The following is a 69375-nucleotide window of genomic DNA, read 5'->3' as shown; positions in this document are numbered from 1 at the left end:
CTCCGATCTGAATTTTCTTTGCATTTTTAAACTACTATTTCTCTCTTCTTTTCAAATCCACAATTAGTTTTCACAGATAATGAATAGATCGGAGCAGATCTGGAGTTGAACTTTTCGGTTTTAGGTTTTTAAAACCTTTTTCGAATCTCTTGAAACGAAACCCTAATCTACTCTATCTTCTTCCCTGATCATGGATTTGAACTCAGATTTCGCAAATAAACGGTAAATCTTCGCGAATTTCATTTTTAGGGTTTCGGTTTCAAAGTTTTTTCGAATGTTTTCCAGGTTCTTGCTTCGATTCACCGTTTATTTACGTTCACAAGTCTTCGATGATGATTTATAACAAAAAGACGAGAAGATTTGATGAGTTTACCTGGAGATTCTTCGTGAATCCTTTCTGATGCTTCTGGTTGATAACTTGTCGTTGTGAACTGGAAAACAAACCGGTGAACTCCTCTTCTTCTTCTCTGATTCGAATCTTTTCGATCTTTCTTCTTCTCTTTCTCACTGTGATCGCACAATCTGTGCTTGAATTGCAGTGGCTGGTATTCGATGATGATGATTCAGTTGAATCTCTGAGAATCCACACTCAAATTCGTCGCAATTGATTGTTGTTTCTTAATTCTGGAAATTAGGGTTTCAGTTTATGGATTTTGACGAAAAACTGAATGGATTAGGGTTTGTTACAATTCGTAACTAACTCTGGCTGTGTTTGCTTCTTTGGAATTGATGATGATTATTGGTGAATTCTGGAAATTTGTGTTGTTTTTTGGGACGGATTTGAGTTTGTTAGAGTTTGAGATTCATGTGTTCTTGATGAAATTCATCAAGTTCATATGAATCTTGATGGTTTGATCTTTTGATTCTGGAGAGAGAATGGAATTGGTGTTTGTTTAGTTGGCGAAATCTGAATGGATTTGTGATGATTAGGCCTTTTATAGGCTGACATGTGTGATAGTTGGACTAATGTGGAACTGCCACGTATGCTTGGACTGATGACTTGGACTGAAACTTGGACATGGGTCTCTTTGCAATTTCCAGGACTTAAAGGACTGACCTGCAAAACTTTTTTAGAAAAGATAAAAACAAACCTGATAAAAAAAGGACCATTCTGCAATTATTAACAATTAAAAGACTTAAAAAGAAAAATAACAAAAAGGACTAAAATGTAAATGTTAGAAATTGAAGGACTAAAGTGCAATTTTTAGGGTTTTTTTAGAAAAAAATGAAAAAAGATTAAAAATAAAATTGAATTAAAATTTGGTAAATGGAAAACAACGTAAAGTGAAACCAATAAAAGCCACAAAACGAACTAAAACGAACCAACTACTTAAATGAGGTACTTTAAAGTAACCTCTCTCTGCCAAAATTTCGTGTGAAAAGACCAAAATGCCCCTGGAGACTAAAATGACTTAAAATGATTCAGATGCAATTTTAAAATGGTTTTTGACATGGAATTAAAGCAAGAGTTTATACAAGCAAAATTAAAAGACTCAGAGACAAATTTTAGAGTTTAAACTGGGTTTTAACACATGAAAAGACTAGAATGCCCTAGGGGATAAACTGACTTAAAATGGCTTCAAATGCAATTTTTGAAATGGATTTTGACATGAGATTGAAGCAAGGATTTATTCAAACCAGTTGAAAAGACTCAAACAAATTTTAAAGGACTAAAATGAGTTTGGATACAGGAAATGACTAAAATACCCTTTTTCATGAATTTTGCAAATAATATTGAAATAAGATGCAGAGAAAGATGCAATTGATCAGAGACATATCAAATGACTTAGAATGCAAGAAAGATGTTTTTGAATGGCTCGAAATGCAAGAAAATATGGACAAATACACAGTTGAGAAGATTTTTAAGGCTAAGTTGAGAGACAAAGCAGAGTAAAATGTCAGTGTGAATAATAGCAAATTGACAATTCTTCAAAAGTAATAGACATATATCAAAGGTGAAAGAAAATTTTGAACAAGTATTTTTAGGTCCAAAATTAGGGTATAACAGAGTGATCCAGGACTACCCTTCAAATTCAGGCGCAGACAATTTCCATTGACGCTTTGTTTTGTAATGTCAATAAATAAAAGTCAGGGTCAATCTTTATCTCGAGTGGGAGTTAATCTTCTTAAGTCAGTGTTCACGCATGGACAACTCTATGTCGCTGTCTCTCGAGTTACTTCTAGAAAAGGTTTGAAGCTGCTCATCTTGGATGAAGATAATAATGTTTGCAAGGAGACCACAAATGTTGTGTATCGTGAAGTTTTTCAAAAAGTATGATCATTGGTTATGTTTTACAATTGTTGTTGCTATAATTTAGAAAACAAAAGTTGCGTATTGTTTGGAAGTCATTTTTTTTATTCTTTGTAAGACGTACTGGTCATTACAAGACATGCAATTTCTATATAAGCAGATCCTCCTGCCATTGACTTTTAATTGATGCACTTTTCAGGTATAACAATACGCGGAACGTTTTTTTTTACATCGTTGTTACCCTAAAATACAATATTTACTTTAGACCATTGATTTTGTAAAAAATAAAAAAAATAACAATCGGCGTTTCTGTAGCCCAAACTATACTTATACACACCCGTAAAAAATTTAACGTTTGCATTCACAGACTAGGTGTATACATCTGACACTGACTATTATATAAAAAAATATAAATTTTTTAGTTTTTATGATTAATAAAATACATTATGTCAACAAATAATAATATACAGTACGTTGACGTATTTTTGCAAAAATATTACATATGCTAAGATGATATTTTTTTCCCATGTCAAATTTAAATTATAACCACACTATAACTTTAATACTATAACATAATATAAAATCTATACATTTGATCCTAAAAGTTTTTTATTTCCCGTGCTTGGCACGGGTCACTATACTAGTTATCTACAATAACATGTATACAAATTATTTTGGTGATTGTGATTTCAATTGGAATTTGCTAAATTTGTCGCAAAGGAAAAAAATTGGAATTTGCTAAAGATATCCCACTCAATTTTTCCATGGCTTTATTTGGGGAAAAAAAACTTAAGATCTGGAAGTATTCTTTTTCTGCGCAAGGTTACAAATAATATATGTCAATTTGGGTTAAAAATCATTCATTAACAGACAAGAATTTACCAGAACGTGAAAGGTTGATACAGGCATGGTGAGAGGTCGTGTGGTGAAGATGAGAAGATAAAGCCCACACAATAAAAAATAATATAAAATAAATAGCAAGACTCTTGTGTAAATTGAAACCGGTAACGGGTTAACAAATTAAAATGGTTGATGACATGTCTATTTATGATTGGAGTGTGTTATAGGAGTGTGTTAGAGGGTGTGACCCTAGCATTCCTCATAAAAAAAAAAACTTGTACGAACAAAATATATAGAATATATTATTATTATTTCCATGTCAAAAAGTAATTCTATGTCTCATTCTGTATTATTTCATTCGTACTAAGGGGGGTGTATTGGATTAGGATTTTAAAAGACTATTTTAATAAAAAAAAGTCTTTAAGATTTTAAAAGACTGTGTGAGATTGTATTGATTCTGTGAGATTTTAAAAGACTTTTTATGTAAAAGACTTTATACACTCAAGATTTTAATGGATTTATCACATTGACTTTTAAGGATTTCAAAGGATTTTATGGGATTTTAAAATTTTAAAGGATTAAATGAATTTTAGGGAAAAAAAGAACAAACTTACAAGTGTGAATGATAAAAATAATGAACAAATAAATTTTAGCGTTTGAATAAAGAAAAATAAAACCAATAAAAAATTCTTTTACTATTGATTTTAAAATTTTAAGGATTTTATGGATTTTATAAGATTTTAAGGGACTAAAAAACACTCTTAACACATTATTCTCCATACACATTTTTTATTTGTTAAAAATGTTATTCCCACAAAATTCAATTGTACATATTTAAAATTATGACAGCCCTTACAAATCTTTCAAAAAAAAAATATTGTGTCAGCCCTCATTTTATGTTTGAAATTAGAGAAGTCGTTTGAGTTTTTCTAAGAGAGGTGAGAGAGAGAGAGAAGAGAGGAGGGAGAGAGAGAGAGAGAGAGAGAATGGAGAGATAGAGAGACGAAGAGAGAAAGGAGAGAGGGGGGAGGGGAGAGAGAGAAGGGAGAAGAAAGAGATAGTAACTTTTAAATGAAAAACAATCCCAAGAAATCTCATCTTTTCATGAAATACTTTTTCTTGTTAAAATTACACTACAAAATCCCACAAAATCCATCAAAATCCAATTTATTAAACAATCCTTCGAAATTTGAATGATTTTGAATACCATGAGACTTTTTTTAAGTGATGAAAAGTCTTGATTGAATACCTCAAGACTTTTTTAAAATGACAAAGAGTCTTGATTGAATACCACAAGACTTTTTTTAAGTTGCAAAAAGTCTTGATTGAATACCACAAGACTTTTTCATAATTAAAAAGTCTTTTAAAACCCCATAGAATCCTAATTCAATACATCCCCCTAAATTGAGAAATATATGATTAATTTTATATGAAAATGAAAAATTATGAACTACTTTACAAAAGTATATTTTATTATTGTATGAAAAATACATGTTAATAGAAAATTGCTGTCTAAAGAGAAGTCAAGATATTTCAACTCGAAAATTGCTGTTGACACATTGCATAAGGTTGTGTCACATATGTAAAATATGTTTTTTTCCCCTTCGGCAGTTAACTGCCGAATTATGAAACCGGCTGCAGTTAACTACCGAGGAAAACTTCGGCAGTTAACTACCGAGGAAAATTGAAAACTTCGGCAGTTAAATGCCGAGGAATCCTCAAAACCCCTTTTTTTTTTACAAAAACCATTAATTTTTTTATTCTTTAAACCTAAATTTTCCTTAATTAAATTTAATTTTTTAATCCTTTTAAGGAATTAAACACAATTTTTTTATGATTTCATTCATGTGATTTTGTTGCCATAAATGAAGAAATATGAGAGATGAATAATATCTGCAATCGGTAGTTAATGGACCTAAAATGATAATTCAATAAAAAAAATGCAACAACAAAAAACGTTACATATGATAGAATAATTATATTTGTAATTATTAGTAATTAATTATAATATTTAAGATATTTTTTTGTTGTTCACAAATTATAATATTTCAGATATTATTCATCTCTGTTTCAAATAATTATATTTGTAATTATTCTATCAATAATACCTTTTTTTTTGTACAAATAAAACCACTTTTCTATTCTTAAAAAAAAACATTTTTTTAATTAATAAACGTGATTGAATATGTAGTAATTCTAGGATCTCATATTTTTTTTATTTATGGCAACAAAATCATATGAATATAATCAACAACTTTATAAAAAGAATCGTGTATTTAATGGCAACAAAACATGGTTCAGATCATTTTCCAATTTTATTTGATTTTCAAATGTCAGACATCACTTTTGTCTCTCAATTCAAGTTTTTAAGGATGTGGTCTATGCATCAAGATTGCAAACAAATTATTCAGGACACTTGGAACTGCTCTATTATAGGATGTCCAATGTTTGTGTTAACCAAAAAATTGAAGATTTTGAAAGAAAAACTCAAATTGTGGAACAAAGAAAGCTTTGGAAATGTTCACGAATCTGTCACTACGGCTGAGCAGAATCTTCAACATATTCAAAATCAAATTCAATTGCTTGGTAATTCAGATGCTTTGTTACTGGAGGAGAAGGAGGCTCATAAGACTTTAGATGAAATGCTAAACAGACAAGAGTGTTTTTGGCAAGAAAAGGCTAAACTCAACTGGCACCTTCATGGAGACAGAAACACAAAATATTTCCATAGAATTGCTAAGATTAAAACCTCAACCAAAACCATTACATCCCTTACTGATGGTGAACAAGTGATAACAGACCAATCTCATATTTCAGAGCATATTATAAATTACTATAAAAATTTATTTTGCACTAACTTTGTTTTGCAGGAACAACTACTTGCAGAGGAAGTCATCCCAAATCTCATTACAGATGAAATCAATAACCTCATGACCATGCTTCCATCTCATAATGAAATCAAAGCAGCAGTATTTTCCCTCAACAAGGATAGTGCTCCAGGTCCGGATGGCTTTGGGGCATTCTTTTTTCAGACATACTGGGACATCATCAAAGAAGATGTAGTTAAAGCTGTTCTGGAATTCTTCACCACGAGTTGGATTTTGCCAGGATTCAACTCTAACCTTATTGCTCTTCTTCCAAAAATTCCAAATGCTTCATCTATAGATCAATACAGACCTATTGCAATGGCTAATTTTAAATTCAAAATCATTTCAAAAGTTATTGCTGACAGACTTGCTCCAATCATGCCTAATATCATTTCTGACCAACAGATGGGGTTCATTCATCAAAGAAATATCAAGGACTGCCTGTGCATTGCTTCTGAAGCCACAAATTTATTACACAATAAATCCTTTGGGGGAAACTTAGCATTGAAAATTGATATTACAAAGGCATTTGACACCCTGGAATGGCCATTTTTATTGAAAGTTCTCAAAACTTTTGGCTTCAATGACATCTTTTGCAATTGGATTCAGGTGATACTCAATTCAGCTTTTCTATCTGTGTCAGTCAATGGAAAAGCACAGGGTTATTTTAACTGCACAAGGGGGGTGAGGCAGGGAGACCCCCTATCTCCTCTCCTTTTTTGTTTGGCTGAAGATGTCTTAAGCAGAAGCATTTCAAAGCTGGTAGAAGAAGGAAAGCTTGAACTTATCAAAGGCACCAGGCACATCTCGGTTCCCTCCCACACTTTTTATGCAGATGATCTTATGATTTTCTGCAAAGGTAAAATGTCTGGCTTAAACAACCTTAAAGATCTGTTTCATAGATATTCCCTAAATTCTGGCCAAGTGATAAACTGCTCAAAGTCAACCATATACTCCAACTCTATTTCTAATATTAGAATGAATAGAATAGTTCAGCTCCTGAACTTCAACATAGGCACCTTCCCTTTCATTTACTTGGGGGTGCCCATTTTTAAAGGAAAACCAAAGGCTTCTCATTTTCAACCAGTTGTAGACAAGATTAGCATGAAGCTTTCAACTTGGAAAGCTTCACTGCTTTCAATGGCAGGTAGAGTTCAATTGGTAAGATCAGTAATCCAAAGCATGATGATATACAGTATTTCTCTATATTCTTGGCCAACTTCTCTCATTAAGCAGGTTGAACAAAAGATTAGAAATTTCATCTGGAGTGGTGATCAGGACAAGAGAAAGTTGGTCACAGTTGCTTGGAAAAAGCTTTGCAGGCCATCTTCTCAAGGTGGTTTGAATCTTAGGTCTTTACATAGCTTGAACAATGCTTCCAATCTTAAATTATGTTGGGAACTTTTGAATTCAGAAAAGGCTTGGGCAAAACTTTTGAGGGACAGAGTGGTGAAAAATGGGAGAATAATTCAATATCACATCTACTCTTCTCTTTGGAGTAGCATTAAAGATGAATATCCGGTGATTTTGGAGAATTCTATCTGGCTTTTAGGTAAAGGAAACAACATTAATTTTTGGAATGACTGTTGGTGTGGTGAATCTTTAGCTTCTCTTTACAACATCCCAGACCACATCACCAGGCTTCTCACATCTTCAGTGAGTGACTATATTCACAATGGGCAGTGGAACATTCCTTTTGATCTTCATCTGAATTTTCCCAATCTCAACAATCTTGTTCAACAAGTTACTCTACCTTTGGAGGAACAAGAAGACAGTCTGCAGTGGAAGCACTCTCAAGGTGGTGACTTACAGCTCAAGGAAGCTTATTCTTTCAAACATCATCACTTTCAAGAGTTGTCTTGGGCAAAGTTGATTTGGAATGTTGATGTTCCCCCATCAAAGTCAATGTTTGTTTGGAGAATGATGCATGGTAAGGTACCTACTGATGAGAACTTAATGATTAGAGGTTGTAACATTCCATCAATGTGCAGTTTGTGTTTTAAACATGTTGAATCTTCATTTCATATTTTTTTCACTTGTTCATACGCTGTAAAATTGTGGTCTTGGCTGGCTTCTGTTCTGAATATATCTTTGAATTTCTCTAGCCTAGAGGAGGTTTGGAAAGTTTGTGATTTACCTTGGTCTCCTCAATGTAAGGTTGTTATTCTATCTGCTTTGATCAACTTATTTAACATCATTTGGTTTGCTAGAAATCAAGCAAGATTCAATAACAAGCATGTCAATTGGAAATCTGCTATCTCAATGATTATTGCAAACACTTCTATAGCAGGAAATGCAACAAGGAAATCATCTACAAACTCTGTAAGAGACTTCACTATTATCAAGACCTTCAATGTCTCTACGCATCAACCTAGAGCTCCAATTATCAAGGAAGTGATTTGGAGTCCTCCTCTTCAATCTTGGATTAAGTGCAATATTGATGGAGCTTCAATTGGTAATCCTGGCAACTCAGCTTGTGGAGGAATTTTCAGAAATCATGAAGCTGATTTTGTTTGTTGTTTTGCTGAGCCTCTCGGCAATTCTTCTTCTTACTTGGCAGAACTCAATGGAGCTTTAAGGGCAATTGATTTGGCTTTTGAAAATAGCTGGAACAATATTTGGTTGGAAACTGATTCCTCTCTAGTGGTGCTGGCATTTCAGAATGAAGGTCACATTCCTTGGTCTTTACGAAACAGATGGCACAACATGAAGTTTAAGCTTAGACAGATAAATTGCATAGTCACTCACATCTATAGAGAAGGTAATGAAGTTGCAGATACTTTGGCCAATTTTGGTTTATCTTTACAACAATTAACAGTTTGGCAGGAGCTTCCTAGTTTTATTAACTCTGCTTATGTAAAAAACAAGTCAGGATTGCCTTCCTATAGGTTCATATCCTTCTAATGGAGTTTTGGTTTGGTCCCCTCCATTTTGTAAATCTCCTTTATTTTGTTTAATATATTTTGGTAGTGTAGCACCTTTGCTACCTACTTTTTGTTTAAAAAAAAAAAAAAATGGCAACAAAATCCATATTTCTTCATTTATGGCAACAAAATCACATGAATGAAATCATGAAAAGAATTATGTTTAATTCCTTAAAAAGATTAAAGAATTAAATTTAATTAAGGAAAATTTAAGTTTAAAGAATAAAATGAATTAATGGTTTTTGTAAAAAAAAAAAAAGGGTTTGAGGATTCCTCGGCAGTTAACTGCCGAAATTTTCAATTTTTCTCGGCAGTTAACTGCCGAGGGGATAAAAACGTATTTTACATGTGTGACACATCCTTATGCAACGTGTCAACAACAATTTTCTTTCAACTCAAGCTCACTTTGTAACCACAATCTAAAGTGAATGTGAAACTAGTTTATACTCGCAGGTACATGTCCTTTTCTTTTTCTTGATAATTGCATCACTACATGGATAATTTGACGTGTTGATGCGCACATTCCTACCGTAGTTTTTTCTTTTATTTTATTTTTTTACCTTAAATTGTGAAATATTCTTACCATTACAATATTTGACTAAAAAAAGGTAGCCCCATTCTTATTTTTAAATAGGCTTAAATATGGTATTGGTCCCTGCAAAATAGGGCAGTTTTGGTTTTAGTCCCTGCAATTTTTTTTTATAGTTTTTGGTCCTTGCAAAAATAGGTCAGTTTTGGTTTTAGTCCCTGCAAATTTTTTTTATAGTTTTTGATCCCTGCAAAAATAGGTCAGTTTTGGTTTTAGTCCCTGCAAATTTTCTTTTTATAGTTTTTGGTCCCTGCAAAAATTCTGGAAAAATGAAAAATTAATAAAAAAACTAAAATTTTTTTAAAAAATTCTGGAAAAATGAAAAATTAATAAAAAAATTGAAAAAAATATTGAAAAATTCTGGAAAATTGAAAAATTAATAAAAAAATTCTGGAAAAATGAAAAATTAATAAAAAAATTGGAAAAAATATTAAAAAATTATGGAAAATTGAAAAATTAATAAAAAATTAAAAAATTCTGGAAAAATAAAAAATTGTAAAAAATTCTGGAAAATTGAAAAATTAATAAAAATGGACAAAAATTTAAAAAAATACGGAAAAAAATTAAAAATTCTGGAAAAATTAATAAAAATAAAAAACGATTAAAAAAATAAAATAATCTAATAAAATGAAAAATAATGCTAAATTCTGAAAAAATAAAAAGATTAAAAAATTCTGAAAAAATAAATTTTTGAAATTTTCTAAAAAAAATTAAAATTCTGGAAAAATTAAATTTTCGAAATTTTAATAAAAATTCTGGAAAAATTCTAAATAAAATTTTAATGAAAAATAAAAATTCTGGAAAATATCTAAAAAATTTCGAAATTTTCGAAAAAAATTAAAAAGATTAATCATTTTTAAAAAAAATGAAATTTTTGAAATTTTCATTAGTATTTTTCGAAATTTTGATTAGTATATATTCGAAATTTCCCTTATTCTCGATTTATAAATACACACAAGTTCCCGGTTTATAAATACACAAAAATTCCTGGAAAAAATACTAATGAAAATTTCGAAATTTCAAAAAATACACAAAAAACCTAAGCTCGGTTTATAAATACACATATTTTTTCTCTTATTCTCGGTTTATAAATACACAAAATTCCCGGAATTTTTTTTGGAAATAAAAAATACACTGAAAAAACTTAAGATCGACATATATACTAATTAAATTTTCCAAAATTTTTATTAAAATTTTGAAAATTTCATTTTTCCAGAATTTTAATTTTTTCCAAAAAATTTCGAATTTTTTTTTCTTCAGAATTTTATATTCTTTTTTTTCAGAATTTATCATTATTTTTCATTTTATTAGATTATTTTATTTTTTTAATCATTTTTTATTTTTATTAATTTTTCCAGAATTTTTAAATTTTTTCTTATTTTTTTTCAATTTTCCAGAATTTTTTAATATGTTTTTTCAATTTTTTATTAATTTTTCAATTTTCCAGAATTTTTTAATATTTTTTTCAATTTTTTTATTAATTTTTCATTTTTCCAGAATTTTTTAATTTTTTATTAATTTTTCATTTTTCCATAATTTTTTAATATTTTTTTCAATTTTTTTATTAATTTTTTATTTTTCCAGAATTTTTTAATATTTTTTTATTAAATAACTGGGATGAGGGACTATTTCCAAAAACAAAAATTTTGCAGGGACTAAAACCAAAACTGACCTATTTTTGCAGGGACCAAAAACTATAAATTTTTTTTGCAGGGACTAAAACCAAAACTAGCCTATTTTGCAGGGACCAATACCATATTTAAGCCTTTTAAATATGGCCTACGTTATTTTATTAACGGATGTTTATTTTATTAAAATTAATACTATTCGTAAAATTCTAAGTAATTATATTCGTAACACATCTCTTTTTTTTTTTTTTGACATTTAAATGGTTATCATTTGTTTAACACATCTCACGTGTTTGTCTGTAGTTATCATTTGTTTTGACAAAACTTATGTAAATAATTAATAACAAATGGTTATCGATAGTGATAATTTTTTAAAATTATAAATTAATTCTATGATAATATTTTACTTGGTCAAATAGTCTAGATGGTTATAAATTCACTTTTACTTGACCAAAAAAAAAATCACTTTTGAAGATGAATAAGTGAGATTTGAAGCTTCAACCCCGATACCTGAATATTAAAATTCATTGTCCCTACCAATTGAGATACATTTACATGAACTAATTTAATTATCGTTTAATCGATCTATATGAAAAATTGTCTGCCAATTACCGACAAAACTCCATAAAAAAAATAAAAGTATCAGCAGAACATTTATATGAGAAATCTAACACAACAATCATTTTAAGACGTAGTAATTTTTTTTTTAAGGGACGTGGTAAATATTATATAATTGTAGTTTTTTTTCCTCCAAACAATGTAGTGGTAAGATGAGTGATTTTAACCAAGGTCTGTTATAGCTAGCAACCCAGTATTAGATATACAACATCATTAAAACTTCTATAGAGAGTTTATCATCTATCTGAGTCTCACAAGACTTGATAGATTTAATCTGCATAGTTACGCAGAGATTGTAAAAATTATCACCTGCTAAAAATTATCACCTACTTTTCCTGAATGATTGTAAAAATTATAAATCCATATTTTTGAATCTGAAAGTTATAATATGGAATGAATAAGATATGGCATGGGTTCACTATTTAGGTATGAGTATCTCTTTTTATGGAGAGAAAAGTTTGATTATTATATCATTGAATATCATCATTATTGGTACTATTGTGTACAACTTTCTAATTTTAAAACCAAAACCAAATTTACAATCCAATTTTGTGTATTTCTTTCTTGTCTTGCTCCAGAGAATCATAGTTATTTTTATTTTGAAAACGTGTTCACTGAAACTTACATAGCGGTTGATTCCTCTTGGAAAATATTAGATGATCCCAAAAGAATTAAGGAGCAATATCTCCTCCAAAATGTGGCTGCAATGCAAGAAATTAGTGATCACAATCAGCTTGCATATTGCATTTAATCAACAAAAATTGCAAAAAATAATTCTTTCATTATATGTAATTATCTGTAATCATTATTTACCATTCTTAACGTGTTTGATCGACAAACATGAAATGTATATATGTACTTTTGGGAGTCAATAGAAAATTCATGCGTCGTATAATCGTCGTGTTATCAAAGTTTCAAAAACCGACTCACAATTCATCTTTCTTGATCCAAAAAAAAAAAAAAAAAGTGGCCGAACACACCCGTTTCATTTCATCATCCTCATTGTCTCGAAAAGACCTTATTGAATTCAACACAAACACTCAATAATCAATCAAAATTTGACGCAACTAATTATCTGGCTTGATATAGCAAATTCATTATCTCCTTGGTGCACGTACGAGACCTTGGTAGCTATGTCACCGGTGAACATAACATTTGATTTGTCTAGAAAGTGTTGTAGTATGAATTAAAATATGTAACTTGAAATGTCTATGATTAGTTGATTTAGTTATGTTTGTTGATTTGTTGTTGAATATTTTTTATTTTATTTTGTAACTTTAATTGTTATAAGACTTGGTTTATGTTCCCGTGTTTAGTGTTTAATATTGGTAAAAGATTAATGGTTCAGACCTTTTGCAATGTTCCCGTGTTTTGTATTTTATTTTATTTTTGGTAAAATATTAAGGTTAAGACCTTGCAATTGATATGTTACATTGATTCTTAATTTGTCTGATGTTGATTCATTTTTCTCTCTAAAGTAGTGGGGCATTTCTGGTGCTCGGCGTCAATTGTATTTGGTTGCTCTTTTCTCTTTATAAATAATATATTTCCCCATTAAAAACAAAACATTGATTCTTAATTTGAGTGATGTTGATTAACCGTTGTTTCTAGATATTATTGCTAAAAAAAAACTCTTAATTGGTTGTTTCAATATAGTTTTTTTTAGAGGGCAATAAGTTATATGCATTGATCGAGGTTATGTAAACCGGTAATACAAAGAGCAGTCTCTACAAAATCATGAGAAATAGCTAGATATTTAACCTTTTATAAAAAAAAGAATGAATCAATTTATATCAATTTATACCGACTCCAAAAATAAATTTTGGTTTGCAATTAAATAATTAAACAATAACAAAATATTGAAATAAATTAACCATTAAACTCTTTGAAGTGATTGATGATTAGTTAGTAATTAATGTGTATCTTTCTGTTAGTGATCAAAACGTCTAAACTTACATGAAAGCATTCCACACGATCTTGTTCAAAAAATTCCATAAGATAGAGGTTTAGCCACGTTGATGGTGATGCGATGATTTGAGCGTAACAATACATTCATTAATAACGTTAATTTTTTACTCTTTCAGTGCACAACATGTTATGCGTTCTCGTGAGCTTAGCTCAGTTGGTAGAACAATGCATAAAATATACAAGGTCTGGAGTTCAAACCCTGACCACCACAATTTTTTTTTTTTTTTTTATACTACTTAGCTATAACTTTGATTTCAACTTGTATTCATTTAAACGAAGTAATAATCTGGGGTTCAAACCCTAACCACCACAATTTTTTTTTTATGCTACTTAGCTATAACTTTGATTTCAACTTGTATTCATTTAAACGAAGTAATAAGCTTCGTTATAAACACATATTAATCGGAAGACCACAAATTTGAACGCGTGTCACCATAAAAGATATTCAACTTAACAATTTCGTATAACTAATTTTGCATTTTATTAGGGTCTCATTGGCCTGACCAACAAATTAACTTATAACTTGTAAGCTCGTATTGCTAAAAAGTCATGTTTAGTAACAATCACTTCACCACTTTATTGTAAATTAAGGGTGTCTTTTTAAAGTAAATTTTATATTAATTGATATAAATTTTATTTTGAATAAAGAATTTTATTTTATATTAATCAATTATTAGAATCTGTTATCGTAAGCTTAACTCAGTTGGTAGAGACCTTGCATAAAATATGTAAGGTTCGGGTTTAAACCGCAACTACCACCAAAAATCAGTAACTAGAAACTTTAGTTTTACATATTACAGTTAACTTATTAACTATTAAGTTTCCTTGAAGGTGTCTATCCTAGCTTGGTGCTTGCTCCGTGACAGATTACCGACCAAATCTAATTTATTCAACCGCGACATTATGTCAACCGAGGCTGCATCTTGTGTGGCGGCGTGTGGGCAAGTTGAAACTCCCCCTCATCTATTTCTTCATTGCGCCACTTTTGGCTCTCTTTGGCAGCTGGTTCGGTCTTGGATATGTGTGGCTAGAGTAGATCCTCACGGTCTTCATGCTCATTTCCTTTCGTTTACTCATTACTTGGGTGGTATGAAGGCTCGTCGATTTTTCCTTAGCTTCTTTGGCTATTGTGCGTCTGGTTAATTTGGAATGAAAGAAACAACATGTTTTTTAATAATTCACATACATCCATTCCAGAGCTTATGGATAAAGTTAAGTTTCATTCTTATTGGCAGGCATGGCAACAAAACCCATGCCCATGGGTACCTACCCAAACCAACCCCGATTTGATGGGTTTTCCCCAATTTGACTGGGTTTGGGTTTTCCCCGATTTCAATATACAGGTACGGGACCGGTAACGGGGATATATGTACCAACCCCAAACCGTACCCAAATGTAGAAAGGTCATTTTTTTTTTGTTGAGGGGGTTGATAATGATATACCATATTATTTGGTTTGATAATTGTCATTATATAAGAACTTTCATTGATAGTTAAATGAGCAACCAAATTATTTGGTAAGAAAATGTTAAATTAAGTGAGGAAGAGAAAAAATGGTTTTAAATGTTCTTGTCAAATATTGATCAATTTTACCACATACATCATTAATTGAATGAACTTAAAATTCAAAATTTCTTTATAATAAAAAAACAGAGGGACTTACAGATTTCTAATTTTAGATTTTTTTCTTTCAAAAAAAAAATCTAAAATTAGAAATCTGTAAGTCCAATGTTGTTTTCACTACTGATTTTTCTGTTTTTTATTTTTTTTGTGTATAACCTAGTGGAAAGAAAATATTTTGCAAAAAAAATGCCAAAATTAATATTAAAAAGTATGTCTGATCGAATTGAAAATCCATGATTTTTGATAACCAAAGTGTTTGTTTAAATGGAAACGAGTACAGGTCAAAATAATACTACCCTAAAACACTGCAAACTTTCGATTAATTGATTATTCCAGGGTAGTACAGTTATACTACTAATACAGTGTTTATTAAGTGTTAATTTGTTCCTAACTATTAGTAATATTTACTATTTAAAATAATAATAAAAGTTAAAAAATAAAAATGAAACTAAAAAGATTAATGGGCTGGACTCATCACATCAAATCCTGTACTATGTTGTTGTCCGGTCAACATATTTAACCCTAGTTTGTGTTGGTGCGGCTGCGTTGCTTTTAAATACTCTCATTCACTTCTTTTCATTCACAATTGTTTTCATTCATAATGTCATATATATGCGCCCTCCTCCTCCTCTCTGCGTTTCTCTCTTCTATAGAATCTTCCCAAAACTCTACCATGATAGATTCATCCGTCTCCCTCTTCACAAAACTTCCTCCTTCTACCTTATCTATCATCAATTCCCAACCTCACCTCAAGTTCTATCTTCCTTCTTCCTCTTCACAAAACTTATGTATTCCAAAACACACAACAACAATACACAATATAAAAAAAAAAATTCCCTTCTTCCTCACCGCCCAATAAACCACATAGATCCGATCCTATGTATTCCCTTCTTCCTCTTCGATTTTACGATTTTATGTTTATTTTTTTATTTATATTTAAATAAAAAAATTCTCTCGTTTTCTTTTTTCTTTCATCAAATTGTTTGGGCTTTCAGCCCGAAAGCCCAACACAATAGATCCGATCCGATACGCGCTACCAGATCCGATACGCCAACGCGCGGGATTTTTGAATTTTTGGAGGAAAGCATATATGCTTACTCTCACTGCAATAACAAACACTACACCAATCAGAACAAACACTTTCAACACTTTCAAATCACCAATCAGAACAAACACTCTCAACACTTTCAGATCACCAGATCATGACGAAGAAGAAGAATGAGGTAATTTTCTCTGATTCGTTTGTTTGTTTATCCATTGATTTTGATTTCTTCTCTCGTATCCATTTCTTGTTCGAACGATCGAGTTCAAACAATCGAGTTCATCTCTTGTTCGAACGATCGAGTTCATCTCTTGTTCGACGATCGAGTTCATCTCTTGTTCGAACGATCGAGTTCATCTCTTGTTCGAACGATCGAGTTCATCTCTTGTTCGAGTTCGAACGATTGTTCGAGTTCATCTCTTGTTCGAGTTCGAACGATAGTTCGAGTTCATTTCGAGTTCATCTCTTGTTCGAGTTCGAACGATCGAGTTCATCTCTTGTTCGAACGATCGAATTTAAATTGTGATATTTTTGTAGTTTTGATATCTGATGTTGTTGTTGTGTTTTTCTTTCTTTTTCAGGTTTTTGCCAGAGGAGTCTCCATGCCCTTGCTAGGGCTAGGTTTCAGCAAGGCAGATCTGCCAAGCTCGAAAGAGCAATCATCCTTGCTGAGATTGCTGCATCTTCTGCAGCTGAGAAGGCTGCAGCTGCAGCCGAGGCTTGGAGAGTTGCGGAGAGGGAGAAGAGGTCTGCTGAGGCCAAAGTTGTCCGTGAGCTTATGAGGCGTCTGAAACAGATCAACAAGGAACTTCACAGGGCTAGGAGAACTCCCAGGGCTAAGAGTAAGTTATTTTATATTAGTTATTTTATTTTAGTTATTTTTTGAATGTGTTATTTTATTTTATTTAGTTATTTTTTGAATGGTTTTTAACTGTATTTTGATCTCTTCTCTTAGGGTACAAGAGACAGATTAAGGAGACTGAGAAGCATCTTTCAATAGCTGTTAGGAAACTAGGGGTTGATTCTATTTTACTGTAAGTCTTATAACTTCATTTATAAGAATAACCTCATTTGTATTGTGAAACTGTTTGTGAAAATTTAGAAAACTGCTTATGCCAATTTTCACATGCCAATATCCGAACTATCAGTCACTCTTTTAGTAATTAGTATTCCCTCTCAAATATCTTTACCATATCATTCTAATCACAAGTAATGACCAATATGATCGTCCCTATCAGTCAATATAGCCTCATCATTTTACTTGTGATTGTCTCCACTTTAGTTTATTTGGCTGGCTTAATAAATTAATATGTATCTTATATTCAAGTGCCTGCGCATCTATAGACATTCTGTAAATTGCAACATGCCTTTTTTCCTGCATCAATATGGCTTTTATCCCACTCCTGGATGCATTTCAATTGATCTTGAATGACTTGGAAAATTAGGAAGCGGGTGACTTTGATTTTAAGGCATTAAATGCTTTCACAGCTGATTCATTTCACCCCACTCGAAAGCATCTTTTTTATTTAACACAATCAGTGGTTCAGTTATTTCATCATACCCCACTATGAACTTACATATTAGGCCTAAAAGAACACAACTCCAATCATACTTTTAGGCATTGGCCATGACATAATGGCTTGAATCAAATAGGGGATTCGGAATTGTGAGGTGACTTAGTCTTGCATCGTGGTGGGGTACTTTAGATGTTTGGTTCTTTCCACTTGATAGCTAGTTTTTAAAGGAGGGTTCTCCAAGTTCTTATCTGAATCTTAACAGGACCCCTTGAGGCAACTGAGAAACCATAGTTTATACCCTTTGTTTTGCAGCTAGCTTAATCTCCTCTTAATCAAAATATTTTTCATTGCTAGGACACTATTATAAGAATATCCTTTGTGATAGTTAGTGTCATGTCTATTTACTCTGAAATCTGCCAGATACCGATTTCCTAGTGAACCATCTCTAGATTTTGAATGCTTGAACCAATGATCAACATCATCATCATCCTTCAAGTTTCGACTATGAACTCTATCATCAGATTTCAGTCTTTTCTACACCATTCTTAGGTTCAGAATTTTGTACAGTTTTCTCTAAATAATCATACTCATCTCCCTAACCAATAATGATATACTGACATGACAACTAAATCATTGTTTTCTTATCTAGGTTAACACAATCTTTTTATTGCTGCTTAATAATGCATCAAAGATTTGGATAATAATAAGATTTGCATAATGATTTTGATAGAAGTAACTTTGATACAAATGACATGGTTTGATTGTTGGATATCATCAATGGCTAGAAATGACACATGGCCTAGAATTTTGACGCCCATGTGGGGGGATCTTAGTAAAAAAACATGGATAAGCCTGGGGTTTTTCTAGAATTTGGGTGCAACACTTCTTTGCATTTGTATATTATATATAAGATTACCTTTTTATTTTATTTTTAAGATTACTCACTCCTATCTTAAATATGTATGAATAAAATGGGCAGCCTAATATTTTTCTCTACCCTTAGGTTCTTTAACCTATTACGTGATTGATTTTTTAGTAGTTATGAGATGTCTAATTTTTTCTGCATGGAATTAAGTGATTGATGATTGATTTAATGGTGATCTGGTCGGAATCATAATAGATTATCGTGATTTATATGGAATGTAAACTTTACATATGCAATAGAGAGTCTAGTTGGCCAGTCTAATATTTTTTCTCTTTGATGCTTCCCCTGTTATGAATTAAATTTCAGGATTCCTAACGGTAGTCGTCCCGATGGCTTTTCACACCCTTAGGTTCTTTAACCTATTATGTGATTGATTTTTTAGTACTTATGAGATGTCTAATTTTTTTGCATGGGATTAAGTGATTGATGTTTGAATTAATGGTAATCTGGTCGGAATCGTAATAGATTATCGTGATTTATATGGAATGTAAACTTTATATGCAATAGAGAGTCTAGTTGGCCAGTCTAATATTTTTCTCTTTGATGCTTAGTTCCCCTGTTATGAATTAAATTTCAGGATTTCCTAACCATTCGTCCTATGGCTTTTCACACCCTTAGGTTCTTTAACCTATTATGTGATTGATTGTTTAGTAGTTGTTATGATATGTCTAATTTTTTTGCATGGGATTAAGTGATTGATGTTTGAATTAATGGTGATCTGGTTGGAATCATAATAAATTATCGTGATTTATATGGAATGTAAACTTTATAGATTCAACGAAATCCTTATAAGTAGACCATGGCTCAATCCAGTCACGTTATTCTTCAATCATTAACCATTGGATCTTTTTTGATGGTACTGAATGTAACATGGGAGAGACGTATACTTATGGTTTCCCATAGTGAGAGGCCACATTATTTATGCTGAAAACTTAGAAAACTGCTTATGCCAATTTTCACATGCTAATTTTCACCAACTTTTTTTGGCATTTCATTATTTATTTTCTAAGTTAAATAACTGGTACTTGGTACTGTTTTATCAGTGAACCTGAAGGTGCTGTGGATTACCTAGGCATGAGTGAGCATTGGGATGATCTGATGCAGGCGGAAGGCCAGCCATGGTCTGCCTAAGGCAAGATGCTATATTGAAGCTTGAAGACAACTACTACTGCCATTGGTGCTGCTTATGTTCATTGTCTTTAAACTACTGCCATTGGTGCTGCTTATGTTCACTGTCTTTAAACTGGATTTTGTTTTAGTCTTAGCATAGTTGTGGATCACTGTCTTCATGCTCTGTTTGGTTAAATCTTTTAGCCACGTGGATATTGGTGCTGCTTATGTTCACTGGCTTTAAACTGGATTTTGGATTTTGTTTTAGTCTTAGCATAGTTGTGGATCACTGTCTTCATTCTCTGTTTGGTTAAATCTTTTAGCCACGTGGATAGTAGCTTGAATTCTTATTTGATTTTTACACACGACATGGGAATTTCTATTCATGCTCTGTTCGTTAAATCTTTTAGCACATTGAATTCTTATAGTCTATATTTTGATTTGATTTTTACACGTGACATATTTTTTACTTGTTGAGAGTAGTTAAATGAAACGTTTTTATTTTTGTTTTTAGAAGCTGAGATATTGCCAAGTTTCCTGTGAAGCCAATGGTTGTAAGGTCACACTTCAACTTTAAGGTACACAGTTCGAGACTGGCACCAAGAGAAGCTGAGATATTAATTAAGGTGGCAATGTAAGCTCATGTTTCTCATGTAAGATTTATGTAAGATGCTCCAAATGTTTTCTAAAACTTATGATATTTACATCGCCACCTTATAATAACTTGGAATGCTTTTATAATCATTCAAAATTAAACTCTTGCTTTAAATTAAACCCAACAACACTTCAAGAAGTTAAATCCTTTCACATAACCTTGTACCAAACATACTGTATGGAGAAATCTTTTCAATGTAAAGAAAGCATTTGCAAGAAGCTGATAGTCTATTTTCATTTTTAGTTGTTAACGAAGTTCTCGTATACTTGCTATAAATAATTATAAGTGTCAAAACAAGACAAATAAACTTACTTTTCAAAAAATAAACTTGAAAGATTAATCAAGGACTCAAGTTAGATCTTCAAGAGGTTCTTAATTGATAAGTTTAAGGATACAAGTGTTCTAAGAGTCCTGCTCTTTACCCAAATGGATTTGCTCATTCCCAAAGTAAATTACGTATATACCCCTAGGCATGTTAACTCACGCTAGTAAATGGTAACGTATGTAAACTCACGTTGCGTGACTTAACATGCGCTAATGTTAATTGCAGCATGAGTTAGCGTGAGTTAACTCACGTTGCCATTTGTACTAGCGTGAGTTAACTCACGTTCATAGCAGGAACCAGAAACTGCATTTAATTGTAAAGTTAAAAATGAGCCGTAATCACGTCACATTCATAACTTAATCGAATTATGCGAGTTTAACAAGATTATCGGATAATAAGACATAATCGAACAATATTACACAAAAACACCGTTTTTCTCACAATCACGTAATCACACAACGATCCAAACAGTCCAAATTTCACAAATTCACTGGTAATGGCCCGTAATCACTTAAACACCCTTAATGACACGTAAACGATCCAAATTACACAAATTTGTCCTTAAATTTATAAAATTACATAATCTCACATAAACGGTCAAAATGACCGAAATTCATCCTTAAATTACGTAATGCGAGCAATAAATGTTGTGACATAACCGGCCACCAAAAAAATAATTCATTTCATATATTTCTATAATATATAATATTTGTTACATATTGGCCATAAATATCCAAATTACACAATCGGCCACCAAAAAATATGTCGGGGTGTAATACCACCAAAAAATAGGACGAACACCTACCGACCCAAAAGTGTCATAACCTATCTAACTAGACTAGTGATAGTGCATAATCTTTGTCTTCATCCATGACTTCGAACTCTTGCTTTGGCTTTTCCGGAGTGTCCAAAGTAATAGGATTTTGCTCATTTGTTGGTTTCTTTGGCGGCTTTGGCTCCTTAGACATGAGCTCATTGAAGGCGGCTTGTCTATCCAAAAACTCAAAAAGCCATTTCTCCGCCTCACCAATCTTGTGAGTCATCCACTCCGTAGGAGGAGGTGGTAGTGGACAATTTTCTTTCAACTTCACATGAAGAAAGTGGTCGGGAATCAAGCAAAGACACATTATGTTGGAATGTGGCTTAAGTGGTGGAGCACTCCGGATTGGAAAATATGTCTCACATGAACCACCCATTTCGGGCAAAGTCAATAGAACAACCGCTCTATTGTAGCAACTAGCAATAATGTGACCCACATCCGGAGTGGTCAACCACTTCTCTAGAGGCGCAATACCACTTTGACTTGTTGGAGGGTTTAAACCATCCAAGATAAGTTTGTAACGGCTCTCGGTAGCATATATCGGCAAGTAGTCACTCTTGTGAGTTTTCAACTCATTAATAAGTGCATGACGAACCAAAACATGATCTTCCTCATTAAATCCCATGTGCCTAGCTAAGACCCGGAAACCACAATTACCATCCCCTCTAACATTCACAATGTCTTCAACGTAAGGTCTCATGAGATTTGGAATTTGTGAAATGTATTGTATTTGCAAATAAGGTTTTGGTTTTAAAGTGGGAGTCGAGGCATGTGAGCAGGACCAAATGTCAAGACGTGAACCGTTACTCTTTGGAACATTACTCTTGCCATGTGAGCATTTACTATCGGGATTTTGAGCGTCAATAGTCTCCCACTTAGAGGGTATTCGACCCGTGGACCTCGTTTTCGGTTTAGACTTCACCCTTATAAATAATATATTTCCCCATTAAAAACAAGACATTGATTCTTAATTTGAGTGATGTTGATTAACCGTTGTTTCTAGATATTATTGCTAAAAAAAACTCTTAATTGGTTGTTTCAATATAGTTTTTTTAGAGGGCAATAAGTTATATGCATTGATCGAGGTTATGTAAACCCGTAATACAAAGAGCAGTCTCTACAAAATCATGAGAAATAGCTAGATATTTAACCTTTTATAAAAAAAAAAAAAGAATGAATCAATTTATATCAATTTATACCGACTCCAAAAATAAATTTTGGTTTGCAATTAAATAATTAAACAATAACAAAATATTGAAATAAATTAACCATTAAACTCTTTGAAGTGATTGATGATTAGTTAGTAATTTAATGTGTATCTTTCTGTTAGTGATCAAAACGTCTAAACTTACATGAAAGCATTCCACAGTTCAAAAAATTCCATAAGATAGAGTTTTAGCCACGTTGATAGTGATGCGATGATTTGAGCGTAACAATACATTCATTAATAACGTTAATTTTTTACTCTTTCAGTGCACAACATGTTTGCGTGTCTGCTTCTATATCAAAAATAGGCATGACAACAAAATTCATACCCGCGGTTACCCACCCGAACCAAACCCAATTTGACGGGTTTTCCCCGTTTTGACTGGGTTTGGGTATGGGTATGAATTTTCCCCGATTTCAAAACACGGGTATGGGACGGGTAACGGGTATACAGGTACCCACCCCGAACCCATACCCAAACCAGTCCCAAATGTAAAAAATTAATTTATGTTGATATTTCATGTTATTTTGTTTGATAATTGTCGTGTTAATAAAAACTACCATTGATATTTAAAGATCAACTAACTCATTCCGTCAAACAAATGTTAAAGTGAGACCATTGTTAGATAATGTATTACAACATTGCTCTTGGGGATGCCAAAAAACTTCTATCTTTTAATAAAAAAAATAATTCAATGTGGGGATGGGGATGGGGCGGGGATACCCGAACCCGTCGGGGATGGGGATGAGATTCAATTTCTCATCCCCGTTGGGTATGGGTAGGGTAACGGGTAAGTATATGAGAATCGAGTATGGGGACGGGGAAGGTAAAACCCGTCCCCACCCCGCCCCATTGACATGCCTAATCAAAAGAGATCCATATACTTACATACTATGGTCAAAACATTTTAACAAATGTGTGTTTTATGCTTTGCTAATATTTTCATGTTCTCTCATTATGCTATGTGGAAGTTGGAGAAATGTTGGGACTATATCCCACGCACGAAAATTGTCCTCCCATTTTATAATCGTTTTTATTCCATCAATTATCACATTTTTACGACTATGACACCAAAATGTGGTGGCTACAACTTTGGATGAATAAACATGGCTGATATTGATCATAATAAATATCTAGAAAAAGTAGCAATAAACTCATATGATCTGGGTTGAGTTGGATCTGCAATGCTTCTCACAAATATTGAACGGAAGAGAGAATACGAGGAAGCAGAGATGATTCATGGCGAGAGAGATTTGATGGTGTCAGCAAATTTTACAACTGAATTAATTCTAACCATTAATTTAATCTAATGGCTATTATGCACTCCTCTCATCTCTCATTTTAATTACTCCTCTTATTTGATACATCCCCTATATATATATATATATATATATATATATATATATATATATATATATATATATATATATATATATATATATATATACACGCGTCCTCGTGAGCTTAACTCAGTTGATAGGAACAATGCATAAAATATGCAAGGTCTCTGGGGTTCGAACCCTGGCCACCACATTTTTTTTTATACTACTATAACTGGCCACCACATTTTTTTTATACTACTTAGCTATAACTTTGATTTCAACTTGTATTCATTCAAACGAAGTAATAAGCTTCGTTATAAACACATATTAATTGGAAGACCACAAATTTGAACGCGTGTCACCATAAAAGATATTCAACTTAACAATTATGTATAACCAATTTTGCATTTTATTAGGGTCTCATTGGCCTGACCAACAAATTAACTTATAACTTGTAAGCTCGTATTGCTAAAAAGTCATGTTTAGTAACAATACTTCACCACTTTGTTGTAAATTAAGGGTGTCTTTTTAAAGTAAATTTTATATTAATTGATACAAATTTTATTTTGAATTAAGAATTTTATTTTATATTAATCAATTATTAGAATCTGTTATCGTAAGCTTAACTCAGTTGGTAGAGACCTTGCATAATATATGTAAGGTTCGGGTTTAAACTGCAACTACCACCAAAAATCAGTAACTAGAATCTTTAGTTTTACATATTACAGTTAACTTATTAACTATTAAGTTTCCTTGAAGGTGTCTATCCTAGCTTGGCGCTTGCTCCATGACAGGTTACCGACCAAATCTAATTTATTCAACTGCGGCATTATGTCAACCGAAGCTGCATCTTGTGCGGCGGCGTGTGGGCAAGTTGAAACTCCCCCTCATCTATTTCTTCATTGCGCCACTTTTGGCCCTCTTTGGCAGCTGGTTCGGTCTTGGATATGTGTGGCTAAAGTAGATCCTCACGGTCTTCATGCTCATTTCCTTTAGTTTACTCATTACTTGGGTGGTATGAAGGCTCGTCGATTTTTCCTTAGCTTTTTTGGCTATTGTGCGCCTGGTTAATTTGGAATGAAAGAAACAACATGTTTTTTTAATAATTCACATACATCCATTCCAGAGCTTATGGATAAAGTTAAGTTTCATTCTTATTGGTAGGAATGGCAACAAAATCCATGCCCATGGGTACCCACCCAAACCAACCCCGATTTGACGGGTTTTCCCCGATTTGACTAGGTTTGGGTTTTCCCCGATTTCAATATATGGGTACGGGACGGGTAACAGGGATATATGTTCCCACCCCAAACCCATACCCAAACCCTATCCGAATGTAGAAAGGTCATATTTTTGTTTTTGTTGAGGGGGTTGATAATGATATACCATATTATTTGGTTTGATAATTGTCATTATATAAGAACTTTCATTGATAGTTAAAGGAGCAACCAAATTATTTGGTAAGAAAATGTTAAAATGAGCGCAAATTGTTGGATAATGCATTACAACATTACCATTAAAGCTTAAAAAAACTCTTTTTTTTTATAAAAAAAATTGATTCACTGCGGGGATGGAGATGAGGTGGGAATATCCGAACCCATTGGGGACGTGGATGGGATTCAATTTCTCATCCCCATTAGGCATGGGTAGAGTAACGGGTAAGTATATGAGAGTAAGGGATGGGGAAGGCAAAACCCGCCCCCACCCCACCCCATTGCCATGCCTACTTATTGGTGGTTAAAGGCTAAAAAAAAACCACTTTTGTATTTGGTAGTTAGAGATGGTGGTTGGACTTGTTGCATTGTTTGAGTATCGGCTAATCATTATTGTTGTATTTATTTTATTGACAGTCTGTACTTTTGAGTGGTCTCTTTAGCACACCTTGTGCTAAGGAGACGACTCTGGTTGTGTTAATATAATTCCATTTTTGATTCTTAAAAATAAAACTTATTAACTATTAATTATTATTTATAAGCTCTATTTTTACAAAAACTTTTCGGAAAAAAAGAAAAACAGATATAGGGAGTGTGGAGGAGGATAAAAAAGAAAAAACTCGAGAGAAATGAAGATGAGCGGCGGAGTATTGTGTGGCGGAAGTTCACGCAGCAGCAACGCCGTGCCTCTGTTTCTCAACCACCGTGCAGCTTCTCTTCGCATCTCTTCTTCTTCCTCCATTCCTGGTAACACTATTCTCTCCTCTCATCTTATTTTAATTGTTCGTCCTTTACCATTCTTCACTTTATCCATTGTGGCAGAGCATGTTTCTTTTGTAAAGGACGTAGCTGTAACTCAACCTCCTCACCATCTTTCACAACTCTTGACTATCTTGAAAACCAGAGGTACCATTTTTCCACTTTATCCTTTTTTTTTTCCTTTTCTAAATTCAGCTTTTTTTGTTGTTGTTGTTGTACTCAACTTTAGAATAGTTATGAATCTGTATTTTGTGAATGTAGTTAGTTGAATATGTGACCTTCATTATTTTGGGAATAAATATCCAAGTTGTTATTGAAATTGTATAGATGTATCAAACTAATCCACACATTATCAATATTCTTAAATGATGATCAATGAAACTACAAAATGTTGCTAATCAAGTTTGTATCTCCGTCTGAATCTGTTATCAAATGCATCTCTGATATCATTCACTTAGGGTTTGTTTGGATGGAGGATTTTGGAAGGGAAGTAAGGTGAGGATTTACTTTTCTTTTTGAATTACTGACACTATAAAATATTTTCTTAAATCAATTAAGTATAATTTAACTAATATATATAATCATTAACCATGATGTTCTTTTCTTTTTCTTTTTTTTAAATATCAAATATATATCAAGATGTAGACTTAGCCCTTCAAACCCACCCCCCTCCCAAACAACAGACCCTTAATTTCAAACTCATTATCGGTATTACCAACTTAATCTCATTCCGGTCCCTACAAATACTATTAGAGGGATGAACTTGATTAATAAATTTCAATTTTAGAGATTATTTTGTGTTGTGTAGCTAGTGTGAATTAGAAAAGCGGAGGTTAAGTACTTTATAAGTGAGAGGACCCATAAGCCTAATGTGTTTAAGGTTTTGCGTAAAGATGTGGTGTCAAATTATCTTTATATGATTGCTCTTGTCCCAATATGGATGATCCCCTAAACTCCCCTCGTGACCCATCATTTTGAAATATTGATAATGTTAGAGACTAGAATGATACAATCATACAATTTCAAGGACCAATTTGGGTGTTTACTCATTAATTTGGTGTATGAAGCCATGCTATAGAGTATATGAACATATTTGGTTTGAAATTTGAAGTACTTCTAGGGTTTGATGTTAATTAGGTGATAATTTTTTGTTTGTTATGATTTGTGTATAACAGGTGAAACAATTATTTCTCCGGGTGCCAAGCAAGGATTAATCCCCCTTGCTATTCCCCTGTCAAAAAACAGCTCGGGTAAGGATTTTAGAGTTAATAGCTTTTAGAACTAGGGTTTTGTTTAGATAAACAACTCAATTAAGTCTTCATCATATGAGTGCTAATGTATAAGCTATTTCTATGACAAAGTATAAAATGAAGTCAAACTATAAGCTGTAAGCTGTTTTCATAAGCTATTGCCGAGAGCTTATAGAAATAAGCTGTAAACAAATTATTGACATGTCGTAAGCTGTTTCGATAAGCTCTCCTAAACTGTAGCACATATGGTTATGCCAATAGAGAAACTCAAATAAGTCAATCCAATAGGCCCTAAATCTTAAACTTCTGTGGTATTGTTTATAAACTTTCTATGATTATTTTCTTCACAGGTTCTGTAACTGCACTGCTGCGATGGCCCACGGCTCCACCCCAGTGAGGCTCCATTTTCATCCCTTTTTCATGGTTAATTTATTGTTCTGAATCTTATAGTCTCATAGTTGCAAACACCTACAGATTGGAAATGCCGGTGGTGGAAGTGAAAAAACACGGAGTGTGGCTTTTAGCCAAGACTGTAAGGATCATGGTGGCTATTGTTGATAATTGATAATATACACACATAGACTAATTGACACTTCATCTTGTGTTTACTGTGATGATACTATGTGATTGAAGAATATGGTAGTCGATAATATACGTTGATTAATGCAAGTTGTTTATTTGCTTCATACAGGTAGACCAATATATTCACAGGATATTGGTTGAAGAAGATGCGAAGGACAGTCAAGAGAGAAATGAAGAACTCTTCAAGGCTTCAGCTGATGCTGGAGAAAAGCTTTATAGAAAGGGTGATTTTGCCGAGTCTGGGATTTCTAACTTAGACAGCTATCTTCTGAAAAAGGTATCCATAAATTAGTAAACTTGTATTGTTACTCTCACAATCAATCATTGCAAGAACCTAATCTATTTTTAGGTTGGTATATTTCCTGATGTCTTAGAGCGCAAAGTGAAGCGGCATTTTGATGAAGGAGATCAGGTAATATAACTTTATAAGATTCTTTCACATTTTATTTGTTCCTTGAGCATTAGTCATGAGTCAATTGATACATATTGGATATGTCTGTGGGTGGAAGGTTTCAGCTTTAGTAACGGGGGAATTTTATACAAAGAAGGAGCATTTTCCAGGATTTGCACGACCTTTTGTGTTCAATGCTGAGGTTATGTTGAGGTTAGTAGTAGTAAATACTTTCTATTACAGCTCAAATTAAGTCAAAATGATAAATGTGAACTTCCTGTTCTCAACTTCTAAGGAGCTATTTTTGCCGAAAAAATCAATTATATAGGGTTGGGCGTAAAGTAGAAGCTAAAGATGCTGCCAGGGGAGCTTTAAAATCACCATGGTGGACTCTAGGCTGCATGTATAGGGTATGAATTTTTTAGTTATGTGTGATTTTATCATTCATATTTTATATTTCTGTACTTATTCCCATCTATTTCATACTTTTTGGGTACTTCTTCCGTCAAATTTGTTTGCTAGGACGTTGCTGATATAGCCCAATGGGACGATGAGCAAATTGAGTATATTAAGGAGAAGGTGACTGAAGAGGGAAGGCAAGAAGATCTTAAAAAAGGGAAGGCGCCTGCGCAGGTTTCGTAGTGTCAACTATTACATTTGAATATAATGGCTATCAGCATAGAAAATGAATGACAAGGGCACCTGCTGATATTTATGTTAATCTTTCTTATTTTCACTTTCAAATCAATTGCAGGTTGTACTGGATGAAGCAGCTTTCTTGTTAGATTTGGCTTCTATAGAGGGAAATTGGGACGACTATTTGGAACGGATTGCCAAATGTTACGAGGAAGGAGGGCTCGACGATATTGCAAAATTCATTCTTTACAAATAATAATTTACTTGCAGATTTTTGTCCATTTATAGACTTCAATGTCTTCCCTGTTCAGCGTTTCCAGTACTTCATAGTATTGGATATTTTTCCTTGAGTTCGCATGTCAAGGTAATTCAACTCTTCCAATGCCTATCATTTTTCCTGCTTTACATGGAAGAATAATGACACTAAATAGATATACTCGCAATGTCTCTGATTATTTGCATCCATTCACCATCAATTATTGGTATGTTTTTGCAAATTGATTAGAGAGTGCTTGTAATAAGTTTGTGTACCAGCAAGTACCGAAAGATACCTTTATGCAGTTACTTGGTGGCCTTGACCACCTAAAAACGGCAATGAATCAAAGAAAGGACATATCTTATATTGTACTATGTTAATTTGAAATCTTAGTAAATCACTTGGGAGAAGGTGAAATGTTATTTGAACAACTATTTTGTTGTCCAACAACATATTTATGTACGATATAGATACAGTTTCGTTTATTAGTTTTTTTTCTCTTCTCAAGTCAAATCAATAGTTATAAGTGTTGTATTTTTATATGTTGTCAATTTTTAATTGTTCAAATAGCGTTCATCAAAGAGAATTATAGCTGGTTTGAACTGGTGCAAGATTTCACTATTTCATGCAAATCATGTTTTGTAATGTGTGCACGATTGTTGTTTTCGCATATATACAAACCAGATGTACTCTTAAGTAACATCACATAATATCGTGGGAAAGTCATTATTAGTTGAATGCGAGAAATGAAAAAGCTATGGACGATCAACATTTACTCTACATAAAAATTCCACTTTGTGCAATCTGGAGTAATTGGATTTTAACTCTCACATTACCTAGTTCAGGAAAGTATCATTCTTGATTTTGGTTTGAAAACCGAACCATCACAACTCCCACCTAAAGTTTTCATACTTCATTCATTCTATCTATCACTAATTTCTCATGACAATATTTATTTCTAAGTGTAAAGATTGAGTGTAAAAGACATTAGTACAATTTCTTTCTCTTTTGGTTTTGGTTTAAGTTTTGAGTGATTATCGTTTGGGATACTCTTGTGTATCTGTTCTTGAAATATTTGCTGTTAAACAACAATGACCAAAAAAATATTCTTTTATGCCAACTATGGCATCATACGCAAGTTAAAAATATTTTTTACTCTCTTTAGCAACAAAAAAAAGAAGGTATTTTTTAGTTAGAAATAACGTGTTTCATCATCATTTTTTTTTAAAAGAAGAGCTTTTTAAGCTGGTTAGGACACAGTTGTCTTGGAAGTTAAATGTTCAACTTTAAAAATTTAAAAGTTGATTGTTTCAAAAGAATTTTTTTACTTTTTTATTCTTTAACAGATGTAGTTGCGATTGATGCTACTTTCAGTAGCATTTTCTATTTTTGTGGAAGCATATTCTAAAGCTATTTTAATACATTACGTGTCGCAAACAATAAGGTCACATTTGAAATCCAAAGTCATTGTTTATAGCCTAACATGCGTACTAAAATAGGTTTGCCCAAAAATCGATAATGATTTGTATTTTATTCACAAATTTATCAAATAAAAGCTACCTGGTTTTTGCATTCAAAAAATACAAAGCAACTTTATTTAATATATGTACTACTCCCTCCGTCTTAAATTGTATGACGTTTTGGGCATTTCACACGTATTAAGAAATACAATTAATGTTGTGTGGAAAAGAGATATTATGAATTGTTTTACAAAATTATCCTTAATAAATAATATGTGAACGATAAATAAAAGAATTGAAAGAAGAGAGAGTAATAAATAGTTAAGGTTATAATAGGAAAAGTAACATTAATGTTGCATTGGTATTGTAAAGCGACCTATAATTTGGGACAATTTTTTTTCCTAAAGCGGCATACAATTTGGGACGCAGGGAGTGTGATAACAGGATAATTAGTAGATAAATTGAGGTAAATGCACTCTTCCGACTCCACGTTTCTTAAAAAAAATTTAAGAATCTCATAGATTGAGATTGTCTGCATTCGGAAAAAACAAAACACACATTAATATAGCTGCCTAGTTGGTACTACATTCGAAGTCGTTGAATTGAGATGTCTGGTTAACCAGACCTTTTTTAAAAATATCAATTTTTATTAAAATCTATATTGCCCGCACCCTCTCCTCTCTAAGTTTTTGTTTAGGATACATCAACTCTCCACCTTAAAGTCATAAGATTCTTCAACGTTTTACGCATTTTTCTATCATTTACAAGATACCTAAGTGAGCCTCATTTCTGAAAATAACATAGTACTTATTAATTGTCTCTTATTTCTAATTAGCTTCATTTTATAATAGTAGAGTTCTCCAATACTCTATATACATTCCAATAAACGGCTCTTATATCTTTTTAAATATCATTTGAAAAAAAAATCGCAATTCCGATATTTCAAATACAATTTTTAATTGTAAATTCAATTCAATTTTGTAATAATAATTTAATCGTGTATCAAATTAACTAAATTTTAATCCAAGAGCACATTGATGATATAACCTGGTCTCTACATTAAAAATATGAGAGCGAGCTTTCCCATCATGTGGCCCTATCCAAAGGGTTGTGTTATCCGATTTACACAAGAAAAAATAGAAAAGGATATTCTACTAATTTGTGATGGTCTAAGTTGATTCCATGGTGCATAAATGAGAACCTCAACATTGCAAATAAGAATACCGACATGTAATTTGTAGGCATGCATACGTGTCCAAGAAAATAGTCCAAATAGAGAAAGAAAGAGATCTAAAAAGCAAGTACAATAAAGTGTGTGGTCCTTGCTTTAAGACAATAGATTGTCACAGGTCTTCTTCAAACTTCTAAGCCATTGCAACACAAAGCAACACCCTGCACGTAATGTACTACCCTCTCAAAATTCTTTTCAAAAAGTATCATATTTTGATGATTTCCATATTCTCTTCCTACCACAACTCCATTTAAAGAAACCTAACACCCTCCTCTACTCTTAGCTCAAAAATTGCATCAATTGAAACAACTTGATGGCAAAATGCGCAAAGTCTCTAGTTATGTTCTCAATCCTATTGCAAGCTATATGCCTCCTTTTGTTCCCACAACCTCTAATGTCTCAAGGAAACAATTTTGTTCGTCAACCAGCTAGTCAGCTCATCATCACTCCCCATCAACGCTCCAATTCAGAACCTCAACAGGTTCATTATAAATTTTAGTTACCTTAACTCATTGATAAATTTATCTACTCAATTAAATCAATTCATATATTTCGTCACACTAAATAAACCGGTCACAAACTCATTTAGCGAAAAATTTCAAAACAAATTTGACTATAATCATAAGTTAAATTGGTTATTATTTTTTTGGTGGTGTACGAGATTCGAATCTCAGACCTTGCATAAATTATGCATTATCCCTATCAACTGAGCTAAGCTCACGGAGATGTTAAATTGGTTATTATACGATTAGTGACATTGTTTGTGACATTTTTTGCTATCTAAATTAGTACCTAAAAATATCTAATTTTTGACTATGTTATATTGTAGGTGCATATTTCATTGGTGGGGAAAGATAAGATGAGAGTGTCATGGATAACGGAAGACAAGGAAACAGAAACTATGGTTGAGTATGGAACCAAAGCAGGGGAGTATAGTGAAAAAACAATGGGGGATCATACCTCGTACCAATATTTTTTCTACAATTCTGGAAAAATACACCACACTGTGATTGGGCCATTGGAGCCAAACACTACTTACTTCTACAGGTGTGGAGGTTTAGGTCCAGAGTTTTCCTTCAAGACACCACCTTCTAAGTTTCCTATTGAATTTGTCGTTGTTGGTAAGTTTCTTTTTTGGTTTACTTTGCTTCACGGTTTGGTTTTAGTTTCATATTATTATTGTTTGTTGGCTTTCGATTTATTTATATTCTTGTCCTGTTGAGCTAATTCGTTAGTTGGGTTTGTTATGGGAGGTTATGAGTGCTTCAAGCCAAAGCAAATACGCAATGGTAGGAGTTAGGACAAGGTTTTAATAATTGAAGGGTGCGTAAAGTGTACTAGATCGTTTGATAGATAGTTACAGAACTTACAAAAAAAAAAAGAAAATTGCTCTTCACACATTAGAGAAGGCTGGGACACACATGTAAAATACGTTTTTGCCCCCTCGGCAGTTAACTGCCGAGGAATTAAAAATCCGGCTGCAGCTAACTGCCGAGGAATTCCTCGGCAGTTAACTGCCGAAGTTTTCTGAACATAATCAGAACGCACAGAAGCAGTTTCCAGTTTCATTCTTTTGCTTCAAACACATCCAAATTCACTCCAAAGCACATTTTCACGAATTGCAAGCCAATCATCACCACATTATCACAAGTAAGTACCCTTAATCATTGCAATGTTATTGTTAGTTTGTTTAGGTTTATTTTTTAAAAAATTAGAGTAGTTTGCATGTGGTTAGGGTTGATTTTAAAATTGACAATTTAACGATTGCATGTGTAGTTTTTGAATTGATAAACGAATGTAGTTGTTGCCTATGCTGTTTAAATGACAATGTGGCTTTGAATGGTGGCAAATGAACACAATTTGAATATGTTTTATACTTTGCACACATAGTGTTTGATAAAATTCCTCAATGACAATTTTATTGATTATTTAGTTAGTTTATGTTATGAGAATTATATTGAATGATGTTTAGGTTATGATGGAAATGTTGCACACAAATTATATTGAAATGATGATTATATTGGATGGTTTTAGGTTTAGTTATGTTTATGTTTATGGAAATGTGAATGATGTTGAAATGATGATAATAATGATTATATTGAAATGATGGTTATACTGAATGGTTTTAGGTTTAGTTAGGTTTATATGAATGATATTAGGTTATGGAAATGAATGATATTAAGTGTATATTGATTTTTTAGTGTATGAATGATTTTAGGTTATGGATGATGGACATAATGATGATTGTAATGATGATTTTAGTTTAGGTTATGAATGATGGACATAATGATGATTGTATGACTGATTTTATGATGTGTAGATATGGCCGATCAGGAGCCCATTGATCCATCTAGGATGATTGGTGGTAGGCGTGCGATGACTCAAAGCCACCGGAGGGAGAGGCAAAGGGGGCACATCCCAAAGAGGGGAAGAGGTCGGAGGGCGGATGGTTCAGGGACTTCTCAGGCATCTGAGGCTTCTCAGGCGCATCCTGAACAGTCGCAGGTGGTTGACCCGACCCAGGAGGTGGAGTACCTGAACTATCAGGATCACCATGATGTGACTGATGGTGGGTACGACGAGCAGCATATGCCAGAGCAGCCGCATATGCCAGGGGAGCCAGACGAGGATGACATTGCTATGGCGGCTGCCCCGGAGGTGTTGCCTACGGACGCTCCCTTTCCTGGAGGACCGCAGGACATATCTTTGCTTCACTCTTATGCCAGTCATGTGGCATTGCCGCTTTGGTATAATAAGGATGACGTAAGTATTTTTTTTTTAAATGTTCTTTTTTAAATGTTAACTTTTATATATGTTTTTTTTAATTCCTTTCTTTATGTTTAATTATTTTCTTTATTTTTCCTTTCTTGATTTAAATTGTTTTATTTATATGTTTAGATTATATGTTTTATTTATATGTTTTATTGATATGTTTTATTTATATGTTTTATTTATGTGTGATTTTCTTTAAATTGTTTTATTTATATGTTTTCTTTATATGTTTTATTTATATGTGACTTTCTTTAAATATGTTTTATTTATATATTTTATTTATATGTGATTTTCTTTAAATTGTTTTATTTATATGTTTTCTCTATATGTTTTATTTATATGTTTTCTTTATATGTGATTTTCTTTATATGTTTTCTTTATTTTTATTTTAGCATTTGTTAAGTTTAATATTTATTAGTTAAATGTTTACATTGTTTAAACTATGTTTATTTTTCTATTTTTGCAGTGCCGCAAGAAGCGTTTTGTAAAACCAATTAATCATGGCCCCAAGATTTTGAGTCTCGGACGTCCAAACCCCAATCAGAGATGGTTTTGGGATCCGCTTATGCAGAGTGGCTTACATGATTTGGTATACTTGGGCTACGCCACTGTGCCTCACGCTTTGCTGATGACTTTATGCGAGAGGTGGCATTCCGAGACCAGCACTTTTCACATGCCTATGGGGGAGATGACTGTGACTTTGGATGATGTCGCATGTCTTATGCATGTCCCGATTGAAGGGCGGATGTTGGGCCACCGGAAGAAGATGCTGAGACATGAGGGAGAGGCACTACTGATGACTCACTTGGGTGCGTCGAGGTCGCAGGCAGAGAAAATCTGCAATACTGAGTATGGTGGATACATTAGTTATCCTAAGCTGAGGGAGTTTTATACGACGCACCTTGGTAGAGCCAACCTTTTGGCGGATACACAGGATCCAGAGGAGCTGGAGGAGTTGGAGAGGGTTAGGACTTATTGTGTGAAGTCCTACCTTCTATACTTGGTTGGATGCCTGTTGTTTGGGGATAGAAGCAACAAGCGCATCCAGTTGATTTATTTGACGACTATGGCGGACGGCTACGCGGGGATGCGTGCTTATTCATGGGGAGGGATGGCACTTGCATACCTGTACGATGAGTTAGCTCAGGCTTGTTTGCCCGGAGACAGGCAGCTTGGGGGAAGCGTGACACTGCTCACTGTAAGTAAAAATTAAATTTAAATTTAATTTTTTTTGTTAACTATTATTATTTTGTTATATTTTGTTATATTTTTTCGTTAACTTTAATTTTTTTTTGTTAACTATTATTATTTTGTTATATTTTTTTTGTTAATTGTAAATTTTATTTTTTTAGTTAACTTTAATTTATTTATATGTGATTTGTATGGTTTATGCAGGCATGGTTTTTGTCGCACTTCCCTAAGTTTTACACTGTTGATCCAAACCCGGACTACATTGAAAATTTACCGGTTGCGGCGAGGTGGACTCTTCAGAAGGGTCATGGAGAGGGGGCCACGTATCGGTCATTGCTTGATCGCATTACGTTTGATGACGTATGCTGGAGGCCGTACGAAGGGCACAGGGAGTTCCAGCCTTTCGAGGAGGTATTTTGGTATTCTGGCTGGATCATGTGCGGCGACCGTAGGGTGTACCGTCACCTGCCGGAGAGGGTATTGAGGCAGTACGGATACGTCCAGTCGGTACCTAGACCTCCGACGGATGTTCCAGCGCTGACACCGACTGAGATTGTGCAGGCCTTCTCGGACTTCCGCACTCACACACTTAAGGAGGCTGATTGGGGTGAGCAGGCAGGAGAGCAGCCATGGCGTATGGCAGATGGCAGCCATGGCGTATATCGATCCACTGGAACTTTGTGTGCTCCCAATACATGCTCGTCACGTTTTCGTCGTTCTTTAACTCCACCTAAGTGAATGATACGCTCCCCTCGTCGAGCTTTGGACGTTTATACAAAATATTTTGCACCCTCCTTGTGTCTCTGGGGTTGACTCCTTGGTAGAATTCATTCAGTTGATCCTTGAGACCTCTTAACGCTACATCAAGGCACCGAACCTTCAACCTATGATTTTCTCCGCCGTTGAATGTTGCATGAACGTCGATCCATCCGGCCATTGTTTCAAATCTACACACATAGAAATTTAAAAGAATCAATGAAAAACTCATTCAAACATTGCAAATTATACATAGACTCTAAAAATCATAAAAATAACCCTAAAATGTAATTGTCTAAAAAAAAAAAAATTAACGTAAAATATAGCAAAATTATTCAAATTATATTTACTCTTAAAATAAATCATATAGTCTTACTAAAATAAAATTAAAAATATAAAACACCAAATAAAAAAATAATCCTAAAATTTTTAAATTATAACATAATCATCATGCAAACATTTTAACAAAATTAATCAACTAACATCTAATCTAAAAATGATTTATAACATGTAAATCTAATTAAAAACTAAAATAAAAAATTAATTTAAAACACCAAATTAAAATATAACCAATAAACTTTAAACTATAACATAAACATCATACAAACATTTTACTCTAAAAATGAATTATACTATGTAAATCTACTCAAAAACTAAAATAAAATAAATATACTCAAAAACTAAAAAATAAAAACATTTATAACAACTAAAATTTAAGTTAATAGCATTATAATTACTTACTTGTGATTTTGTTGAATAAATTTGGTTGGATTTGGTTGGGTTTTTTAGAGAGATTTGTGAGAGAGATTTGAGACAAAAAATTTGAAGATGTGATGAATAATGGAGATGAGAAAGCTTCTGCCAGACTTGTAGCAGAAAACTTCGGCAGTTAACTACCGAGGAATTCCTCGGCAGTTAACTGCAGCCGGATTTTTAATTCCTCGGCAGTTAACTGCCGAGGGGGCAAAAACGTATTTTACATGTGTGTCCCAGCCTTCTCTAATGTGTGAACAGCAATTTTCAAAAAAAAATCAACTTTCATGAGAACGTAAACGTGGTATTGTTAGCAATCATTGTCCCATAATCTCAAACTTGAACAAAAATAAATAAATTAAACTAGAGTAATTAGAGAAGAAATATTTGTACCCCCAATCACTTTGATTTTTGTGTCAATATCTATTTTCCTTTAAAAATTTATGTTGTCTCATAAGTTGTAATTTAAGATTTCAATAATGATACAGAGACAATCACTTTCACACATCAATCAAACATCTGATTAACCACGTTTAATTTTTTTGATTAATTTAGTAGAGTAGATGATTAATTCAATTCGATGTCAAAATTAACCCCAATTTTCAACTTCAAATGAATTAACCATATTTTTATACATGATTCCCTTGCTTTTATTGATCTTTCATGGACAGTCCATCCAGCGGCGAAGCTAGCAAAATGTTTACGTAGGGGCCAACTATAAAGAATTTTTTTTAAAACATATTAAAAATTTAAAGATAAAGTATGTTTTTAGTCTAATAGATTATAATTTTTAAGGTTTAGTCCTTACAGACATCTTATGCAATTTTTGTCTCGTTTTTTTTTAAATTTCACAAAAAAAATGTTTTTAGTCTTGTATTTAATTTCTATAACAAAAAATTAAGGACTGGAATTAAACAAAATCTTATGAACCTAACTTAAAATTTGCAAGTATTGTAGAGACAAAAGAAATTTAATCTGTAAATTAACCAATACAAGACAAAAATCACAATATTTTTTACTTATATGAAAATTTATGACTATTGCCTTGATAATTTTTATTGTTGAAAAAGTTTTTTCTATAATTGTTAGAGGCCGGAATTATCAAACCAATATAAATAAATATATCAATCATGTAGTAATATTTTTACTTTCTTAATTATCCTAATTTTCGACAACTGAACTTGTTTGGGGTAGCTCAATGTTTATTATTTGGGGTAGCCGAATAAAATTACATACCGACCGATTGAAGATTATTTTTTCTTTTGGGGTAGCCAAGGCTACCCCTCCTACATGAAAGGAACCGCCCCTGAGTCCATCCATTATACATTTGTGACACATAGTTATTTTTTTTCCTTAAAAAAAATAACTATGTGTCACAAATGTATAAAAAAATGGATGGACTGTCCATGAAAGATCAATAAAAGCAAGGGAGAATTTTTACTCGTACCCTCCATTTTAACAAATTAAAACAATTTTTCTTTTCAAAAATCACATAACCAAATGACAAAAAATTCGAAAAAAAAAGTGTTTGTGAAAATTTCTATAAAACAATTTTTTATTTTGAAAAACTCATTTTGAATTTTTTGGCATTTCTAAAAATTAAATAGTCTATAATGCGATTTTTTTCCCTTCAATTTTTAACATTTAGCCACAGTTGAGGGGTATGTGAGACATTATAAAATATGTGCTTTTTGAATATCAAAATACATACACTGAATGAGACACAATAGTAGTATAATTCAATAAATTGATTTTTTACAATGTAGTAATTATTTTGATATGTAGGAGACTTGGGACAAACTGAATGGACAGCATCAACCCTAAAACATGTCGACAAAAGCGACTACGATGTGTTCTTGATACCAGGAGATCTATCATATGCAGACTCACAACAACCATTATGGGATTCTTTTGGTCGTTTAGTAGAACCATATGCTAGTAAAAGACCATGGATGGTTACTGAAGGAAACCACGAAATTGAGATTTTTCCAATCATATACCCAAAAGGCTTTGAGGCCTACAATACCCGTTGGCCAATGCCATTTCAAGAGAGTGGTTCAAACTCAAATCTCTATTACTCTTTTGAGGTTGCTGGGGCACATATTATTATGTTAGGTTCATATGCTGATTTTAGTGTTGAATCCGAACAATATGAGTGGCTTCAATTAGACCTTGCTAAGATTGATAGGGTGAAGACACCTTGGGTTATTACAATGGTTCATGCACCTTGGTATACTACTAATGAGGCACATCAAGGTGAAGGTGAATCCATGAGACAAGCTATGGAAGAGTTGCTTTTTAAGGCTCGTGTTGATTTGGTTTTTGCTGGACATGTTCATGCCTATGAACGATTTGTATGTCATGTTTTTCACTACTATTGTTTTGTTTATTCATATCATTTTGACAAAGATAAATTGATATGATAATAATTCTTTTTGGTTAACTGTTTGGATTCATTGCAGACTCGAATTTATAATAACAAGGCTGATTCATGCGGTCCAACGTATGTGACAATTGGGGATGGAGGAAACCGCGAGGGACTTGCTTTAAGGTGAAATATATTTTATTTAGGTTTAAACATGTTTTTGGTCTATGCAAACATATATAATTATTTTTGTTTTTAGTCAATGTAAATTTCTCCTGGAACCTGAAATGTTATTATATATTGCTTGCTGAGAATAGGTTTAAGAATCCTCCAAGTCCACTCTCATTGTTTCGAGAGCCAAGCTTTGGTCATGGAAAGTTACAAATACTAAATGAAACTCATGCACATTGGTCATGGCATCGCAACAACGACAAGGATGCAATTGTAGCTGATGGAATCTGGATAGAAAGCTTAAGCTACTTGAAAACATGCTCCGAGACACCAAGCCAACAAGTTGCTCATCAAGAGCTGTAAATTTTCAATTTTGAGCAATATTTGTTTGCACAAATAATGTAAAGTTGAGGACCTGTTTATCACGGTTTATAAAAAATGAGTTTAATATTCAATAATTCATAAATATTTTTTGAAATATTAGAAACTATTTTTTGTTTGTTTACTATGGTAAACAATACTTTCTCTAACAATTTAGTTGTTGAAGACGATTTTTCGAACAAGCTACTCAAAACAACTAATCGTTTTTTATTTTTATCTTATTTAAACTAATGAACTCTAAATCTTACTTTTTAATTATTTCCTTGGCTTCTTGAATGCTATCTTGAGTTAATATCAATTACCAAATATTTTTGAAGGAATCAATTACCAAATATTAGCATTTCAGTTTTAATCCATTCAACTAATGAAAAGTATGAACACAATTCTCTAAATTTCATTTTCTTTGATATTATATAAGAGCTCATTCAAATTATATATTATGTATTCACCACGTTTTTGTTCTTCCTTTGAATCCAAGTTTAAATCAATTGCAGGATTTTACACTGAACGCTTCTAATTAGTTTTAACCTTATTTCTGCACACCAACGGGAGTGAAGGGAGTGAAAAAAAGATCATAACAAATTACTTTTATTGAATCAAATAAACACAACTCACAACTCATTTAAGTCAATAATGTACAATCAAAGAATAATATAATATAAATATGCGGTGAAAAATGTTTCTTCTAGAATATTAAAAATAATAACGACATGATTTGTATGAAGTCCTTTTTTGTTTCGATGAATTTAGCATGCTTTCTTTAAAATAAAAATTAAATTTTAGAGGTGCCTATTTTGACTTATTCTATTATTTCTTTCTTTTTTTTCATTTCAAACGCAGTATACCATCTGGATTATAGACAAACACTAGTTGACAACAAAAGAAATGAGAACGACTTGTTTCAATTTTCATACAAACCAAATGCTCCACCTACTATAAATTTTGCCATTATAAACTAGTAGAATATTAAATTAAACGGCAACGCTTTACATTTGGACCACACCATAATAATTTCCAAACGCGCTTGCGTGGACTTAAAATCTTCAATTCCATCCAACATAAGAAAATCACTTTTTTTTTTCTTCCTTTACTACAAAGCAAAAGCCACGTAAAATAAAAAATAAAAAAGACTTATTCAACCTTTTTTAATAGATAAAGATTTTTATACATTTCATTTCATCAAGCTAGCGTTGCATCATGATTCGTATGAGTAGGTACGCAACAAACGGTCCAGATCATCTTCTATTCATCCAACGGCTGAGATCAAATCAAATTCTTCTGAGCTTATCAGCTTTGATCACCGGATTCGCTTTCGCTATCTCCTCTCTCCCCACTGCTTTGAAATCAAAACCGCACTCATGTTTCTCCGGATACCTGTGGGACCCACAAAACGTTATTCCACATCTACACTTGAACCCGGTTAACCCGGTCCTCTTTCTACACGTCCCGCACCGGTTCGATTGAACCGGTCCTTGTGAATTGTCCGATGCTTCAGGCACGATCGACGGTACGGTCAACGCCGGTGGTTGAGGTTGAGGGAGAGGTTTGATTTCCGCAACAGGCGAAGCAGCGACGAACACGGCGGTGGAAGCGGATGCTGAGGCGGAGGAAAGAGCCGTTTCGATTGTTGATTTAGTTTTGGCTTGTTCTTGTTCCTTCAAATGGATGTCTCTGTAACATTTTGAACAGAGATTCATCGTAGCTGAACTGCCGAAGAAGCCGCAGTTGTTTGCGCAGAGTCTGTGGCCTTCTGGAGTTTCACATCGGTGCTCTTCAGCCATAGATGGTGATAGATCTGTTTGTTTCAGATGAAAAGATTATTAACCTGCATAAATTTCAACAACGAAAATTCATGATGAATATTCAATTTCACAACGCGTTTAGATTCCTAGAAAATTCAAGGAATAATTGAAACGATGAATCTTAAAACATAATCGAATTATAATACAGGATTGAAAAGATTGTTATGAAATAAAGAAATTGTTATTCAGAGAAAATTGTACCTGAATGAAGAGAAGGAGTGGTTGAGGAAATTGAGAAAGAAGAGATAAGGGAAAGGAAAAAGGAAGAGAAAGAATGATGATAACAGAGTCGGAAAGGTTATTGAAGAGAGAGAGAGAGAGAGGAAGAAACGGCGAAAGGGGACAAATTGTTTTGATCGTTTTCAAAGAAAATATTAGTTAATTAATAGAATAAGAATGAACAGTTGTGTTTGAGGATTAGTGTTAATTTTGTTAATTAAAAAATGGTAAATTATTTAATGAATGGGATTAGAACAAAAGACAGGTGGTGAAGAACGTAGCGGCTCAGAACGTATTTAAATAGTAATTTCTTATTTTTCATCCAATGAAACTAGACGTAATTCAGAGAATTCATGGATTTATTTTTTTATTTTTTATGTATGTGGTTAATAATTAAAACTAGATACATCTAATTTATTTTGGTTTCAAATCTAGATACATCTAATTTATGTGGTTAATAATTAAAACTGACCAATCGAATTTTTTATGAATATTAATGTATTTGGTTAAAAATATTCATCAAATACATTATACATTTAATTTATTTGACTTTATTGTTTTGGTCAAGAATTTGACTTTTTTTTACTTATAAAAGATTAGAATACTTTTAAATAATTTAATTTTTGTTCTAATATCTAAATATCTAATGGAAAGAAGAAAAAGAATAGAGTTGTAGTGGATGCATCTATGGAGAGAAGGCGTGGCACCAAGTTGGAGAGTGGGAGGTTGGTGGGGTCGTTCCTATCTGTCTAGTGGTGTGATGGGAACAAGATTATCGGCAAAGTACTTGGTTGAGAAGTTAGAAGAGAAGAGAAAAGAAAAGAAAGTAAACAAAATTTTCATTAACAAAAATGGTATAAAAGGAACGGGTCATTCCATTCATTGAATGTGTGAATTTTGTTGTTTCTTTGATCTTTCAACCTGTTTTATGAAAGATTTTTTTGTAAGACTTCATTCAGAAAAATACAAAAATTAAGAAATAACTTTAAAATTAATTGTTTTTTTATAAGCATTAAATTTGTTTTTTTTAAGAAACTAAATACTTGTTTTAATCAGCATTAAATTTGTTAATGCCTATACTTGTTTTAAAAAATATTCTACCATGATTAAGAGATAGATGTAAAAAAGGACTGATTTATATATATATATATATATATATATATGTATGTATATATATGCTTTAAAAGATAAATGACCGAAATGTTTAAAAAAAACATAAAGGACCCAGATATAAAAAATAAGATAAAAGCTTCCAGTGAAATTTTGTCTTTACCTTTTAATTCTATTAAGTGATCAGGGTTGTTTTCTTTTTACTAAATTAAGGGTGTTTTAGTAAAAAAAAAACAATAATAATATTAATTACATCTTGATAATTAATAGGTTCTTATAAAAAGGACAAAAGTTAATAGATGTCGACTCAGCTGCGTTGATACAGACGTTCATCGGCTGATGTAAGAATCTTTTTTGTGGATGATTTGTAATCACAGTTCACCTGAACTTTACAAGATTTTTTTTGAGGGGACCTGAACTTTACAAGATTGTTAAGAGCAGAGATAACATAAGTGTTTATTAAAGTGGCGTTGATAACTAGAGGTGTCAAATGGGCTGACCTGGCCCGAGAGGTCCGACTATAGAAATGGGCCAGTCCGCCCCAACCCATTTATAATTGGGCCGCAAACTCTAGGGCCCAACCATGTGGGTCATGGGCCAGCCCGACCCGCTTATATTTTATTTTTTAAATTTATTCACTTTTTTTTTTTGTATTAGTTACTCACCACTATTTTTTTTTGCTAAAATATGATTGCTAGGGGGAAAGGACAATTACATCCAAAAAGACTTCCTACGCGGATATGAAATAAAATAAAATTTTGCAGCACTGCTTAGGGTGATTTTGAATCTAGGGGGAAAGGACAATTACATCCGAGAAGACTTCCTACGAGGATAGATAGCCCCTAAGCATCTGCAGCCCCTTGTGCTTAATTGTTAATCTAATATAATTTTAACTTAAATTCTCATCACTCTTATATGAATTGAAGAAAGGACTTTTCTCGGTTACTTTAGCATTAAGGACAGAACCTGTTCCTCATAATATCTGTCTTATACAGGAGTAAGAAAAGGGTTGGACTGCACACACACACTCACGTGAGACTTGATGTTGGGTAGAATAGGTTCATGAGGAATGTTTGCAATTGTAATTAGTGTACTTGAAGCAAAACCTTTCTTTTGAGACATGTGTTCTTAATATTGCCATGATTAATCTTTTGTTGCTGCTATGTCTATTTCCTTTTGCTTGAGGACAAGCAAAGATTCAAGTGTGGGGGAGTTTGATGAGTCAATAGTTAGTCTAATTTAATGCATTATTTAGTTTAGTTTTATTTAATATTTGATTTTATTTTATTGCATTTTATTTCCTTTTGAATATTTTACTTTAAATTGCTTTTTATTATATTTTAGGAAAGAATATATGGTGGAAGGTGTCAGTGTGACGGGCGGTGTGTACAAGGCCCGGGAACGAATTCACATACAGTGCGAAAATACGAAGATACGAGACAAAAATATAATCCCCCCCTTACCAGAAGTTTGGCACGGCCCGTGCCAACATGTGGCACGGCCGTGCTCGACCTAGAATCCTCTTTTGCTGCTTTTTCTTCGGGCCCAAGTTACCCTGTTGCAGCTTTACTGTTTTATCCTTTTAGTTGCTTAGTTTCTAAGTCAATTGTAAAGCTATAAATAGAGTAGCTCTCCACCATAAACATTCACCTTACTTTTGCTTAGAATATTTTAATTATCAATAAAAGTCTTTTATTTCTTTACTTTCTTTCTGGCAATTTACTTTACTGTTTTTTTCTCTTCTTCCCCCATGTCTACGATGAACATGAGTGGGTAGACTTCTTTGTCTTGGGATTGTTGGGAAGTCTAATGACATAATCCTAAACAAACCAAGCTTAAACCCTAATTTTATGTAACCCTAATTTCTAATTTAGATTCACCGTCTTAACGTGGATTAACAATTATCAAACTGTGGAAGCGAAATCGGAGAGTTTGATAATCGTTAATCCATCATCCCAAACATCAATTCATAAAGCGAGAGCGGAGTTTTGATGTTGGAACAAGTGAATCTAGACAATAATTGCAAGGGCAGCGAAATAGTCTTTGCAATTATTGAGACACAAGTAGTTTCAATCCTATATGCATCTTCTAGTAATCAAGTCAGCGAAATAGGCTTGGTTACTAGAAGTAAACTCTCACCGGACTTTCATCGGAAAGGTGAGGGGCTAAGGGAAACCGGTCTTTAGAAATTAAGGTGTAAACCATGAAATTAGATGTTTAAGTCTTGTCTAGTGAAGGGTTTGTTATTATGACGAACCAATAATCCCAAGGCTTTTTATTATTATTGTTATTTACTTTCAGCAATCAACCCTCCTTTTTACTAAACTTTCTCTCCTCTAATCATTCTTTAAAAGTTAATTAAGTTGAACAACTCTCTAGCGGAACGATACTCTTTCTTACTAATCCTTTATTATAAAAGCTAGACTTGGTTAGCAAACATGTTGCCCTAATTTGCCCTAATCCCTAGCATTTTTCCCTCCTAAACATGCTAATCTAATCTCACCCGTTGATTCAATCTCTATATTCAAACTCCTCATTTTCTCTCATGTAACTTAGTTAATGCTAATTGAAAACGAATAATGCACTTTTAATGCAATTGAAAACGAATAACACACTTTTAATGGCAATTGAAAACGGAGTTAATGCCAATTCGATTAACAATCCCCTACAAACTTTTTAACCATATCCTCTCCTCATGTTAACTTGAGAAACTTTCAATATTAACGCTTGCATAGCAATTATCCTCTGCTACCATCATTTTTACATCAAAACAGTTTAGACTTAACAATGGAAAGTGATGCACTAACTCTCTTAGCATTGCACTGCTTGAAGGGTGCAATGTTTCATCTTCGCTTTTTTTTATCTCTTATGTGTTGTTTCGTTTATATTTTTCAGCTTGCACCAATTTCTTTGAATCTTTGATCTTTTTCAGCTCCATTAGATCCAAATCCTATAACGGATTAGAACTCTTCAACTTGAGTTCCGTGTAACAGATGTGAGTGCAAGATTACTGATACTGTTTTTTTAAAGTTGTGACGTTTCAAATTAAAAGTTCATTTGATCATTTTTCTCGCTTACTAATTTTGGATATATATGTTTTCCTACGCCACTTGGTTAGCAAACACGTTGCCCTAATTTGCCCTAATCCCTAGCATTTTTCCCTCCTAAACATGCTAATCTAATCTCACCCGTTGATTCAATCTCTATATTCAAACTCCTCATTTTCTCTCATGTAACTTAGTTAATGCTAATTGAAAACGAATAATGCACTTTTAATGCAATTGAAAACGAATAACACACTTTTAATGGCAATTGAAAACGGAGTTAATGCCAATTCGATTAACAATCCCCTACAAACTTTTTAACCATATCCTCTCCTCATGTTAACTTGAGAAACTTTCAATATTAACGCTTGCATAGCAATTATCCTCTGCTACCATCATTTTTACATCAAAACAGTTTAGACTTAACAATGGAAAGTGATGCACTAACTCTCTTAGCATTGCACTGCTTGAAGGGTGCAATGTTTCATCTTCGCTTTTTTTTATCTCTTATGTGTTGTTTCGTTTATATTTTTCAGCTTGCACTAATTTCTTTGAATCTTTGATCTTTTTCAGCTCCATTAGATCCAAATCCTATAACGGATTAGAACTCTTCAACTTGAGTTCCGTGTAACAGATGTGAGTGCAAGATTACTGATACTGTTTTTTTAAAGTTGTGACGTTTCAAATTAAAAGTTCATTTGATCATTTTTCTCGCTTACTAATTTTGGATATATATGTTTTCCTACGCCACTTGGTTAGCAAACACGTTGCCCTAATTTGCCCTAATCCCTAGCATTTTTCCCTCCTAAACATGCTAATCTAATCTCACCCGTTGATTCAATCTCTATATTCAAACTCCTCATTTTCTCTCATGTAACTTAGTTAATGCTAATTGAAAACGAATAATGCACTTTTAATGCAATTGAAAACGAATAACACACTTTTAATGGCAATTGAAAACGGAGTTAATGCCAATTCGATTAACAATCCCCTACAAACTTTTTAACCATATCCTCTCCTCATGTTAACTTGAGAAACTTTCAATATTAACGCTTGCATACCAATTATCCTCTCCTACCATCATTTTTACATCAAAACAGTTTAGACTTAACAATGGAAAGTGATGCACTAACTCTCTTAGCATTGCAATGCTTGAAGGGTACAATGTTTCATCTTCGCTTTTTTTTTTTTTTATCTCTTATGTGTTGTTTCGTTTATATTTTTTAGCTTGCACTAATTTCTTTGAATCTTTGATCTTTTTCAGCTCCATTAGATCCAAATCCTATAACGGATTAGAACTCTTCAACTTAAGTTCCGTGTAACAGATGTGAGTGCAAGATTACTGATACTGTTTTTTTAAAGTTGTGACGTTTCAAATTAAAAGTTCATTTGATCATTTTTCTCTCTTACTAATTTTGGATATATATGTTTTCCAGGGTGCACTTATGTTGCCAAAAACCTTTGTCTCTGATTTTGGTGCATCACTAGGTGATTACGCCACTTTTGTCGACCCAAACAACAACCACCTTGAGGTTATGGTTGAAAGGAATCGTGGTAGCGTATTTTTATGACGGCTGAAATGGGGTGATTGATGGAGTTTAGTTCTTAGGGTTTATGTTTTTATAGTGGTAGCGTATTTTTATGACGGTTGTTGTGAGAGTTTGATGTCTGCAGTGCAATTGATAGAGTTAAGTTCTTAGGGTTTATGTTTTTAGATCCATTTTGATGTTTTGAATTATCTTTTCATTTTAATGCAATTAATGTTATTATCTTTCCAATGGAACATATTCAAATTTTAATAAGCCACATATTATAATTCTCGGATTGCATACAGTCAGCAAGTGCAGATCTATTTGAACAAAACTTTACCCTTTCACTAAAAATGATCAAAATTAATGCATTTGAAGCAGGTGTTTTGTGAATTTATTGCCAAGCTGTTATATTCTAAAAATGCACCGTGTAAAACTTTACTGTCTTACTGTCAACATAAAAATTTACCCTTTCACTTAAAACTTTACTGTCAACATAAAACCTTTTACAAATATTCATGGAATTTGATGATATTCATGTAACTTAATGATATTTCATGATGATTAAAAGAAAAATTAGTGGTAGTTATTGTTATTCGAATTTGTAATTGTGCATTGATTTCTATATACCAAGTCAAACTTAAGACTATATATATGCATGATTTCAGCCATAAATCAAAACAAACTTTCAATTCCCTCTATGTCGGAAATGTTGGTGCGCCTGACATGCCTAAAAATGATCAAAATTAATGCATTTGAATAAGACTTTACCCTTTCACTTAAAACTTTACTGAAGTTCTTTATGGAACTTAATGATATTCATGTAACTTAATGATATTTTATTGTGATTAAAAGAACAATTAGTGGTAGTTATTGTTATTCGAATTTGAAATTGTGCATTGATTTCTATATACCAAGTCAAATTTCGTGACATTCATTTAACTTAATGATATTTCATTGTGATTAAAAGAAAAAATTAGTGGTAGTTATTGCTATTCAAATTTGAAATTGTGCTTTGATTTCTATATACCAAGTCAAACTTAAGACTATAGAGATGCATGATTTCAACCATAAATCAAAACAGACTTTCAATTCACTCTATGTCATAAATGTTGGTGCGTATGGCATGCCTAAAAATGATCAAAATTAATGCATTTGAATAAAACTTTATGCTTTCACTTAAAACTTTACTGAAGTTTTTTATGGAACTTAATGATATTCATGTAACTTAATGATATTTCATTGTGATTAAAAGAAAAATTAGTGGTAGTTATTGCTATTCGAATTTGAAATTGTACATTGATTTCTATATACCAAGTCAAATTTCGTGACATTCATTTAACTTAATAATATTTCATTGTGATTACAAGAAAAATTATTGGTAGTTATTGCTATTCGAATTTGAAATTGTGCATTGATTTCTATATACCATGTCAAACTTAAGACTATAGAGATGCATGATTTCAACCATAAATCAAAACAGACTTTCAATTCCCTCTATGTCGTAAATGTTGGTGCGCCTGGCATGCCTAAAAATGATCAAAATTAATGCATCTGAATAAACCTTTACCCTTTCACTTAAAACTTTACTGTCAACATAAAACAGTTTACAAATATTTATGGAACTTAATGATATTCATGTAACTTAATGATATTTCATTGTGATTAAAATAAAAATTAGTGGTAGTTATTGCTATTCCAATTTGAAATTGTGCATTGATTTCTATATACCAAGTCAAATTTCGTGACATTCATTTAACTTAATGATATTTCATTGTGATTACAAAAAAAATTATTACTTATTATTGCTATTCGAATTTGAAATTGACTGTCATCTATATAACAAGTCAAATTTCAAATACTTATGGAACTTAATGATTTTGAATAAAAGAAAAATTATTACTTATTATTGCTAATCGAAAATTCGAATAATGAATAGATGGTTCAGTAGTAAACAATGTCCACGCCAAATGTCAACTATTGGTATTTATGATTGACACTAACAACTTTTGGAATTGGAAACGTCATAATGCATTACAAAGCATTATGCAGTAATTTTTTTTTTTGAATAAACATTATGCAGTAATTGGTTTTATGGCTGTAATGAATATGAAATATTACCAATAGAAGACTATGGTCCATGCCATTTAAAACTCTTAACTATATAAGTTGTATCTTGGTTGTGAGAATACAACTCTTCTGTTCTTTTAGCGTAATGTATATTAAAGTTCAAACCTTTTTTTTTTTTTATGTATGCTACCATTTCATTTTGTTTCTATTGCTGTCGTAGAAGGGAGCATATGTTTAAATGTTGTTAAAATTTCTATCAACTATATATGTTTACATTGCTGCGACTTATTCTTTTAACAACTTCTCAGTAGGACCCGTGCGATAGCACGGGTCAAGAGTCTAGTAAAATTAATAAATAAGGATTAATGAATAAGGAAAGAAAAAAAGAGAAAAATATTAGGGTTTTTGTTGAGGTAGCATGGATAACCACAAACTAATGATGCAAATTTAGAGCCAAAATTTTAGGGTTGTGGATTAACATTTAATGATGCAAATTTAGAGCTAAAATTTCAGGATTGAGTTGTTGCATACCTAATAAGGGATTAGTGGCGGGAAAAAATTAGGTTAAGTTACTGCAGACTTAACAAAATTAATAAATAAGGATTAATAATTTATAAACTTTAAAATTTTAAAATTTTAAGCTAAATTCATTCATATTTATTAAGTTTATTTATTTAAATATTTTTTATTAATAAACTTTAAATTAGTTGATAATTTTTTTAAAAAAATATACTGTTTTTTTAACAAAAATAAAATGAAATATGGGCTAATGGACCGGCCCAAAGCCCGATGGACCAGCCCTGACCTGGCCCCACTTTTGTATGGGCTTGGGCTAAAAATACCCGAGTGTATTTTTGAGCTAGTTTTTTAAGCCTAGCACGACCCAAAATATGGGCTAATGGGCCGGCCCATTAACCCGTCCCATTTTTGACAACTCTATTAATAACATCTAAAGAAGCATGTGATTCAGGCGTTTTTAACTGAAGAGCCATAAAAATTACATTGTTAGATTGAATCATTGTCTCATATTTTAACTATGATTTAGTGATTCAAATTTAATTTTAAATCTCATAGTATACAAAGGCACGCATCGATGGGAAAAACAAAAGAGAAGAGTGCACATAAGTTTAACTTTCAACCAAAACACAAGGACATGCCTAATTTGTTGCCAAAAATAAAATAGAAAAATTTAAAATTTTTGGAGAAGACAAGAAGCAATAATTTGAGTGAAAGATGTCAATGAAATTGATTCAGTTGATAAGATCATCGTTCAACTACCACGACTAATATGAGAACTTCTTTTTATAAAAGATATATAAATATCACTAAAAAAAATCTTGGACCTTACTTTAACTTCAGTGAACTCTGGTATTCGGCTCAACTAAACTTTAATTAAAAGAAAAATGATTAAACTTTTTTTATGTGAAAGACTAATCAATGTCAAGCTTAGAAATGGAAACACCCGAAATTCATTTAAATAGTCATATTTTCAAGTCAAATTTACTACTTTAAACTTCTTAACATGTGCAAATTTGCACATGATAGAAAAATCCAATTTTCAAAATTGAATTTTTTCTAGTTTTTATTACTTTTTATCTATTAAAACAAAAATGCTAAATTTCTACAAATATGCAGAGTTTACTGTCATAATCCCCCAATTTCATTTCTTAAAATTTCATTGATTTTTTTTTTTTAATTGTGTTCTCCTACTGTTTTTGAACTTAATTGAATGAGAGTTGGGTTATTTGAATAACCATTTGCATGTCAATTTACGTGACAACTAGTATAAGTTTACAAAGAAAAATATATATTGACACAAAAACAAAAACAATAAAGAGAGAAAGAAAAAACATAATGCGAATATGAGAGAAAAAGTTGTCAGAAATTGATTATCCAAATATCATTTTTCATTGAATGAAAAAGATACCAGACAATATAACAGTTGCATCTTCACCACCAAATTGTGATCGAGATACCTCAACTGTTTGGGAGAGGTAGAGGTAGGGACAAGATTGTGTGTGTGAATAGTAAATATTTTTATTTTTTAACAAAATTGGATTGTTGATTAAATCTAAATGTGAGTTTTTTGGATTCTACCACTAAAGTAAATTGAGTCTCGCCCTAGAAGCGACCAAAGAAAATTGTCTATGGATTGAGCTTGACCGAGAACATTGTGAACCAATAAGCTTGAATTTGAGCAAATATTATTGTGAACATTGAAAATGTTCGAGTTCTTTATGTATTGTTCATACCAACTGATCTAAGCACGCAAGGACGAAAATGTTCTAGTTCAACCACTCATATAGAGCAAGATCTTAGATTAAAGAACGTGCTCCAATAATCAAGTCTAATAAGATCCGACCAATTTTTTTTAACTTTTCACGGTGTATCAACATATGCATAACAATTTTTGGGCAATTGAGACGTCAAGGACAAATTTTCAGCATACATCCAAGTTCCAAGTCTATAATGGTTTAGTTTCCATACGGAGGGAATAGTACCTTTAGATGCACTATTTGACAACATGTATTATTGATCTGACATACTTTAGCCATATTTTTCTACTAAATATACACAGATAAATAATATCATATAAGATGTTGTATTCATCTTGATGAATATTTTTAAAATATTAAATTTTCATGATTTTTTCTAATAGATAATTAATGATAAAAAAAATACATTGATATGTGTGATAGAGTTAAATGTATCACTTAATATGAGACGGATGGAATACCTCTTAACCATTTATTCTCTCTTATTTAAATACAGTAATTTATTTTAATCATCATCTATCATTCTCTTTTGTTAAAATGAACTAAAGACACCAATAACATTAAAGACTAATGTCACTCAAGTATTTCCCCTACCAGCACCAATAAACTTTTTTGAGAGGAGTATAAAGAAGCCTAAAAGTGTCCAGTAAGTCTAACTCAGTTGGTAGCTACCACGGATAATTTGTAGAAAATATATACCAATCATGTCCCAATTCCAAGTACCATTAGAACTTGGAATAATTTCGGTTAGGTGAGAATTAAGGCTTACTGCAACCCCCAGTCCATAAATCGTTCGAAAACCTAGCATCATGACCATTCATCCTGAATAACCCAGTTAATGTTATCCTTGACATCATCCCTCACATCAACAATCACTTTCAAAGTAGTAATTGAATTCGATTATTGAAGAGCTACAAGAATATTTTGCCATAATTATCTTTACCCATAATTTATTAGCTTGGGCCATAAGTAATATGTATTAATTTTTCTTTTCTCAAAATGATGCATAAAAATTAAACTCTAATCAAGCACAATGCTGTACCCAAACAAATTAAGCACGGTGTAAGGAATATTTATTTATTAACCAACAAAAAAAACAAAACAAGCTTTAGTTAAGTTTTCACACTGCTCCCACCGTTCAATTCAAATACTACCAAGAACGGTAGCTATATCCAAACTTCAAATTCCATCATCATTGATTTGTCAAATCCCAATGAAATTCACTTTACATCCCATTGTTGTTATAATGAAATAAAATTGATTAACAAAGAAATAAGATATTGGACATTTTTCAATAATGGATTGGACTACCATGAGAACTTGGTGGAGCAGCACTGCAACTTTAGAAGTCCTTGGCATACTACTTCTAGGTCAACTAGTTTCTTTCTTACTTGCTCTCATGAGCATTACTTCTTCTCTCATAGCCCAATTTGGTTGGTATTTTTACTTTGTTATTTTTTTCCTGGATTTTAAACGGCCACATGGATTGATTATTAATGATATATATATAGGTGTTGATACACCTTTAACTCAGAGCCTGTTTACATATGGATCTTTAGCTTTGGTTTATGGAAGCATATTGCTTTATAGGCATCAAAAACCTCTTGTATGTATATGCATATACATATCTTCATTTTATTTCTTATTTAATATCTTCTGCAAATGAATTTACATTATTAGAGTTTTTTTTTTTTATATCAAGCATTGCATGTGTCCTTACTGTGCAGGTTTCTTGGTATTGGTATTTGTTACTAGGTTTTGCTGATGCTCAGGGGTGTTATTTGGGTAAGTAGTGTTATTCTATCTATCAGTAAAAAAAACTAGAATATACTGTGGATTTTAATTAATTTTGATTTAGCATTATGCTCTGGCTTTGTATGCAGTTATCAAAGCATATCAGTATACTTCAGTTACTAGTGTAACATTACTGGACTGTTGGACAGTACCTTGGGTAATTCTACTCACATGGATCTTCCTTGGCACAAGATATTCCCTATGGCAGTTAGGTGGAGGAACACTCTGTGTACTTGGTCTTTCTTTAGTCCTACTTTCTGACTCTTGGGTTGGTGGTGGTGGAGGTGACATCCATTTCTTCAACCTTTTTAGATTCAAAATTTTATAATCAATTAATTGGCAAGAATGTTGTCCTGATTACAATTTTCAGGTGGATCAAAAACTATCTTCGGTGATGTACTTGTTATTGTAGGGACAGTTTTCTACGCAATAAGCAATGTTGTTGAGGTAGTACAAATGATTGAGTACAAATTTTACGTATACGTCTCACGCTAATCATAAATCCATTTATGTTGCAGAATAAGATGCAATTTAACCTGTTTTTCCATCTTACAAAATGCAGGAATTTTGTGTTAAGAAAAAAGATCGTGTTGAAGCAGTTACCATGCTTGGTGTTTATGGATTCCTAGTTACTGCTATTGAAGTGTATCCTTCTTAATGTTTTTGTTACTTGGCTATTACCAATACCAAATATTATTCTAGTTTGGTTTTTCAATTATGAAATGTTACTTGGCTATTACCAAATACTATTATTCTAATTTAACTTGCTTTTCTGTTTTATAATATTGATTGGTTCCTTTACTCCAATATCTCATAGATCTGTTCTAGAATTGAAGACTCTGAAATCAATCAAATGGTCTGCAGATATTGTAAGTGGTCAGTTTTAATATCATTTTAGGTATAGTGTATTTAATTTCTAATTTATGGTTGTCAATAATTCATATTTTTGCATAGTTTAATGTTTATAGTAGATATCTAAATTCCTTAACTGGTACTTGCTTTTGCTGGCTATGGTGTGTCAAGCTTCATGTTTTACTCACTTGCTCCTTTTGTTCTAAAGGTCAGTTTCTTCTCATAGATTTGTTTGTGTCAATGTGGCAATACTGTTTTGATTTGTTTTCCAATCTTCTCGTAAAATTTAAATCATTTAGCTTTGGTTACAACTTACATGTGATATTTTTAGCTCAATTATATTGATAGAAGTGCTAAATTTGTTTTTGATCCCTGTAAAATATCATCTATCAAGTGTAGTCTCTACAAATATTTTGTCTGATATTTAGTCACTGGATGTATATTTGGTGTCGTGGTAAGTTTGTTGAAGTTACGGTGAGTCACTACAAAAACTACACTTTATAGCTTTTAGAAAATCATGGTGGTTCGATGTAATTTCGGAAAATCAACTATGATACCAAAGATGCACTAAAATGGGCACAAATAGTTAGTCAGAAAAAATATTTTATAGGGATTTAAACTATATACGTAGTTTTAAATAGTGTGATGGAATTTTGTCTCATGCAGTTGAGCGGATCAACAATGTTTAATCTTTCTCTTCTAACATCTGATATGTGGGCGGTGGTGTTTCGAGTTTTCATTTATCACCAGAAGGTATTAATTTCCGATATTCATTTGCATGTGACATCGTCATAGATAGCTTTTGAAAAATCTAAATTTGATGATATTGATTTTCATTACAATGTGATCACAAAGTGTTAATATTTCAGGTGGATTGGTTGTACTTCGTTTCCTTTTTAGTTGTGGCCATTGGTCTCATCATTTATTCTACAACGTATGTTTGTTTTTTACATTTGGCCATTATAAGCTAAGTTTTGATTATAGTGGCCTTTATAATTGTAACTATAATTACTTCATTGTTATAAAAAAAATCATGTTACTAACTATTGGAATGTTTTCTATCAGAGAGAAGAAATCAGTTCCTGCATCAGCTACTACTGAGGATGAGAATCTGAACACAGAATACCAAATACTTAATGGTGAAAGTGAAAGAACAACATTTGATCAAAATGATTCTTTAGCTTCATGAGGGAAACCTCATTAGAATTTGGAGGGAGAGGCTTCGTTGGGCTAGCTTCTTTTATTTTATTTTTTTACAAAAAAAGTCTTTTAAATAAAAGGATGTTATGCATGCTGAACAATAGGGGTGGAAATAGCATATATAATATTAAGTCAGATCAGCTAAATAAGTCAGGCAAAAGCCTTTTTAATAACCTTCAATTGAAAATTAAGAAAAAGACTTTGAAAATTACTCTTCTCCCTTTTAACATTACTCAATCCTTTGTCTATGCGGGAGTTATCTCACGTTCGACATTTTTCAGCGTGAGTTAACTAACGATGCCACTTTTAAGATCAGTTCGATCACTTTTTAAGTTGGGTCAACTGATCTGAACAATGTTGAGCGTGAGTTAACTCCCGTTGAGATAAAAAAATGAACAATTTTGAAAGGGAGAAGAGCAATCTTCAAAGACTTCACATAACTAAAGATGGTTTTAAGCCTAGTACAATGTTTTATTTAAATGTAACAAAAAAAGTGATTTATTTAAATAAATATAAATAATTATTTTTATATATATTGAAAGGATTTGAAATTACATGGACTAAAATCTAAGTTACTCCTATTTGGAAGTGATCAATTGCATAATGAAGACTTTTATATATATATATATATATATATATATATATATATATATATATATATATTGTTGAAATCTATACGACTCTTACCAAAATTTTGGTGTAATCTATTTGAATTTTATCCTGTCTAAAAGAGACATAACTTATTGTGAACTATTTTAATATCAACCATATGAAAGAGTGCATTGAGAAGTGAATGGTTAAAAATGTATTTCTAGCAAATGGTTGCAAACTTAAACACTATTATATTGGCTTCACCATGGTTCACCGTTTCTTGCTGATTTTAATGTGCGTTTTAGAGTTATAATTTGACTTTTTAATTTAGATGCTGATATTGACCACTCTTAAATTTTTTAGTTTTTCTTCGTGATAGCTGGTTTTATCTGAGGGAAGGTCTCCGGTGGCGTGCCAAAAGTAGTGCCAATGGTTAAAGTATTCTGTCGTGCCTTAGAAGTTATAGAAAAGTAATACAAATCCGCATACAGAAGGAGTATCATTGTATACTAGTATATGTTGCGATATGTTAAGTGTTCGTTGATCTGTCATTAAAAAAGTTAAGATTGAAAAACATATAAAACAATTCATAAACTCAATATCTTAAATTTTCTTGGGACGATGTGGTGTCAATATCATTTATGTTGTTGCTCTTAGCATACAATGTATCCGGAAAGAAAAAAATTCAATGCAGTATTTGGTTCAGCACTTGCCGTTGGACATAGAATTCAATGCAATTTTTTATTTAAGAAAAAGGAAATTTGTACCGTGCACGTGATTTTACTCGATTTAAAACATTAATCTTTAGGGAAATTTTTGTCATGAACAAAAAACTTTGAGAATCAACCATGTGCTTTCAATTGAATAAATTATATAAATACACACATTTTTAAAATTTGAGACATTAATATAACATTTATACATTAAAACTTTGATGATGGAACAAATGGAAAAGGTAAAAAAATGGAGAGGAATTCAACTCCACCAAAATTATGAAGGGTATAACAAACAATATAATACGTGTATCAAATAAATTAATAAATATGTATTTTATATTTATACTGTATATAAAGAAAGTAAACTGTTTTGAGTTGACTATTTCACCTTCCACTTACCCTTAGGCCCTGTTTGGATTGATGGAACATAACGGAGCGGAACGGAATGGAACGGAGTGGAATGAAACACAGATTCCATTCCATTGTTTGGGTATTTCACGATGGAGCGGAATAAAATTATCATTCCATTGTTTGGAAAATGAACGGAATGGAATAAATTATAACTTTTTTATTCCATTTTTACCCCTATTAATAACAAATATTCTTTACAATAAAGAAATGTATTTCAAAAATATATTTATTTCACAAAAATGATTTGTTCATATAAATATATATTGTTTTCTCTTTTATATGTATATGAAACTTTATTTAAAATATATATTTGCATTTTAAAAAATGCATTATTGCTCAACTTGTTTTATATATAAAAAAAAAACAATTGAAAAAAGCATCTGTAAAATTGAAATAAGAAAAAAGAGAAGCATTAGAAGATGGTCAATGCATTAGTTTCCAAAGATTAAACAATATTAGTCAAAATAAATGAAAACGAGAAAGAAAAAAAAAAGATCAAAATAAAAATTGAGGCATGAGGTACTGTGCAAAATTGATAACAGGGAGACAAGTTAAAAATATAAATACGAAACAAACATCAACAAAAAAAATGCATTCGGCTAGGATTTCTCTTTTTTGAGGTACTGTGCAATACCACGAAGAAGAAAATAGCATACTCGTGGTCGATAAAAAATAATATGAGGATAAAATAGTAAATAACTTATTATCAAATTAAGTTAATCTGTCATTCCATCCCATACCCTCCAAATTGAAGGGGAAGCAAAATGAGAGTAAGTGATGGAATAGAGTGGAATGGATACCATCAAGTTCCAGAATTTTTTTTTTGGTACAAATTTCATTTTTTTTTTTTTTGTCAGGTAGTCTAGTGGCTAGAATTCACCTTATAAGGTGAATAAGTGGGGTGTTCGGAGTTCGAACCCCGGCCCCTGCATATAATAATGCATTGTCCTACCAACTGAGCTATGCTCACGGACCCATTCTTTTTTTTTTAATATCCAAACAATGGAACATAATACCATTCCATCACATACCATTCCATTCCATCCAATACCACCAATCCAAACAAAGCCTTGAGCAAATTTAACTATAAGAATACTATTTTGTTGGTGTCATTCAAAAATATAAGAATTTGAGTTTTTCACCTTCCACTTATCCTTAATAAATATGTTCAAAAAGAAGAAAGAATCCAAGACTCAATGGAACAAAAAGAAGGAGAAAAGGGAGAAATAGGCGACAATTGTTTGTTACGAGAGAAATATAGTGTGCAAAGAAAATATAAGAATTTGTTGGAGAAATATATAATAACTAAAATTTGTTTGGTAGGAGAAAAAAACAACTCATTAAATTTACCGTAAAGATAAAGTAGATGCAAAAAATTATGATTTTATGAGTGGATTAAGAGCCCGTTTGTTATAGTTTTTTTAAGAAAAAAAATCACTTTTTTTTAAAAAAAAAAATCACTTTTAGAGTTTTGCATCCGTTTGTTACAACTTTTTAAAAAAGCCATAATCTAAAAAAAATCTAAAAACAACTTCAAATGAGAAGCTGTTAAGAACAGCTTCTCAAAAAACAGATGATTTTTTTTTAGAGGAGAGAGAAAATATGTTTTAAAAGATTGAACTAATTTTGTAACAAAAAATCCCTTTAATATAGTTGTATCCAAACAAACGAAATTATTTGTTTAAAAAAAGTGATTTTTATTACTGTAAACAAACACAAAATAGATTCTGATTTTTTCATAAAATCTCTAAAATATAATCTCTAAGAGCTCGTTTGTTATAACTTTTTTAAGAAAAAAATAACTTTTTTTAAAAAAAATAATCACTTTTAAGAGTTTTGCATCCGTTTGTTACAAATTTTTAAAAAAATAAGAATCTAAAAATAATCCAAAAACAGCTTCAAATGAGAAGCTGTTAAGAGCAGCTTCTCAAAAAATAGATTTTTTTAGAGGAGAGAGAAAATACGATTTAAAAGATTGAACCAATTTTGTAACAAAAAATCCTTTTATATAGTTGTATCCAAACAAACTAGATTATTTGTTTAAAAAAAGTGATTTTTATTACGGTAAACAAACGCAAAATAGATTTTGATTTTTCACAAAATCTCTAAAATATAATCTCTAAATTATTTTATGTCAAAATCACTTTTATTTTAATCTGTAACAAACGGGCCCTAAATTATTTTATGTCAAAATCACTTTTATTTTAATCCGCAACAAACGAGCCCTAAATAAAAATATAATAAAAAGAAAAAAAGTTAAAAAACCATTTTCTTAATTTTATGTTACTATTTTAAAATGATCCTTAAAAAAGAACGGATGATGTACTACTCAGCTCTTAAAAAAAGCCTCCCCTCTTAATCTCCCTTTCATTTTACCCATGTTGTTATTTTTCTTTTAATGTTAAATTAAATATTAATAATTAATGTTAAATTAGTTTTTTTTTCTCCATTATCTGAGTTTAAAACTCAGAACTTTTATCTTAGCTTATCTTTACTGTATTAATAACGCCAAAAGATTAACAACACATTGCTGCCCTCGGAGTCTCATGCTCCTTTGCCAAGTGCCAACAACATATCCAGGCCCACGTGATGATAATTGATTTGGCCTCTAATTGAGTCATGATTCGAACGTGGCCAACTGTTTGCTGCATGATTATTCTCTGTTTTTTTAATTGAGGTGCATGATTATATTATATTATATTTAGTATGATTTGGCATGCCCGTTCAAATTGTTATGATTAAGGGAAAAAATAGTCTTTAATGTTTAATAGACTTGAATCAGCTTAAAAAACGAGGATATTCAAACATACTTATATACTCAAAAGGCCGAGAACATGAATAATGTGAGACAAATAACAACTTCAACACCCACCCCACGCTTTCCTAAAAAAAAAACGTCGACCTCCACGCTTAGCGTGAGCCTGAGTCTAATTCCCACATTACATTCATCAACCCGACTTTGATACCATGTCAAATGAGCTTGAATATTATCCCAAAAACTAATATAAAGGTATTCAATTATATTTATACACTCAACTTGAAAACTTGAACAATATGAAACAAATAACGAATTGCAAACAACTTTAAAACCAACTTCAACACACACCGTAACGCTTAACGTGGGCGTGAGTCTAACTTCAATTATCACCGTTGCAATCCTTAGCGATCACCCAAGTCAAGTTGGGTACACCTCTTTAATCTCAAGGGTATATATTAGCATATTTTTTTTTAAATTTAAAAATGTAATAAAAACGTACTTATTTCATTCCTAAAATAAAACGACAATGACATAACTTTATCAAGAGAAAACGACATTGAGTGACATAGATTCACGGTGCGGTATTCCCAACTAATTTATTGGAATTGGAAAAAGGATATTCATAAAAGAAAGATGGATCCACCACGTGTAAAATTCTAATTGGTCGAAAACACATAGACGAGAAAAGCTTCATATATAACATCATCATCATTATCATCCAAATCCATTTTTCATTCTTCTTCAGCTTCATCGTCCCTATCTGCATATTCCTTCGCATTTTCCTTCACCTTTGCGTGTGTATGTATGTATTCATCTTCAATCACACATACATAAATACATACATACACGCATAATCTTTCAACCCTTCTTATATATCTTTCTCCGAATTTTGTTTTTGTTGAATCCTTAGCTATTTGCGTTTCGATTCAATTCAATTTTTCATAATCATGAACGGTTTAGTCAACAACGGTAACGGTGGCGTTAACGGTGTTCTTGACAAGGCGGAGAAGCTTATTATTGATACTGACCCTGGGATCGGTTTGTTTCATCTCTTTATATTTGAATTCTCAATTTTGAATTGTTTAATTTGTTTGATTTTCTGTTTATTTGATTAGATTTGAGGTAATTAATAAAAATTTGTTAGGAGTTTCTTACTCAATTCTTATTATATCATGTGGTTGGATTCAATATTTGTATTTGTTAAGCTTAGCAGAATAATTTTACTTTATATGTGTATTTGTTTTTTAAAATTAAGGTTTGTTGAGAAGTGTCTACTGGTTTTGTTGGTGAAATATGAATTAGATTTTTGTGATTATGCAGATGATAGTATGGCGATCTTGATGGCATTTCATTGTCCTCAAGTGGAGGTGATCGGTTTGACCACTGTTTTTGGGAATGCTCAAACTGAAGATGCTACACGTAACGCATTGCTTTTGGTATGTGTCTTTTTTTTTTTTTCCTTCCAGAATTAGAAACCATGTCAATCATCTAAAAGTCGTAGCTCATTTGACAAATGCTGATATGGTTAGGCTGGATATCCGTGGTATCCTGGGTTTGAACCCGGGATCACCCATTTGTGTGCGAGTTTCATGTGATATTTGTCACTCTGTTTAGAGATATAAAACAAAGAAAAAGAAATTATGTCAATCCGGATGGATGTTGGCTATTGATTCTGAAAAATTCTGTCTTTTTATGTTTTTGGAATCTGTTCTTGATTGTGTTTTTAATGTTTGAAAAGGATAGTGTGAGATCGCAGGCCGTCAAGATGTTTCTGTTGCAGAGGGAAGCATTGAGCCATTGAAGGTATCTACTTTTGACTTTTGAACTTCTCTGGTGTCAATTTAGTCACATTGAGTTTTATATAGATGTGTGCTTTGCATCCTTTTTTCCCTCTGTTTCCCAGCTTTGATTTTGTTCTGTCTTTCTAGTATTAATTATAATTATGTTGTATTTTCTGGAATAGGGTGGAAGGCCTCGAGTTGCTGATTTTGTTCATGGTAAAGATGGATTGGGAAACCTATTCCTACCTGACCCTAAAACTAATAAAATTGACAAAAGTGCTAGTGAGTTTTTAGTTGAGAAGGTTTCTGAATCTCCTGGTGAAGTAACCGTGCTTGCACTTGGACCACTTACAAACATAGCTCTAGTGAGTTGCAAATTTCTGTCTTGTATACATTTGTAAATTGAATTGTATACATATTTTGATCTGATAGTCTACCTTTTGTTTTAGGCAATCAAAAGAGATTCTTCTTTTGCAAGCAAGGTGAAGAGAATAGTTGTACTTGGCGGTGCATTTTTTGCCTTGGGGAATGTCAATCCAGCTGCAGAAGCAAATGTAAGTCGAAGCTTATTTGCTTTGGATCTTTCTATTGATGTTTTGTAAGATAGAGGTTATATAAGTATGACAGTAATTTGGGTTGATATTTTGTGAAAAAGCAACTATAGCTGCGCTATAGCTCTACAACACATCGGAATTTGACACTATTGTCTGTGATCCGTGATATGCCCACCATTGTTGTCAGATGGAGGTTATATAGTAGTGCCATAGCATAGTGAAATTTAGGGCCTTATACGTGATGATCCAATAAACAATCTTTATTTTTATTAAAGGAAGAAGCCTCTTTTTGGCTTCTTGACTATACATTAATTCACACGTGTATTATTTTCTTAAGCGAGTGGTTATCCAAAAATAACCAAATGGAATCATTTTTAGGCTAAAGTGAATGTCATAATCCTGATGACTATTCCTAAACTTTCAGATATATGGAGACCCAGAAGCAGCAGATGTTGTGTTTACCTCTGGGGCAGATGTTGTTGTTGTTGGAATAAACATCACAACCCAAGTGCAATTTACAGGTGGGATTGCAATCCCAATTGGGAACGATTTCTCTGCTACCATAAGCTATTTGTACCTATTCTTAGTTAGACGCTGAAAAGTGATCATTTCCTGTTGGTTTCAGATGCCGATCTGCTTGAGCTGAAGGAATCAAAAGGAAAGCATGCATCTCTTTTGAGTGACATGTGCAAATTCTATAGGGATTGGCATGTAAAATCTGACGGTGTCTATGGTAATTTTACATACCAGTTTGATGCTGCAAGTTAAGCTGCTAAGAAATACATCTTCAGCTAATTAAAGTTTGAATGAGAATGATAATATGATATCTTCTTTCAGGAATTTTCCTCCACGACCCTGTTAGTTTTGTGGCAGTTGTGCGTCCAGATCTTTTCACATACAAGAAGGGAGTAGTGAGGGTAGAGACACAAGGCCTCTGTGTTGGACATACTCTACTAGACCAAGGACTAAAAAAGTTTGTCAAAATTTGAAACTATTATTCTTATTCACTCTTTTTGGTGCTAATATGTTTATGCTCAACATAATTGGGTTTCGTTTCATACAGATGGAATACTAGCAACCCATGGACGGGTTATTCTCCTATTTCAGTTGCTTGGACTGTGAATGTCGAGGGAGTACTTAATTACATCAAGGAGCTGTTGATGAAACCCTGAAGTATAGGCATTTGTACATGTCAAAGCTTTAGAAAAAGTTATGTATAAGGTCATTCTATTTATTTAACTGATTGTAAAGTAGAACTTTGGGTATCAAGGGCCCGTAATTGTTCCCTTGATCGTTAGGCCTATGAGTCCTTGTCCCAGTCAATCTTAAAAGTTCATTTACCAATAAATTTCTCTTTACATGATATAATTTCTTTATGTTTCACCGCTCTTGAGAAGTACGAATGCAGTCAAACCCACTCTCAAAGTATCCTAAATGGAGAAATCTATTTTTGATACTTAAATGGATTTCACGTATGCACATCACTAATTATATTTTTAATGATAGTACTACTTAATAAACAGTGAATCACTTCAACCAACATCTCAAAAAACTATTACTAAATGTTTGTTGTTGAAGAATGTAGTTGAAGTTGTAGATCACTTTTCTTCAGAGTGATAAATGTCATTCTTTTCTAAATTTGCAGCAGCAGCAAAAAGAGGATGCTGGTGGATTTAAAACTAGAAAGGGTGTTGTTATTTTTATAGAAGTAGGGGCATTTAAAATATGCTTGTTGAGGTGAGTGCAGTCTGTTAAATTTGTATCATCGTAGCTGTGTCTCTTTGGATAGGTTATTTATGGGCATTGCAATATACATTTGTTGTGAAAGGGTGTAGTTGAAGTTGTAGAACGCATTTTTTCCTGTAGTGGTAAACACTAAATTTCATGGTTTAAAGTGTGTTGCCCCTTTCGATATTCTCTCCATTGTTTTTGTTTTCTCCAATATTTGAAAGAACCATTGTAGATCCAACCCAACCACATCATATGAGTCCTTTGCTACCATTTCTGGAGATTTGCTATGTTTATTCCTTCAAGCGAAGCGACCCATCAAAATTTAGGGTAATTGGGTTCATTGTCTTCAACAAAGGAAATTCACAACAAAGGCCGTTTAAAATTGTGTTTAATTGCATTCGGTGGAAAGAGTTAACGTGCTTCGATGCTTTGTAATACTCCCAATTTTGTGTTAAGCTGGTGAGATCAGAATGTTCACTGAAGCCCAATTTTGTTAATCTATTTTGGCAGTTATGTCAGCTACAATTAGTTACTCTATTGCGACGGCTTTGTATTGGGTTAGAGAATACTCCTTCCTGTCTTCAAATATAAGCACCTATTACAATTTTTACTCTTATTAAGAAAAAGTTGGTGATGTAGTTTTTTTTTTTACTGAAAGTTGGTAATATAGTGAATGTGTCCATTTTACGTATGTACCTAAAATTTTAAATATAATTAATCTTGATTATTGGTACTAATTAAAGCTTTGTTTGGATTTTTTTTCTTCAAATGAGCACTTATATTTAAGAACAAAGGTCTGTGTTTAAAGTCTTTTCGTAGAGAGGATTGAGAGAGCAACTTCAGAGCAATTTATTAATTCATTCTAAACACTTATAGTGAATTTATTAAGTTCTGAAAGATTAGAGAGTAGAGGAAGTTCAGAGAAAGTGCCGTATTGTGCATGATTTCTCAAACGTATAATTTTCTTATATCATAGTGGATCATTCAAATTTGATTCTATCCCCAAGACATAAGAATTCATCTCTGAACTGGTCAACCAAATTTCTGTGTGTTCTAGCAATTTAATTTTCCTATTTAGAGAGTTTTATGCACTCAATTGGTTATTTATCAATTGGTTTGCATTAACATTATTTTTCATTGAGTTTCAATGTAGTTTCCACTTCGAATCACAATCCTAATACATCTTTTGAACATAATTAGTCACATGTTTATACTGCGCTATCCATGTAATTTGTTGCCGAAATTTGAAGTCAAATTTGTGTAATAAAACACAACTATGATATATATATATATATATATATATATATATATATATATATATATATATATATATATATATATTATTGAGAAATCTATGAAATGTATTTTGTGGATAGTTTTCTAGATTTGCTTTAGACCAAATTATGTGGTCAAGTCTTTTGCTACTAATATTCTTTTGGAACTGCATATACTCTTGAATGAGAAATAATTGGTAGTGTGATATGTCGCGGTCATTTGGATCATTAGTTAAAACTGAAAATTTTGTGAGTGATATTAGAAGTTTGATGAACATGATTTACAGGGAAATGACCACCGTTAGATTATTATTTGAATTTTTATTTATTTAAACTTTGGCCTGAATTCGGTGGTTAACAACTTATTTGATTCATATTGTGCATTGCTTATATATATTGTTGTTATTCAAGTGATATATCATGGGTTATCCATTGTATTAAAATAGTACAATGATGTTTAATGAAATTTTTGTTATGAGAAAAATATATATATTTATGAGATTTATTTTTCATTGTGGAACCATTGTCACTTGAAAATCATTCAAGTAGACCTGAATAGAAATCCACTTATTTTTCTCAATGTGGGGGTGTTTGTCACTTGAAAATTGTTCAAGTAGACCTGCTTGATAAATTCACCCGTGAATTTAATTTTCCCCTTGTGAAGATGTTGTCGCTTAGTATTTATCTAAGTAGACCTGATGAAATATATTATGGAAATTAGTTTGATAATATATGAGATATTGTTTACATAATGGATAAACCTTTGTATTAAAATAATACAAAGATGTCAAATAGATATAAATCCAATGAGAATAAATTTATAAATAGATTTATCTTATTGATGAACATGTTGTCGTTTAATAGAGAACGACTTATATTAATTTATTATGTAATCCAAGTTTATTTTTATAAACTTGATGAAATATGAGGTTAATTGACTTAGAGACGTCTTAGTCAATATTTGTGAATTTAGCGGATCCATATATAAAACCCCTTGGGAAGAAATTTAGGGAAATGAGACTTTGCCACTCGAATACGACAAGTAATGGGAACCCAACCTTTGTGATTGGAGATCCCATGAAGAAGGTTCAATGGGTAAAAACAAGTTACTTGTTAGTTCTGTTAGCACTAAAATAATGTTGTCTCTTTCTTATAGTGTATGATGATGGATGAGATGTGCTAAATAATATAAAATTGATGGATAAGCTTTAAAGCTTTTAATGATTACCATAAGCCCTTATGGGTGGTGTATGGTTGTAGCATACGCTAGATGGAATCACCTATATGAGTGTCAAGTGGGGCCGCTTGCATGAGACCGTGGCGGGTCTCTAGAGCACTCATGAATACCATGCACGCGCACGGCCTATTCGCGCACAACCGCGTAACAGCAAGAATTGTGGGGGTGTAATGTGATTGTGAGACCTCTAGCATACAAAAAGTGTCTTGGGTTCCATAGCTTGCTAAACCAATTCACTGTGTGTTAAGTCTCATTAGTCTAGGACGGGTTCCATAGCTTGCTACACCGTTTCGATGCATTACATCTACGATGTTTATCCAGGAAAACTCTTTTTAACCTTTTAGTTTAACTTTTGAAATATGTGGGGGATTGTTATAATTTTTGTATATTTCAAAAGTTTTATAATATAGAAAATTATTATCACATTATTATTATTTATTATTTTGACTTGGTCTTATGCCCATGTAATTTAATTCAAAAATCTTTGTAATTGTCTTTCCGTTATATCTCTTGAACGTGGCATTAACACAGCTTGGTCATACCTTATTTTTCTCTAAAACAAAAACGGTTACTTATGCTGCCTAAACGTTTTTATTGATTCCTACTTTTATGGCTTTAAACCGTTTCAGCTTGACTCTATATTCCCATATTTCAGTTTCAATTTTTCCACATAAATAGGAATTAATTTTTGTGTGTATTTGGGGCATACATACGTGTGTGGGCAACTGTGTGAAGAAGAGAGAATATATATGTTAGTTGCTTTGATCTCTATCTTTTAGAACTATCTCTAATTGCCAATTTTCCTATAGTGAGGTCACGTTCTTTTACTTTCAATATCAACTAACACCAATTTTCTTTTATATGAAAACTCATGCACAAAGTCCAAACATCCTCTTTTCTATGAGTCTAACACCATTGAGTTCCTGGGTAACATTTCCCGTGTTTATCAAATTCAAGCTGTTCTGTCGCCTCTGATATGATTCATATCAGGGAAGAACATGTTGTATCCTGGGAGGATATGCGCTTATGAGGCGGATAAAATCCTTAAGGACAGTGACTTTGTCACGCCTCATGTTATATAATGGGTTACTGTTTGGCAGGTTATCTCTTTTCATTGTTTCGTGTTTGCTCACTTCGATTTCGCCGACGTCAAATCACCGCAATTTCAAGAAAGATAAGTTTAATTGTTATCCCTCTTGTTTATTCTCTTTAATATTTAATTGATGTTTTTATTTATATCATAGATTATTATTGTTGTAGAAATAATTTATTCCAAATTTTTACAACAGTTTTATGCACTCAATTGGTTATTTATCAATTGGTTTGCATTAACATTATTTTTCATTGAGTTTCAATGTAGTTTCCACTTCGAATCACAATCCTAAATTCCTAATACATCTTTTGAACATAATTAGTCACATGTTTATACTGCGCTATCCATGTAATTTGTTGCCGAAATTTGAAGTCAAATTTGTGTAACAAAACACAACTTTTAAACTATATATGAAATCAAGTGTCTTTCAAAAAAATGAAATCATGAAGTGGTTGATAAAACAAATCACACGTATTTAGTTCATTTTTTTAAAAGCAAACGTGTTTTATCCACAGACTAATTGGTACTGCAATAGTCTTTCTAATTATTTTTTCGAAATAATGTCAACATTAAAGAAATAATATATGCAATGCAAATGTTACGTATTGTGATAGTGATTAGTTTAAATAAATGCATGTTTCGAAATGATTGAAAATTTTCCCAGTTAAAATATGATATTCAAGATGATAAAATTAAAATATAATAAAATAGACGCA

At 32.2% G+C, this 69375-nt stretch overlaps 5 protein-coding genes and 1 long non-coding RNA gene across 9 annotated transcripts; 4 read left to right on the top strand and 2 right to left on the bottom strand.

Moving 5' to 3' along the window:
- Window positions 1-15889: 15889 nt before the first annotated feature.
- On the top strand, window positions 15890-20303 carry LOC146910720 (uncharacterized). Its single transcript, XR_015018203.1, has 4 exons — window positions 15890-16530; window positions 16931-17191; window positions 17305-17383; window positions 19835-20303. It is a non-coding gene; the product is annotated as an uncharacterized LOC146910720 (long non-coding RNA).
- A 1411-nt stretch (window positions 20304-21714) lies between these two features.
- On the bottom strand, window positions 21715-22401 carry LOC146910719 (uncharacterized). The gene has a single exon (XM_085729457.1). It carries the CDS (start codon window positions 22399-22401, stop codon window positions 21715-21717), a length of 687 nt encoding a protein of 228 aa, XP_085585583.1.
- Window positions 22402-26286: 3885 nt separating this feature from the next.
- Window positions 26287-30025, top strand: LOC146910718 (protein IN CHLOROPLAST ATPASE BIOGENESIS, chloroplastic-like). Of its 2 annotated transcripts, XM_085724772.1 has the most exons (11): window positions 26287-26410; window positions 26486-26569; window positions 27598-27672; window positions 28023-28065; window positions 28147-28204; window positions 28364-28531; window positions 28604-28666; window positions 28764-28858; window positions 28974-29055; window positions 29168-29278; window positions 29400-30025. In XM_085724772.1, exons 1-11 carry the CDS (start codon window positions 26293-26295, stop codon window positions 29535-29537), a joined length of 1035 nt encoding a protein of 344 aa, XP_085580898.1. In that variant the 5' UTR covers window positions 26287-26292; the 3' UTR covers window positions 29538-30025. The 2 variants fall into 2 exon arrangements, with proteins under 2 accessions (XP_085580898.1, XP_085580897.1); XM_085724771.1 differs by having other exon boundaries at window positions 26287-26569.
- Window positions 30026-41503: 11478 nt separating this feature from the next.
- LOC146910717 (zinc finger A20 and AN1 domain-containing stress-associated protein 4-like) lies at window positions 41504-42771 on the bottom strand. Its single transcript, XM_085724769.1, has 2 exons — window positions 42621-42771; window positions 41504-42442 (listed from the first exon to the last, which is right to left on the bottom strand). Exon 2 carries the CDS (start codon window positions 42396-42398, stop codon window positions 41886-41888), a length of 513 nt encoding a protein of 170 aa, XP_085580895.1. The 5' UTR covers window positions 42399-42442; window positions 42621-42771; the 3' UTR covers window positions 41504-41885.
- Window positions 42772-53784: 11013 nt separating this feature from the next.
- Window positions 53785-57054, top strand: LOC146910716 (uncharacterized). 3 transcript variants are annotated; one of them, XM_085727681.1, is made up of 12 exons: window positions 53785-54100; window positions 54179-54273; window positions 54395-54452; window positions 54551-54745; window positions 54832-54908; window positions 55024-55106; window positions 55279-55333; window positions 55456-55521; window positions 55980-56000; window positions 56043-56066; window positions 56183-56247; window positions 56379-57054. In XM_085727681.1, the coding sequence occupies exons 1-12, from the start codon at window positions 53965-53967 to the stop codon at window positions 56500-56502; spliced, it is 999 nt and encodes a 332-aa protein (XP_085583807.1). In that variant the 5' UTR covers window positions 53785-53964; the 3' UTR covers window positions 56503-57054. The 3 variants fall into 3 exon arrangements, with proteins under 3 accessions (XP_085583807.1, XP_085583806.1, XP_085583808.1); XM_085727680.1 differs by having other exon boundaries at window positions 55980-56066; XM_085727682.1 differs by lacking the exon at window positions 55456-55521 and having other exon boundaries at window positions 55279-55330; window positions 55980-56066.
- A 4665-nt stretch (window positions 57055-61719) lies between these two features.
- Window positions 61720-64692, top strand: URH1 (uridine-ribohydrolase 1). The gene is made up of 9 exons (XM_085724768.1): window positions 61720-62027; window positions 62310-62425; window positions 62733-62792; window positions 62953-63135; window positions 63220-63324; window positions 63749-63845; window positions 63950-64057; window positions 64162-64297; window positions 64388-64692. Exons 1-9 carry the CDS (start codon window positions 61937-61939, stop codon window positions 64494-64496), a joined length of 1005 nt encoding a protein of 334 aa, XP_085580894.1. The 5' UTR covers window positions 61720-61936; the 3' UTR covers window positions 64497-64692.
- The last annotated feature ends 4683 nt before the right edge of the window (window positions 64693-69375 follow it).

The sequence above is a fragment of the Medicago sativa genome, chromosome 7 (genome assembly GCF_051527215.1).
Source record: "Medicago sativa cultivar Bolivia chromosome 7, Bolivia_mono, whole genome shotgun sequence".
NCBI lineage: Eukaryota > Viridiplantae > Streptophyta > Magnoliopsida > Fabales > Fabaceae > Medicago > Medicago sativa.
Note: the sequence above shows the minus strand (reverse complement) of the source record. Positions and strands in the feature narration are given on the sequence as shown.

Coding starts and splice junctions, on each gene's coding strand:
- LOC146910719 (XM_085729457.1), bottom strand. CDS start 22,401: ATGAGACCTTACGTTGAAGACATTGTGAATGTTAGAGGGGATGGTAAT.
- LOC146910718 (XM_085724771.1), top strand. CDS start 26,293: ATGAAGATGAGCGGCGGAGTATTGTGTGGCGGAAGTTCACGCAGCAGC. Junction 26,570..27,597: donor GACTATCTTGAAAACCAGAG/GTACCATTTTTC, acceptor TGTGTATAACAG/GTGAAACAATTATTTCTCCG. Junction 28,205..28,363: donor TGTGGCTTTTAGCCAAGACT/GTAAGGATCATG, acceptor TGCTTCATACAG/GTAGACCAATATATTCACAG.
- URH1 (XM_085724768.1), top strand. CDS start 61,937: ATGAACGGTTTAGTCAACAACGGTAACGGTGGCGTTAACGGTGTTCTT. Junction 62,028..62,309: donor TGATACTGACCCTGGGATCG/GTTTGTTTCATC, acceptor GTGATTATGCAG/ATGATAGTATGGCGATCTTG. Junction 64,058..64,161: donor AAAATCTGACGGTGTCTATG/GTAATTTTACAT, acceptor ATCTTCTTTCAG/GAATTTTCCTCCACGACCCT.
- LOC146910717 (XM_085724769.1), bottom strand. CDS start 42,398: ATGGCTGAAGAGCACCGATGTGAAACTCCAGAAGGCCACAGACTCTGC.
- LOC146910716 (XM_085727680.1), top strand. CDS start 53,965: ATGGATTGGACTACCATGAGAACTTGGTGGAGCAGCACTGCAACTTTA. Junction 54,909..55,023: donor CAATAAGCAATGTTGTTGAG/GTAGTACAAATG, acceptor TACAAAATGCAG/GAATTTTGTGTTAAGAAAAA. Junction 55,334..55,455: donor AATGGTCTGCAGATATTGTA/AGTGGTCAGTTT, acceptor CCTTAACTGGTA/CTTGCTTTTGCTGGCTATGG.